The following is a 72,089-nucleotide window of genomic DNA, read 5'->3' as shown; positions in this document are numbered from 1 at the left end:
CTTGTGTCTTGAGTTTCTTCTAATTCCCTTTTTTTGCTCTTCTTTTTTCCACTTTTGTAGAGAACCCTAAAGGCCCTGAAGAGAATCCCTACAAATCGTTGGGATTCGAAACGCGTAGGCCCCAGCCATCTTACTGTCTGCTCTAGTGATAAGCGTAAATGCTACAACAACTGTTGCTTATCACTAATCTTTGTACATTATCCTTTTTCTAAAGACCCAAGAAGTACTTTCATACATTTAGCTATAGGAATGTACGTTAAAAGTGATTGTTTATTGGGGTCAGCAAAGGACACCACTATACAGTCACCAGTGATGGTTTTGTGAGTGGGTCCAACCCATGGTACTCTTCGCACCATTAGTACCCGACTTCTTTGGTGACTAGGTAGCTGTCTATTCGTGTTAAGCCAATAAATGACCTTATTTTTAAGAGACCAATGGTTCTCTTTAGTTTGTGGGTCAAGAGTAGGTACACCAGCTAATACAATGACATATGGGCTAGCCTCTGGTGGTAAGTCGATATAACCACCACGAAAAATCGGTCGTCTAGATTCTAAAGATGGCAAATTCTTGTTAGTCAATTGGTTAGGCTGTTGTACGACAGCTTGTGGCCTGGGTTTAGAACATGCTACATTTTGTTTTGGACAAGTTTGAGCCCTAGCATTAGATAGTGCTGTATTCTTAGCGGGGCAAGCTTGTTGTCTGGGTTTGGAAGGTACTGGGTCCTGGGACGGGAGACAAACGCTAAGATTTGAATTAGTAATAGCGTTGTCCCCAACTTTCGTGCGGGGTTTTGGTACAGGTTTAGGACCTGGAGGTGGAGGGGCCGGGGGTTCTGACACTAGTGCCTGGGGAGTTGAGCCGTCACCCTGTGAAAACCTAGCTTCCATTTGCTTAAGACTAAGGCTAGCCAGTGTGACTATAGTCCTGTCCATTTCTAACAAATGGTTTTCCATTCTGGAAAGTCTAAGTTCCAGGGGGGTACGTAACTTTTTAAGTGTGTCCCAAACAGTTTTTAAAAATTCCTCATCCCCCCTTCTATCCCCCTCTACCACACTCAATCTACCCTCCTTTGACCCTTCCTTGCTCTTGTCGGGGGGAATTACCACCTGGGGATCAGGCACAACACCGCTTATGGCATTGATGGTATCACTGCCAATTAAAGCTGTGTTGGCTTTAACTTTATCTTCCCCAACCCCAAATGTGCCCAATGGCCGTCTACTATTAAAAAACTGGGATCTCGCAATTTTAGCCTTTTTGCGAGCAAAAGTAGACCTAGCAAGACTTTTCTTCTGCTGTAGGGCAGCCTTTTTAGCATTAGCAGCAATCTTGGGCATGACAATTTTTACTGGGGAGATTATACCAGCCACAAGAGTAGGTGGTGCAAACTCCTCCAGAGGTGTTAATATAGCTTCCTTAACTTGCTCCAGTGGGGATGTGGTTAGAGGGTGGTGTATATCTACCACTGTAAGCAAGGAACGAGAGGGCCAGATGTACGCTCTGGGGTTAGTGCTAGGGCAAGGTTTCCTAAAGATGATTTCTTGGAAGAAGCAATATTTAGAGACAGTTTACGCGCAGCATCTAGTTCTAGGGAAACCCTATGCTGCATTTTATTGATTTCCGCATCAATGGCCAAATTGGTCTTTGTGAGGAAATCATCCAGGGTCCCACTAGGTTTGTTAAGGCCCTTTGCAGTTTTACTGCGACTGCCCCGTGTACACATGATGGAAAACAACGAGGAACAGTAGCACAAGTAGAAAATAACTCAAATAATAAAAAAGTTCAGCCAAGGGATATGGCCCAGCCCAGACCTCTTAGACCTCGAACGGCCTCAAACGGCCCGCTCTTAGCCCGGTCTTTGCTGCGGGAGAACGAACACTGTTTGTAGTAGTTGGAAAGGGCGGGGGCGGAGCTACAGGGAGAGCGGACCGGAAGGTGGTCTCGGTCTCGCAGGGACACCTGGGTCAGGTAGTCCCTGCACGCTCGCAGCCCTGTAGCGTTACTGATCCCAAAGTCCAATCCGGGGTGCCCCCACAGGAACCAGGCAGAGTCAGCACAAGTCCCACGGCGAGCTTCTGGTTACAAGTGCAGCAGGTGAGCGCGAGTCCAGCAATGCGCTAGTCTTTTGGCAGCAAACAGGTGTCCCAAGGGTCTGGGCGAGTCCAGTTGATTTTAACAGCCATCCGATGGGCGGGGGGCGGAGCTACAGGGAGAGCGGACCGGAAGGTGGTCTCGGTCTCGCAGGGACACCTGGGTCAGGTAGTCCCTGCACGCTCGCAGCCCTGTAGCGTTACTGATCCCAAAGTCCAATCCGGGGTGCCCCCACAGGAACCAGGCAGAGTCAGCACAAGTCCCACGGCGAGCTTCTGGTTACAAGTGCAGCAGGTGAGCGCGAGTCCAGCAATGCGCTAGTCTTTTGGCAGCAAACAGGTGTCCTCTAGGTTTCTTCCCAACCTCCCATATAAGCATCAGCAATTATTGTGTTTCTATTATAATTTTTATTTTATTTTCTAATTTTTTCTTCTTCTTTCTTTAATTATTTTATTTCACTTATTTAAATTTCTTTTATTTTAATATTGTTCAATTAAATGTCTTAATTTAAATTGGAGTAATTTCTAAAAATTTATATTTTAATTCTCATTCTTTTATTAAATGTTGTTTTTCCATTTTGCCTCAGTCGATCCATCATCCAGCTATCCACCATTGGCGCACAGCCTCACAACAGAATTCTGTTTTTTTAGGCAAACACTTCCATTTCCTCCTGGACCCTTGGCTACGGTGCACTTTAAACACTTCAGCATCATTCATTTTGTAATGATGATTTTATCATTTCCCTCTGGATCAAATTGCCTGCCATAGGCACACACGAACCTCCATTTTTTAAATGATTACTATTCCATTTACCCATGCAGTTCCCTAAGTGCCACAGGTGTCTCTTTTAGAATATATGAACATTAAAAAAAGAGCTCAATAATTCTGTATGTTGTGTGTTATTCTGAAAGGGAATTACATTTTGTAGTATGGTGGTGAGGTTTGACTTTAACGTGGTTATTATTACCTAAGTGAACAACCACACTAATATTGCCTTTGTCTGTACTAATTCAACCTGCAACAATGCCATGTTTCACACTAAATGTTTCTCTTGCTTATTTACTTTTAGGTAAGAGAAGAGACATTACCCACAGTAGTGCCAAACAGAAGGTCTGTGCAGTCACATGTCAGTCCTCCAATCTCTTCTGCTTGCGCAGCTTAGTTCAACTGTCAAATGAGACCTTTAAGATGTCTTAGATAGTAGCTGTGCACTGGACTTAGTTTGTCTTTGGATTTGAGGCGTAGGTCGTGCTCCTATGTATACTCCCCGCTCAGGAGTATATGAAATAACAAAGGATTGCGCTGGCACTATACAGTGCAAGTGTCACATAGGGCACAGAGTGGTGTGTGCTGAACTTGTCAGCAAAATTATGAACAATAAAGATTTCAACAAAGTCTGTTTACTTGTTTAACTCTCTTAGGTATTTTATTCATACTTGTTGAGGTTGTTATTTGCAAGTTTCATGGATTTTTTCAATCTGAAGATATATATATTCAACAATTGTATTTTATATCCAACTTAATTTTCAAATACATTCCATATGTTCCAATGCATTTCGGCCAAGGGGCCTTCGTCAGGGAAATCTGTGAAACAAAGATTGCATCTATCACTATATGGTAAGTGTAATTCCATGCACAGAGTAAAAACCAATAAAAAACAACATTTATCTAACTCAAACCTAATGGATTGTGTACAGTGTCAATAACACAATATTTACAAACGTGTTTATAATACCTGGCTCTGATGTTTGTGGATGCATTATACCCCTTAGTTTTACGCGCTAGACAGTTACTAAATTTCTAGATTGTGCGTATGGAAACTTCATTTCTAATCCCAAAGCGTGTCAAGGGCGGTTCTAAGTTAACGTGCCTGAAATTGGCGCGTTTCCTAAAGGACTCGTCTGCATATTCAAAAAGCAGCGCTCGCGTGTTAAGCTGTATGAGTACAGAGGAGATATTATTACGCGTGGTCTAAGTTCTTACCGGGAATGCTCTGTTGTCTGTATTCAAACCGCGTTGGGTGCGACTGCTCTCACCGCGGTAAAGTCGGCGTGTGACGTGTATGGGTTGGGCTTTGTTTATAAAGCTACGCGCGCATTCATTAAAGGGCCAGGCTATGAACTGTTCTGTTAACTAATGCTCAGTGTATACGTAGTTAAGGAATGAATCTCTGTAAACAATGCAGTAAAATGTAAAATTGTGTGCCACAATTATAGTTTAAACAAGTGAAATGCACAGCACCATAATAGTACTTAATGTATATCTAGAAAGCACAAATTACAAGTAAAAATAAATTCTGTCCGTTCATTGATCCCATGTGGGCGTAAAGTCTGTAAATAGAATATCCAGTGGTTTTCTCGTTTTAACAAGGCTTTTCTATTGTTTGTTTCTTCATTCTTTTCCACTACTTCCAATATACATGCTTTAATTTGGTTGATTTGGTGGTTGTGTTCAATGAAATGCGTGGCGACGGCTGATTTCAACACTTTTGTTCTTATATTACTTTTATGTTCGGTTAACCTGGTTTTAAATTTGCGCTCAGTCTGTCCAACATAGGCTTTACCGCATGGGCATTTCATCATGTAGATAATATTTTTAGTATCACAAGTGCCGTTAACTCGTAACTTGATTTTGTTTCCCCTCATGGGGTGGGCAATGGTATTGCCTTCCATAATGTTGTTACAATTGCTGCAATTTTTGCATGGGATTGTTCCTTTGTAAGTTGTTTGGAGTTTCACGGCCGTTGGTTTCTTGATAATTTCTCCTATGTTTTTGGCTCTAGAGAATGCAAACAATGGTTCATCAACTAATATGTTGTTAAAATTAGGTTCAGTTTGTAGCGTTCGCCAGTGTCTTTTGATGATCTTCTTGAATTGGGGGCTAACTGTGGAGTATTTGCTTACGCATGTGATTCTGTTAGTCTTTTTACTTTTTTGTGAAGAAAGTAAAGTTTTTCTATCCTTGGGTGTTGCTCTTTCTAGAGCTCGTTGTAGTACGTCGTTAGGATATCCTCTTTTTTTGAATTTATTCAACATAAATTGTGCTTGCGTCTTGGATTCTTCAGGGTCTGAGACAATCCTTTTCACTCGGAGGAGTTGAGAGTACGGAAGGTGTTGTTTGAGGGGGGTAGGGTGGAAGCTCTGGTAGGCAAGTAGGTTGTTGCGATCAGTGGTCTTGGTGTGAAGGGTAGTCTCAAATTTATCACCTATTTTCCTGATGGTTACATCAAGGTAATTGATTTGACTGTCATGGATTGCATAGGTGAATTGTATCCTTTGGTCAATGAGATTGAGTTGTTGGATATTGGTAATCAAGCGTTCTTTGGTATCTTTCCACAAAATAAAGATATCGTCAATATATCGTAGATATAGACGTAACCCTTGTTGCCATTGTTCATTTTGTAGGATGTGATTGTTTTCATATTGATGCATAAAGATGTTCGCGTACGAGGGGGCTCCCGGATTTCCCATGGCAGTTCCCGACTTTTGTAAGTACCATTTGTCCTCCCATTTAAAATAACTATGCATCAAAGTAAAATTGAGTAATTCCAACAAAAACACTTTCATGTTTTCTTCATATTCCATTTGCAGGAGTGCTTCTTCTACAGCCTCTAACCCCAATAGGTGGGGTATAGAGGTATATAGCGCTTGAACGTCGAAGGTACACATGAGTATTTCTTCATTAGGTTCAAGTTTTATGTTGTCAAGCTTGTTCAAAAAATCAGTGGTGACTTTGATGTAAGACTTCACCACAAATAAATCGAAAGACCAAGTGAAACAATTGTTGTATCTGTCATGCAAAATCATCAACCAACGGTTACATGCCAGCACTATGATTAGATACCACAAAGCGTCCAGAATCCTGAGGGGACTGAGAATATTATTGAAACCATCCTTGTGCAAAAATTCCCAAAAATTCACTGATAAATGGTACGCAATCCTAAATAAGTGTTCTTTAGACCTTATCCTGTTGATTATTGAAGAATTGTCTCAAATACTTGAAGAATTAGAGAAAGATATAACCATAGTGAAAGAAGATCTAGGTAAAATGATGACACCCGAAGAACTGAACACAATATTAGAGGACATCAAGACCCAATTGGCAAAACATTCGGAAGAAGTCAATGAAAGAAAATTACGTAAATATCGCCGAGATACAATCGATTATAAATTGGGCGAAGTGTACAATTGGGCTGAAGTATATGCAAGAAAAAGACAAAATCGCCCATATACACAACAGACGGACACATCCTCTTCAGATACTGATGGTACATCAGACGTATCTAGAAAAGGACCTTCTAGACCAACACCTACAGTCACCGCTAGTACATCTGTTCAGCCTTTTTTAGGAGTAGGCCCCAACGAAGGAGACGACCCAGGAGGTCCAGAAGAAAACCTAGAACAAGTGAAGGAGAAAGACCCCCCACAAACCCGGAATGCAGCGACCAAGAAAGACAAAAAGAAGACCAGATAGATAATTTGGTAATCAACATCTCAGACGTTAACCTAACCAAACTACAGATTAAAACTCTTCAAAAGGGGACATTGTTTGTACCCACTGCTCACACTAACCACCTAGAGGTCAACATTAGCTTGTTTAAACTTATGAGAAAACTTAGACTTCGACATTTCTTTTCTAACATCATTGGAGAACAACAGGATAATCAGGAAAACAAGGAAGATTCCTTGAAAGGTCTCACTACCACAAGCACCTACATGGCCCCCATCAGCCATAAGACTCTGGATCTGTTCGAGCAACTAGTCAAACAGGATTTAAACAAAATCAACTATCGAAGAAAAACCAAAATCAAGAATCTTACTCAAAAAGAATTTGCCATCCTCAAAAATATAGCGGATAACCCTAGAATCATTTGTCAGAGAGCGGGCAAGGGTGGCGCTCTAGTCATCATGAATAAGGATTACTATAACTCACAAGCCTTAGTGCATCTACCAGATGAGAACACATATATGGAACTCAACACCAACCCCATTAAGGAAATACAAACGGTACTCCAAACCATAATCTCAGAAGGCATCATAAAAGGATGTGTAGACGACAAAATGAAGAAATATCTCACCACGGATCACCCCAAAACACCCAAATTTTACTTGACACCAAAAATCCACAAAGACCCCCATCAACCACCTTGCCGCCCCATAGTATCCACCTGTCATCACCATGAACTCTTACATGAAAGACACCACTGATTTTTGAACAAGCTTGACAACATAAAACTTGAACCTAATGAAGAAATACTCATGTGTACCATCGACGTTCAAGCGCTATATACCTCTATACCCCACCTATTGGGGTTAGAGGCTGTAGAAGAAGCACTCCTGCAAATGGAATATGAAGAAAACATGAAAGTATTTTTGTTGGAATTACTCAATTTTACTTTGATGCATGAGTTTGAGTTTGCGTTTTAAAAGTTTTATATAGCGCTCTTTCACCAGCGGTTTCATGGCGCTGTAACTGGCAGATCTCCACAAGGGACAAGGGGTGGAGGACAGGGGAAAGGGAACTACATAAAGGTTTTACTGAAAAAATAAGCTTTCAGTTTCTTACGAAACTGGGAATATGAGGTAAGGGATCTGAGCTCCAAGGGTAATGAATTCCAGAGAGCTGGGGCAAGGGTCGCAAATTTTGACCCCCCCCCCCACTTTTTCCGACGAAACCGGGGAACTGTTAGCATAAATTTGGAAGAGGATCGGAGCTCCCTGGCTGGAAGGTAGGGGACAATCTCCGAGGAAATGAAGGCAGGGGCCGTGCCCAGTCGAGCCTCGTAGGTGATGGTCGCAAGCTTGAACTGGACACGTTCCCGAACCGGGAGCCAGTGTAAAGTTTTCAGGAGGGGAGTGACATGTGAGGATTTGGGAAGGTTAAATACCAACCGAGCCGCCTGGTTTTGAATCATCTGTAACCGCCTGAGACTATATGCAGGTATGCCTGCATATAGGGCGTTGCCATAATCCAGGCGGTAGATGACCATCGCCAGGACGATCAGTTTCAAGGCCTCGAAGGTGAAAAATCGAGAGACCTTGCGGATGGTACGGAGAGAAAGAAAGGAAGAAGAAACCACAGAGCTAACCTGGGAGTGAAGGGTGAGGTGAGAGTTGAGTTTGATGCCTAAAGTTTTGACCGAGGTAGAGGGGACCGGAGGGAGACCAAGGGAAGGGGGCCAAAAAAGTGAAGACCAGGGACTGGAGCAACCACCCGTCAACACCAACTCGGTCTTATCGGGGTTGAGTTTCAGGTGGTTGAAATCCATCCAGTCCCGGATAAAAATCATAGTAGACTGGAAATTAGAAATAGAGGCAGAAGATGAAGAGAGGTTGAAAACAAGTTGGAGATCATCCGCATAGTTATATACGGTGACCTCCATTTGTTCTAAAGAAAAAATAAGGGGAGAAATGTAAAGGTTGAACAGAAGAGGTGAGAGGGAGGAACCTTGGGGGACCCCGCACTGAACCTTCCGGAAGTCCATAGTCCATGCATAGTTATTTTAAATGGGAGGACAAATGGTACTTACAAAAGTCGGGAACTGCCATGGGAAATGCGGCAGCCCCCTCGTACGCGAACATCTTTATGCATCAATATGAGAACAATCACATCCTACAAAATGAACAATGCCAACAAGGGTTACGTCTATATCTACGATATATTGACGATATCTTTATTTTGTGGAAAAATACCAAAGAACGCTTCATTACCAATATCCAACAACTCAATCTCATTGACCAAAGGATACAATTCACCTATGCAATCCATGACAGTCAAATCAATTACCTTGATGTAACCATCAGAAAAATAGGTGATAAATTTGAGACTACCCTTCACACCAAGACCACTGATCGCAACAACCTACTTGCCTACCAGAGCTTCCACCCTACCCCCCTCAAACAACACCTTCCGTACTCTCAACTCCTCCGAGTGAAAAGGATTGTCTCAGACCCTGAAGAATCCAAGACGCAAGCACAAATTATGTTAAATAAATTCAAAAAAAGAGGATATCCTAACGAGGTACTACAAAGAGCTCTAGAAAGAGCAACACCCAAGGATAGAAAAACTTTACTTTCTTCACAAAAAAAAGTAAAAAGACTAACAGAATCACATGCATAAGCAAATACTCCACAGTTAGCCCGCAATTCAAGAAGATCATCAAAAGACACTGGCGAATGCTACAAACTGAACCTGATTTTAACAACATATTCGTTGATGAACCATTGTTTGCATTCTTTAGAGCCAAAAACATAGGAGAAATTATCAAGAAACTAACGGCCGTGAAACTCCAAACAACTTACAAAGGAACAATCCCATGCAAAAATTTCAGCAATTGTAACAACATTATGGAAGGCAATACCATTGCCCACCCCATGAGGGGAAACAAAATCAAGTTACGAGTTAACGGCACTTGTGATACTAAAAATATTATCTACATGATGAAATGCCCATGCGGTAAAGCCTATGTTGGACAGACTGAGCGCAAATTTAAAACCAGGTTAACCGAACATAAAAGTAATATAAGAACAAAAGTATTGAAATTAGCCGTCGCCACGCATTTCATTGAACACAACCACCAAATCAACCAAATTAAAGCATGCATATTGGAAGTAGTGGAAAAGAATGAAGAAACAGACAATAGAAAAGCCTTGTTAAAACGAGAAAACCACTGGATATTTTATTTACAGACTTTACGCCCACATGGGATCAATGAACGGACAGAATTTAGTTGTTACTTGTAATTTGTGCTTTCTAGATATACATTAAGTACTATTATGGTGCTGTGCATTTCACTTGTTTAAACTATAATTGTGGCGTACAATTTTACATTTTACTGCATTGTTTACAGAGATTCATTCCTTAACTACGTATACACTGAGCATTAGTTAACAGAACAGTTCATAGCCTGGCCCTTTAATAAATGCGCGCGTAGCTTTATAAACAAAGCCCAACCCATACACGTCACACGCCGACTTTACCGCGGTGAGAGCAGTCGCACCCAACGCGGTTTGAATACAGACAACAGAGCATTCCCGGTAAGAACTTAGACCGCGCGTAATAATATCTCCTCTGTACGCATACAGCTTAACACGCGAGCGCAGCTTTTTGAATATGCAGACGAGTCCTTTAGGAAACGCGTCAACTTCAGGCACATTAACTTAGAACCGCCCTTGACACGCTTTGGGATTAGAAATGAAGTTTCCATACGCACAATCTAGAAATTTAGTAACTGTCTAGCGCGTAAAACTAAGGGGTATAATGCATCCACAAACATCAGAGCCAGGTATTATAAACATGTTTGTAAATATTGTTTTATTGACACTGTACACAATCCATTAGGTTTGAGTTAGATAAATGTTATTTTTTATTAGTTTTTACTCTGTGCATGGAATTACACTTACCATATAGTGATAGATAAAATCTTTGTTTCACAGATTTCCCTGATGAAGGCCCCTTGGCCGAAATGCATTGGAACATATGGAATGTATTTGATAATTAAGTTGGATATAAAATACAATTGTTGAATATATATATCTTCAGATTGAAAAAATCCATGAAACTTGCAAATAACAACCTCAACACGTATGAATAAAATACCTAAGAGAGTTGAACAAGTAAACAGACTTTGTTGAAATCTTTATTGTTCATAATTTTGCTGGCAAGTTCAGCACACACCACTCTGTGCCCTATGTGACACTTGCACTGTATAGTGCAAGCGCGATCCTTTGACCTTTAAGATGTCCCCAGAGAAAGATGCTTCTAACAAAGTGGTCAGTGAAACAAAGCAGCTTCCCATCAGTGGCATGTGACCCCAAATCTTTTTTGGACCACCACGTCTTGTGCCTGCCACACCAGCCTGAAGGAGCATGCTGAGAGAAGCATTCCTGCATCAACAGCAGCACCCCAATCTAAGCCCAATAAGACTATGTCTGTTAGTGAAGATGCCACTGCAATCACGGTAAAACACACAATATGATGGACGGAATGTTGCACAATGGCAAAACATTCACTCCCAGTCACAGATCTGGGTTTAATCCATCGTTATTTTGCTCACCAAGCCACCCCAGTCCAGACATGGCCATATGCAAATCAGTCTTGACCCTGTGTCTCATGGGAACAGTCCAGACCGAACTCCCAAGCCATGTCTTCCCAGGACCGGAATCAAGCATCCTAGGACCGGTTTCTGGCTATCAGCCGTCTTCAGCCAGGATAGCTTGACTCCAGTGGCGTAGTGAGCACGGGACCCACGTCTGGGCATACCTTTCCCACATAGGATGAACAACAAAACACACAATATGATGGAAGGAATGTTGCACAATGGCAAAACATTCACCCCCAGTCACAGATCTGGGTTTAACCCATTGTTATTTTGCTCACCAAGCCACCCCAGTTCAGACATGGCCATATGCAAATCAGTCTTGACCCTGTGTCTCATGGGAACAGTCCAGACCGAACTCCCAAGCCATGTCTTCCCAGGACTGGAATCAAGCATCCTAGGACCGGTTTCTGGCTATCAGCCATCTTCAGCGAGGATAGCTTGATTCCAATCATGGTGGCACCGACGAGAAGTGACAGTGAATTTGATGTTCCCCTTTCGCAAAGTAGCACCGAATCATTTCAGAAATCAGAGCAAAGTAGACTGCTGCCGCAGCCAGCAATACTACATCTTCCTGATGTTGGTACAAATCAGGAGTTTGAGCTTCCTCCAGAGCACAAACCTCCTCTTTTAAAATCATTGGCTCCCAGTTCTCCAGCAAGGCAAAGGAAGGGTGCTACTCCACCATCTTCTCCAAGCACTACTTCTGATGATGACGATCGGGACATGGAATGGACCCCGGCAGAGTCCAGGAGATGCCAGTAGAGTCAAGGGAAAAGTAAAGTTCCTTTAGGCCTTAGACTTACGGAAGGGGATGATGAGGAGGATGACGACAACAAGACAGTCATTGTGGAAGATGACACAGAGGAATCCAACATTGCTATTGCTATTCAACCTGCTCCGAGGGATGTGGCACAGGTAGCAACGCCAACTCACATATTTGCAATGCCACAGCAGAGACCACCTGCACTAGTAACCCCGATCTTAGTAGAAGTATGCACTGCAACAAGGCAATAGACGACACATCCACCTATCTCCAGTTTTTCTTCAGGCTTTGGTAGTGGCACAGTAAAAAAGTACTCCTCCCCAGTGAGGAGGAGAGACGGGGAACATCAGCTACAAGTGTAATCACTGTGTTAGGTGATGATGATGAGGAAGAAGAAGGACACATCCTCACGTAAAGCAGGCCTGTCCCCAGCAGTTTACCAGCAGAATTGTTGTGAACGTATCTAGGACCCTAATTAAATATCCCGGATTTATGTCCTTATGTGGTTATAACAAATCATATCCTTATAAAGGCATAAGAATCCTATCCATGTTTAGTAATAGCCAATGCAGTTCAAATACGGCAAGGCTACTTCCTTAGACTCCTAGAAAGTACAACGAGTTCTTTAAACAAACCAAACCTCCAGCAACCTGGGAATTCCCCATACTTTTGTTTTGATTTGTCCTAGAACTCCTGCGAGTCTGAAAGAACTGCCAGTTCCTAATGACGGTTCTTATTGACGTCTTACGTCCAACCTTACGTCAAACACGGCACCTTCCGGGTATAAATATACCAGCATTTGCCTTAAGCAAACATATGGTGGTTTGGAGCAGAGCGGCTATCTACTTACCCAAAGCCCAGCTGATGCGAGTGCCGAAGGAAGCCGTCCCTCCCATTTGACGCACTGAGAAAGACGCTGTCTTTTCTCCTGACGAGAGAATCCAGCTCCAGTGTTTCCAGTCACCCTTGCGGGTTACTGGGAGATCGAGTCCTGAGAACGAGATACAAGACCTCCTTCATTCTAAAACCACAGTACGGAGCTGATTAGACTCTTAGAGAATTCTTGACTCAGATTCTTGGCAAGACTAACTTAACTTAAACTGCGACTCCCTTACTCCTTCCCACGTACTAGGCTTAGGTTAGGTACACTGGGGTAGGCGTATTTAGAAGTACCAGTTGAGTACATTTAGTCAACTTTTATCATTGTATGTAATTGTATATATTTTATCTGTTTTAAGTACCATATCAATGCTTTTACAGTATTATTTTATAATACTTCTTTTACTGTACGCACTTTACTTTATGACAAGTATTGCAATTGTGGCAATTCACTTCTCTTGCATGATAAAGAGGACTGCTCAATAAATAACACCTTTTATTGAAATCGCCCGTCTCTCTATTTCTCTGCACTCTGGTGAAACTAAGTATGCGGATTGACTGAGTGAAATAGCTATCTATTGTTTTCAAACGACTCTGGAGATATACTCCTTATTCTGGAGGGAGCAAAGTTGTCATGTTTATGTGGTTGTCAGAAGCTAATCCCTTCTTGTCTAATCAGGGAAGTTAACTCCTCCCTGTTCATTCAAGAATGTTTCTAGTGACCTCTGAGCTAGCTGGCATACCTAATTAAGTCTAACATATTCAGTAGAGACCTAGTCGACCTCAGTCCTACGTCTAAACTGCTGTTTATGTTATTCCAATGCACAGAGCCTATTGGGAATATAGGAACTACACTACATGGCGCCCAACGTTTGGTAAGGCGATAATCTAACGCAAGATACTAGAGTAACTCAGTCGTGCTTTTTCACACAGACCCCTTTTTCCCGTAAAAACGTATTAGTTTTCGGTTTAGTCAACGTTGAAGGATACAGTTTTCCAAAATATTGTGCACCTAATCTTTGTTTCCTCACATCTTGCTCTGCAAGAAACTTTCATTAAACGATGTCAAATAACGGCAACAACAATGAAACCGGTGGAGCCGCTGTGAATGCCAATCAACCGGGTGCAGACCTTACAGGGTTTAATGAAGATAACGACCCGGATGCAATAATCATCCCGGTCAATATAAGAAAAACCATAACTATAAAACTTATAGAAAATGGAGTAACATCAAGAGGTGGTACAGTAGTATTTGTGGTAGAGGCACATGAATTTCGGCAGACAGAGGAATTCTATTCCTGGATACATTTTCCAGCAGCACATGCTGTAACACATGAGTTCCACTACTACAAAATAGCGAAAGCTCCAGATGAATACTCTCCTTTCGAGGAAGTTGAAATTCCCCTTACATACCAAGAGCACCTGCTCTGGTTTAATGGCGCACTAAAACATCAAAATCACATTACCAGGCTCGGTCCACTAGGTAGACTAGGAGCCACATGGCCGGTTCTAGCCAGCTACACACCACACCCCGACATTGAGAAAATGTCAAGCGAAGAACTCTTAGTTAAAATAAAAGAATTAACAAAAGCATATCGAGATTTAGTTCAATTAACAGTTGACGGTACAACCTACCGACTAAATACACTAATTGAAAATCCTGAAAAGACTTTCATTAAAAATAATCTCAACTCTCAAAAGAAGAAGTGGGAGGGTAATAAAAAAACCTCACCCAGAGAAAAACAGTTTCAGTCCAGGGGAAGGTCTCCCCAACGAAGAAATAGATCTCCAGAAGGGGGGGCAAGTCTCCCCAGAGGGAGCCCTCTGAAAAAAGATACAACCTTAGAAATAGGGATAATTTGAAAAAACCTGACAGATATCAAGATATTGATACACGTCCCTCTCGATCTTTTCAGACTTCCTCAAAGAAATCGGAAAGAAGAGGACGGTCAGAACACAAAGAAGAGCACGTCAAGACCAAAGACAAGAAACCTGCTCATCAAAGTAAAAAATTTAAATTTCCCAGAAAGAAGGCAGCCAGTATTAAAATCAAACATGCTGAGAATCCTGAGGACAGAACTGAAAAACGGAGAGTGGGCCCAGACAATGCTAGACAGAGCAGCGGAAGTGACCATAGCTCGCAAGATCCTGATGAATCTTCTGGAGACAGTGGACACGAATGAATACATTCAAGTGGAAACTGCAGACACCCAAGTGAGCGTGCCCCATAAACTATATGAATTAACATTACATATAGAGGGAGATAAAACTAGGAAAATAAAAGGTCTCTTTTGGGAGAATCTATCTAAAGGCTAAGATATCCTTCTAGCAGAGAAAGACTGGCCACCAGAGTTTGTCAGGGAGTGACCACATGGCGAAGAAATGATTATGCCTGCCTTCTCAAATCACATTCCAATACATAAAAAATACACATTTGCAAGAAAATGGGCAGTGGCCCAAGCTCCTGCATTATATAAAAATCATGTAGGATGGGATGAGGATTCTCCTCACCATAGAATCCAGTTAAAAAAATCAACTTACTGCACAGAGGCAGTATCCTGTTAAGCAAGAAGCTAAAAAACAAGTAAGAGAAATTTTAGATCAACTTGAATATCAGGGGGTGATTGAAACATGCACCTCACAAATGAACAATCCTTTGTTTCCTGTCTCCAAGCCAGATGATTCATATCGTCTAGTTTTGGACTACAGACACTTAAACTCTTATTGCAAAACATTTGCAGTGCAAAACTCACACAGTGCAGCACTAATGAATAATATAGTTCGCAAAAAATATAAAACAACATTAGATATTTCAAATGGTATTCTGTCAAAACATAGCACCTGAAAGCAGATATTTGACCGCTTTCTCTAGCATGGGGACCCGAAAACAATTGTGTCGTCTCCCACAGGGATTCAAGAACAGCTCAGGATTATTTTCAGCCAAGGTAACAGAGTTACTACAAATATATGATGATGAGGCATTATCCTATGTCGATGACATCTATCTCACAGACGATGACCTGGAGACTCACTTGAAAAGAGTGAACACCATAATACTTGGGTTCGCAGCTGAAGGGTACAAATTCAACTTTAAAAAATCACGAATTGCCCATCTAACTGTCCTATTTTTAGGATATGAATTATCAAGTGAAGGCAAAAGCCTAGCAGACAACTTCTTAGAGAAGTGTGCTGTACTCCAAGCTCCAAAAACGCTGAAAAACTTACAATCAATACGAGGTTTCCTGAATTTCGGAAGAACATACATTCTAAATTATGCAGAGAGAGTTAAACCTCTCTACGAACTAATAAAACCTGATTTCAAACCAATTAATTGGACTCAAAAACACACAGAAATTTTAAGATCATTACAGACAGACATGTTAACTAAAACAAAACTGCAAACACGAGCAAACAAACGCAATCTTGTAATCCGAGTCATCCCAGGAAGATGCGGATTCACATACCTGACCTCTAATGAGGAAGAAACGGTACCAATAGCTTACAAATCACACTTGTACACACAAGCTGAAATGAAATTCAGTTCTACTGAAAAAATTCTAAATTCGGTTCAAACTGCTGTAGCAGAAAAAAGAGCCCTAGCCCAAGGGAAAAGGATATCTGTTTTAACAGCAGTATCAGCCCTTGAGGCAGTAACAAGACCATGCATTTCAAATGCTATAGCTCTAGATCCAAAATGGATACAATGGGAAAATTCTCTTGCTACAGAAGACGTGAAACACGCTTTTGATCCAAAAATGAAAAAACTAGAAAATCTGGAATACGAACATGAATGCTCTCTGTCAATTGAAATTCTGCCTCTCGAACAGTACACCTGTGTAATATACACGAACAGATTTGCACAACAGTATGTTGTGGAAAAACAAATTTACAATGCTGCGTGCGCAATTGTTAAAGGTCGCTGGCGCTTAGGTAAATTCAGACCGATGGTCACTAAAACTGAATCACTCAGAAACTGTACAGCTCAGCGAGCTGAAATAAGATCTTTAAAGATGGCGCTAGAAAATGCCGATCGCGAATTCCCGACACTAATAGTGAGCGATTCGCATTTCTGCGTCTGGTCTTACAATAATTCCATGCAGACCTGGATAAAAAACGGTTACAAAGATGAGGCAGGTGCCACAATAAAGCATAAAAAACTATGGGAACAAGTAGTTCATTTGCAGAAAGAAATACGAAAGACTCACGTGATACATACGCAGAGTCTTCAACGTCAAGGCGTTGATCACTCGGCTTCCGTAGCTACAAAAAAGCGTACAAAAAAACAAATAGATGGCGAAACGCTGCTTGCAATAAAAGCCTCAATGGAAGGCAATTATGCGGCGTTACCTCTAAACTATCCACTCGGCAATACATACATAATTGATGCGACATCCGTTCCGTTTGCTCAAATCCCTGGAGTGGGGGATAGAGTCATTTCAAACACGAACCGGAGAATCTTCTTGATACTAGAAGCACACATGGGATTGGGTCTGAGGCACCAAGAGTTCCTGAAATCTCTAATAGAATTACAATCACGATACTGGTGGCCGGGGATGAGCGTGCAAATTTATAACTTTGCAATGAATTGTCAGGACTGCAACAGAGATCGCAGTTGTGAACCGGACCAGACACCTGCCCAGACACCTCTATTAGACAGCATTAGGCTATCTATGCGCAGACATCCAGATGGAGAAATGCGATCCCATAGTTATTTAGACGAGATTCATTAGTATGTGGCCCCAGCGCTCGGCTGACGCCAGAACTGTTATAAAAGATTTGCGAGTCTTTATCGGCACATACGCAATCGGCGTGCTACATTCTGACCAGGGTCCTGCGTTTAGCTCTCGGGCTTACAAGGAGGCCATGGCCAGCATGGGCATTGCATTGCGGTATTCTAGTCCATTCCATCCCGAGTGAAATGCGGTAGTGGAGAGAAAAAAAGCCTGACATAAAGCAATCTATAACAGCGAGGGTATTAGGTTCGGGTGACGGGTGGGTCAAACATCTAATAAGTGTCCAACGTAGTCTTAATAACATGCCAAGAAATTCTCTAGGAGGTATCAGTCCGTACGAACTTTTATTTGGTACTAGAATGATCATCCAGGATTTGGATTGTCAAACTTCAGTGGTGAAACAAAAAACCTTTGATATCAAAGATCGTTTGGCTGTTTTACAGGACTTAAATGAAAAGAGAAAAAGTCTGAGTAACGAAAAGCTAAAGTCAACGACCACTGAAGAAAAACCACCTGTCCAAGCAAGACCTGTCTGGATTCCAAAGATTGGGGATCTGGTCAGAGAAAAGATCGCGGTGAAGAAGGAATTTGGGCATTCTTACAGAAAAGCAGTACCTGTCTTAGCTGTCAGCGGAAGAAGATCAGCAGTACTACCGCCCCTTGCTGGTAAAAAGGAGAACCGAGTTGTATCAATCGACCTGGTGAAACCACAACCATGTGGCCAATAATAAGTAGTAGGCCCAGTGGACTCACAAGAAATCGCAGAAGACCAAATCTTGCTACGATCCAAGAGGTTCAAACTGAGAGACTAATCACATTTGACAAACCTTCAGTGAATAATAAAAGACTATGCAACAAAGCCATGGAACTTGTGCCTCTTGAAACCCAAATCGCAACAGTTCGTCAAGAAACACCTGTCTACAACGATGTAGCCTAGGACTATACAAATGTAACAAAAGAGAATCCAAAGATCAATGGAAATCCGGAAGCAATTCCACCAATTGACAGAACTGCATCTGGCTACTTTATCAACTTTGATGACTTTTCCAATGATCCAAGTGAACATGGAGACAAGCCAGCAACAAAAACATTCAAAGAAAAAATCACAGAACTCTTTCATCAACTCAGGGAAACATATCTAACTTCACCATGGATTACATTATGGATTGTGTTAGGTGTACTTTTCCTCCATCTGTGGCTCATCTTAGTTTTAAGTTTGGGTAGATTTATTGATGGAATATATAGTACAATGGACACAGCAAGTCAGAACATCAACTTGGTCCTGAAACCACACAGATCCTCTCACATCAAAAAAAGAGAACTATCATCAGTGAACATCACAGCCATCCCTATACCTGGTGGTATAGCATGGGACAAAACTGACTATGAAATCTATGGCCCGGTTGAGCTCTTGAAATATCCACACCAATTTAAGACCTCCTTAAGTGACTTTGTATCACCTAGTACTTTCTCTGATGATTGGGACTTTGAAAATATTAATAATATGATGTCAGATTTAGAAATGTCAGCAAAATTTACAGAACATGAATATTTACAGGGTTCGTCGAATTATGAGGAAATGTATTGTTACAATCACTTTGGGCATCACTATCTGCATAAATCTGCAAATCCTAGAAATGTTTTCAGTTATAATCAGTGGGAACATTGTCCAACCCTGCCAAAAGGCAGTTTGAAAACATTTTATGAGAAATTTCCATACTTCTCAGGGTTTAATTACACTAATCCTGACACGTTTTATTTCAAAATGTTAAATAAGACAGGTGTGAAAAACATGTTGACAAATACTAAACTGATTTATTCTGAAAATGTTAACAAAAAATGACTACATTTGGTTTTGAATTTTGGAAAAATAACATTGAGACAAAAACCATCTGGGGTACAAAAGAGTGGCAGGTACAAGGTATAGAATCATTGTTTAGAGCCTGCATGATCCCAGAGCAAATAATGTTCCTGAATGACACCATTCAACAGACAACCTGTCTTGGTTTAGCTAAGATAAAATATTTAAACAACCCGTCTATACCAAAGCCTATGCCTGATAGAAACACCACTAGAGATGATGGGCTAGACGTATCCTATATTTTTAAACAAAACAGCGCAATTCCTGATTGGAACAAATGGTTGATCTGACCCACAGACAATCATAACTGTCAAGATAGATTCCTGAACAAAATACCGGGGTTCAAACAGAACAGGCCAGACCCGAGATATTCCCAGAGACAACACCCAGGGATAGTTACAACATACAGTGTAGGAAAGTTATGCCTCGATTGGCTACAAAGATCCACATTTCCTGAAATTAAGCAACACTTAACTTTACTTAAAGAAGGTGCTGACTTGCGAGATTTCATAATGGGACCTCGCAAACAGCATCAAAAACGTTTCATATACGCCGGTATATACGCGGCTTACAATGAAGCTTGGAAAGTAACACAAATTGAAACTGCAGAAAAAATACGAGAAATTGATTGTATTAATTTGGAAAAATCCCTTTTTTTGTGTGGACAATGGGTTAACGACTCTGTCCTCCAGAATTTATTCACTGGACAGCATTGTATCATCTGCTATTGATATAATAGAACAGGATATGCTAATGTTACAACATGGTCAATCCCAATTGCGTTCTATTGTACAGCTATGCTGGATGTTACAAAACCTCCGTTTCAGGCCACGTGCCATGGCATCTAATCAACATAACGTCATTATTTTCTATCTTTAACCTTACTGATAGGCAAATCTCGTTGGCACAAAAAGGAGCAGACTATATGGTGCTAAACATTGAAAAACTAGAGAAATTACCATTGACAATGTCAGAAAGACCTGTCATTGAATGGATAATACATGGCACTACAACAATCCCTATAACAACTTTTCAGTTTCAATACTGCCAAAAATATATACCAGTAGGCCCGTATGAAAGGTTGGGTAAAGGATGCATCAAATCAACCTGGAATTTACCTTTTACACATAAATGTCATAGTGAAGGGAAAAAAGATGTATTTCTTAGTGGTAACAATTGTAAAAAATCACTAAGCGGTACACTTCTGTGTCAAGGTATTAACTTGCATGGAGCCTGCGAAGGTTCATCAAACAACCTTTCATGTCATCTGCACGGCACCCCCGCTACACAGATAGAGCCTTTTTTTCAGACAACTTTCCAACGGTAGCTACGTTATATTAAGTGACCACAGCCGTTGTGGCATGATGCCAGGAAAACCCTATCTCGTGAGCGTCACTTCCAGGGTCATTTGTTGTATGCAAGTATTGTATCCAAACAGCAATCCAGACATGGAGGCAGCAATATGGCCTTCTGTGAATATCTCTTCTATTCGAATTGATACTTTAAGCAGAATGAAGTCAATTCTTTTACAAACATCTGTGCCTTTAACCTCGTCCAAAGAAACATATGACCTGCAAGTTGCAAGGACAGCGGCAGAGATACATACCCTATTATCGACAAATTGCCCCATGCATTTCATAGAAATGTTAAGCCAAATCTTAAACATGTCAGATACCAGTGGCATCGCACATGTATTTAAGACAATTACTTCGGGACTGTTGGCACCCTTTGAAACAGTTCTGGGCATCTTCCCGAATTTTGTCCATTCTCTTTTCGGTGGCCTGCCTCTTATTTTGGGACTCATAGCAGCAATTTTATTTTTGTTGCTTCTGCTCCGATATGGCAAGCCAAGTCACAGACAAAAATCAGGCTACGATGGAAGAAACGATCCTAGCAATACGATACCGAGACCGTATCACTAAGGTCCTCGGATTGGCCTGGCTATGAGATCTGAATACTACCTGGTTTCTTTCGTTCAGACCAATTTGGCGAAATTGCATCTTACCTGTGCTTCGATGTCTGCTATACAGAAAAGAATGCGTGTTAGACGTTTGTCTTACGCTACCACCAGCAGTACCAATGGATATCGATGCTTTGCTTTGTCCTGTAACGACTCATGCAACGTGTTGTCCCCAGCGGCTACCAATTCTGATGACGGCATTCGTTGAGACTTCACCATTACGATTAGGTGGCGGTGAAGTACGAGATGAAAGCGGCACCACACAGGTACAACCTTCTGTGAACATTGCTGATCTAAACACCGACGATGACAATGCATCGCATATATGCACTATTTCTGATTTTTCAACGTTGGCCCAACTTTCACCTACTGTTGTAGACAAATTGTTTGCTGGTCTAGCTGAGGTAATGTTCTCTCCTAACAACGAGAATAATATTTGAAATAGGGAGCACACAGCGTTCCCTGAACTCTGAATTTTGCCTTCAGTTTTTATAAACAACACTGCTGAAAACATTTGGAACTATTTTTTCCCTTGAAAGCAAAATAATTTTTCCCAATTTCCAAAATATTTACCTTTTTTTTGGCACAAGGTACTCTGCTTAAAGTAGAACTATTCTTAGAGAACAGAGATTCTATTCTTAGAGACTCTAGAGGCAATATTTTGAATCAGCCTCTAGCACATGTACAATCTTGTATGAATATGTGATGAAATGGTCTCGACCTTTTTTTTGTCTGTATTAAGAGCCATTTCATGAATGTAATTTTAATGATTCATTCAGTCAACATCCTATATGAACAACATTTTATCTGAATGATACCACTGTTTGAAAGCGTACAGTATAATACTCATTTCGTGTATCTATACAATTTCAAATGCATTTGATGTATTTTGGGGTGGGCAGGAAAACACATGCATACTTATATGTTTATATATTGCTTAGTATTTAGTAATGATGGACATTATACGTGGAGTGGGTGTTGTGAACGTATCTAGGACCCTAATTAAATATCCCGGATTTATGCCCTTATGTGGTTATAACAAATTATATCCTTATAAAGGCATAAGAATCATATCCATATTTAGTAATAGCCAATGCAGTCCAAATACGGCAAGGCTACTTCCTTATACTCCTAAAAAGTACATCGAGTTCTTTAAACAAACCAATCCTCCAGCAACCTGGGAATTCCCCATACTTTTGTTTTGATTTGTCCTAGAACTCCTGCGAGTCTGAAAGAACTGCCAGTTCCTAATGACGGTTCTTATTGACGTCTTATGTCCAACCTTACGTCAAACACGGCACCTTCCAGGCATAAATATACCAGCATTTGCCTTAAGCAAACACACAGTGGTTTGGAGCAGAGCGGCTATCTACTTACCCAAAGCCCAGCTGATGCGAGTGCCGAAGGAAGCCGTCCCGCCCATTTGACGCACTGAGAAAGACGCTGTCTTTTCTCCTGCCGAGAGAATCCAGCTCCAGTGTTTCCAGTCACTGTTGCGGGTTACTGGGAGATTGAGTCCTGAGAATGAGATACAAGACCTCCTTCATTCTAAAACCAAGGTACGGAGATGATTAGACCCATAGAGAATTCTTGAATCAGATTCTTGGCAAAACTAACTTAACTTAAACTGCGACTCCCTTACTCCTTTCCACGTACTAGGCTTAGGCTAGGTACACTGGGGTAGGCGTATTTAGAAGCACCAGTTGAGTACGTTTAGTCAACTTTTATCATTGTATGTAATTGTATATATTTTATCCGTTTTAAGTATCATATGGCTCAGAAACCATATCAATGCTTTTACAGTATTATTTTACAATACTCCTTTTACTGTACGCACTTTACTTTATGACAAGTATTGCAATTGTGGCAATTCACTTCTCTTGCATGAGAAAGAGGACTGCTCAATAAATAACACCTTTTATTGAAAATGCCCGTCTCTCTATTTCTCTGCACTCTGGTGAAACTAAGTATGCACGATTGACTGAGTGAAATACCTATCTATTGTTTTCACACGACTCTGGAGATATACTCCTTATCCTGGAGGGAGCAAAGTTGTCATGTTTATCGGTTGTCAGAAGCTAACTCTTCCCTGTTCATTCAAGAAAGTTTCTAGTGACCTCTGAGCTAGCTGGCATACCTAATTAAGTCTAACATATTCAGTAGAGAACTAATCGACCTCAGTCCTACGTCTAAACTGCAGTTTATGTTATTCCAATGCGCAGAGCCTATTGGGAATATAGGAACTACACTACAGAATCACCCACCTCAGCAACTTCTCAATGGCACAAGACTCAATGTCAGCTGGACACACCACTGAATATAATGATTCCCCCACTATGACGGTATGAGCCTACCACCACCTACTTCTCAAAAGTCGCCTGCGCCAGTGGCCCCAGAAAAGAAGAAAAAAATACAGGCTACTATTACTGGCATGTTCAGGCAGGACAGCAGCCACCCAACAGCATGTATGTACAATGGGAAGCTGGTAAAAACTTTAGCACTGGACCTCCTCCAGTTTTATTTGTGGATGGAGCAGGATTCTTATAATTTGTGGCAGCTAACTGCCCGAAATGGAAGGTTGCAAGTCAGACCTATTTTGCCAGAGGTCTATGTCCAGCGCTGCACAATGTGATGCAATTGGTTTGACAAGCTTTGCAGCAAAGCAATCGCCACACTATCCAGCTGACAACAGACATGTGGACCAGTTGTCAGGGGACTGATTACATGTGCATCATTCACTGCACACTGTGGGGTTTATTTACAAGCCCCTTGAGCAGCCACTGTGTCACTTTTTTGACACAATTCCAGCACTTCATTTGCTCCTTATTTTCATGGACGCAGGTGCGTCACTGTTTTTTAGGTTCCGTTGCTTTTTACCTGCGTCAGAATTGGCTGCGCCTAGTTAGATTTTAATTTATGCAAGGTAGGTATTCCGTCGGAAACTCCTACCGTAATGCTGCCACAGTGGTACGTACCACTTTTATAATTACTTCGGTTCACTGCTCTGCTAATACATCACAATCACACCACCTGCTAGACTCAGGTGTAGGGATAATGCATTTACTTTGACCAATTTGTGACATTACATGCTGATATCACACATACAAGTGGGCACTATGCCCACTTGTATGTGTCTCATCCAGGAGCAATATGTTTGAGCGCAAGGTGACTGTCACCTTTTCACGCTCTAACGCATTGGTCCCCATTCAATAGGCGATGTTTCAGTGAAAACAGACGCATTAACTCTGTGTTGTGATGCATTGCTGGGGTTCTGTTGGCTTTCTCACCAACTCCAACATTACTCAAAAAAACTCTGCTCTATGGTGTATTGTTGTGTAAATGGTGACGCAAGGGTTTCTGCTGCAGGAGCAAGTAAACTTGTGCATCACTGCTTTAACACAGAGATGTATAATTTTCTTATAATTGAGGTCATAGGGGGTAAAGCAAAAGATATCTGCAGGTCTTGTCCCTGAAGAAAGTTTTAAGAGCGTTGGTCGGCATGCAACCTGTTTCCATGTTCGCCATGGAGACTTCACAGCTGTAAACATCTTGGACGAATTTAACAGCATAGTGTATGAATGGCTTTGAGCCAGAGGTCTCAGAATTGGATTTGTTGACACAGACAATAGCAGTAACATAGTCAAGGCCATGTCAGATGGTGGCTATTTCAGGGTCTTGTGTTTTGCTCATTGCATCAACCTGGTGGTACAAGACTTTCTAAAAAAAAGAGGATATATTCAGCAACATGCTGATCAACGGCAGAAGAATCTGTACTCATTTCAGCTATTCTTTCAAAGCCAGGAAGCTGTTGCGGATTGTCAGCGTGCTAATAGAGCACCAGCTAAAACTCTGATACAAGAGATGCCAACACATTGGAACTCGGCCTATTACATGATGCAGTGTCTGTTTGAGCAGTACAAACATATCAATGACTATGTCATTCAAAGAGGTTGGTATGCAGTAAGGAAAGCTATGACCATGAATGCGGACAAATGGGGCCTAGTCAAATGCCTGACACAGATGCTACTCCCTTTTGAGGTTTTCACACAGGAAATTAGCAAGGAGGACAGGGCAAGGGGCCAAGCTATCCTGTTGTTGCTTCTGCTACTGGACCAGGTAAAGAAGGTTTCTGAAAGGTTCGCCCCTACAGTTGTGAAATAAAACACAGAAGTGCATGCCTTTGTTAAGAGCTTAATCCTTTGCGTGGCTTGTAGTACTAGGCTGCAACATGGCATCATCTCGTCCAAACAGTACATCTGTTGTGCACTACTTGATCCACGGTACAAAGAATTTTGCCAACTTTCATTTGTTTTTTCTGAAGAGGATGTTTCAAAATCCTAGAGCAGAATTGTTGAGCACTCCAGAGACCTAGAAGAAGAATGTCTGGAACTTAGAATCACACCCGCAGTTATAGGGTGCAGCCTTTAACTTCCAGTGAGGGCAGTCTTGTCTCAAAGTAGCAACAATACCATCAACCGGAAAACCGGCAACAACAGCAACAGAACAACCTGAACCAACCTTTACATTGTTGATGGACTCCATCGGCAGGGCTTAAGTCCAGTGCAGAGGCAATGGAAAAAGATATTGAGCAAGTAGCAGCACCTGTGACCATTCACAGGATGTTCCAGGAGTATCTGGATGATCCAATAGAGGTATATATGAATCAGAAACAATTGATGTATTGGTATTGGAAGATGCGCCTCCATAGAACTTTTTGATTATTTCGTTGAACTTGTATCTTTGCCCTGAAAAAAGTAGCTAATAGAACATTATTATTTTTGTGTCAGATTTATGCGGCCCCCCATTTTTTCCACATATATATTGCTGGATTGCAGTTCGACCGGTGTGCATTGAAGAAGCCTCCACAATTCCTTCATGACATTGGAGACAATGCCTGCCTCCTTTGCAGGCCTATCCTTTTTTTGCATCACTTAGCAAGGCTGCCTCAGAAGATCGTTGATTTACAAGAGTGCTAATACCAAATTCCAATGTGTTACCTGTGTTAAAAATTAATTGTGTACCTACTACCCAACCTACCTGTTCTTGGATTGGGAGAAGTAATTACAGCTATTGCAACAGTTATTGGGGGATTGAGAGTGCTTATTCATGATTAATGTGGTTGCTGATAGGGAGGGAGGGTGTTGAACTGTAATTTGGGAGCTTGCTTGAAATGATTTGCAATGTATGGGGCCCGAGTTGTTGGCGATAATTTTTTCCTTTAGGTGGTTTGTCTTTACAAACATACTTAGCGAAAATTAACCTGTACGGTCCACATCTATGATTCTTTTGTTTTGCCATCAGCTAGGATGGCAGACCAAAACAATCATTTGATGTACAAGACTTCCAAATTCCAATCTGTTGCTTGCATCAAAGGAGAGATAGTTTGCCTAAAACGGGACTCGGGTTGGAACAGGTAACCATCGCACCAAGTGGTTACTGATGATTGCGAGTGATGATCAATGCTTCATGTGGTGGCAAACAGTGAGGAATGGTGTTGAACTGTAATTTGGAAACTTGCTTGAAATGATTGGCAATGTTTGGAGCCTGAATGATCGGCAATCATTTTTTCCTGTAGGTGATTTGCCATTTCACACTTAGCCAGATTTACTTGCAGGGTCATCTCCTTTTTTCTGGTTCTTCAGCGACCAGAACAGACATGTTAGTTAACAAACAAAAACCTATACAAAATACTGTAATTAGGTTTCTTAACTTGCTCTTCAACAGCAGTGTACTATAAGTCTATCTTGCTCTGGTCATGACCGGGACAGATTTACTCAGAGTCAGGAGGAGGATGGAAGAACTCATGGTGGGACTACCTCATCATCAGTTAAAAGCAAGAAGTTATCAACTTCAAAGAGAAACCATTACTCTGAAGCCTTGAACTCAGCTATGTGGGATGGAGAGAGGTGAGTTGATTTGTGAAATGCTGCTGTGTGTTGCACTGGATATGTTACAAAAAGGGGGGTTTTACCCAATTGAGTCACTGGGACCTGGGTGCTAAATGGTACATAGAGAGAGGGGAGTCCCAGTACACATTATCAAATTCAGAAACAACTCATTATATACAGTGAAATAAAATTGCATGAGAAAACAAGTTACCACACTGTTATTTAATCACAATGTGTTTTGGACTGCATATATCATTTACGACAATACAATTGCATTAGTGCCCCAGGAATTCAAAGGGTGGGTGGGGGTATTACGTGAGAGAAAAGGGATGTGCAGAATCAGTCATTGTGCAGGAAATATAATCAAAACATGAAAAAGCATAAGAAACATATCATTCTGGCTTAAAACAAAGAGCCAGTGTAAGAAGTAAAGCAATCAATGCTCTGCAAATTGTCAGGCAACCATGCTGTCAGTGCATGTTTTAATAATCTGAATGCTGGAAGCGCAAGCTGGTTCGGGGTTGTATCTGTCGACGTTTCAACCCCAAAGTAAAGGGTTAGGTACACGTAGGACCTTAGGGCGGGGTCTTCATCAGGAGAAGGGGGTGAAGCGGGGCAGGTGATTCTGTAAAAAGGAGTGTAATGAGTCTATAATAGTAAGAAAACTACAAAAATTAAATTAAATTAAAACCGCACTTGAAGCGCTACAATACAAAGTACTAATTACCATGGACGTTGGGCCTTTCAGCTCCAAAGTGGCATAGGAGAACGCGGGATGACCTGTAGACAACAGGGTGAGATTGTGGTTAACTCAATGGCCAGGTAAGTGCAATTAATGGCAACCTATACTAGGTACAGGGTGAACAGTGACTCACTTGCAAAAGGGCTCAGTATATCATCAATTACGTTGAGATGGCTTTGTGTCAGATGCCTTCACGGTCAACACTTTAATGAAAGGAATACAATGACCCGAATGAATCAGTAATACGGGAAGGATTAGTTAAAACGGGGGGGAGATATTTACAAAGGGGAGATGGAGGGAATACAACATCTGTCAACGTGAATAGAAGTGAACTCACGTGCACGAGCGGTTCACTCTCAGACGCGTGTTAGAGAAATGAGCCGCCGCCGCGGTCTCTGTGTTCTAAAAGGCAAAAGGAAGTAAAATGAAATCTAATGCCGCCCGTGTGTGTTGCCTCAATAACCACATTGCTGAGTGCACACGAATGCGGGTAGCCAAAGTGCCTACCTCTGAAACGATGTGTAAATGGTTTCTACTGAGTCCTCGTGGAAGCCTGTCTATGCGGCAGTAACCCGAGCCGCAGTGTACTGCCGTTGATAAGCTAGCGCGCACTGACGTGTTCTGATGTCAGATGCGTGAGGAACCATAGAGAACAGACTATGTGTTTGTCTGGGGACATAGCGTTGTGTAAGATTAAACAATGGTCCAAATTCAAAAGCAACCCATTAAAACATTTTGGTACCAAAAAATGGCACGATGGTCATTTCTACATACAGACATGGAGACAGGTCTACTACAAGAGCATATTAATAAACATATCGCGCACCTCTCAGACAGGAGGGTGTAGGCGAAAAAAATGTTACGAGCACAAATCGGGTATCAAAAGCGTCACAGACTTGATGTTAGAGTACATTGGTAAGCGAGGTATCATTACTAAGAGCATAACTTGGGCAATCATTAAGAACAAGAATCAAAATTCAAAAGGTCACATAGAAGTCTATTAGGTGAATGCCTCAGATCTGCTAATGGGGCTAATGCTGTAGGGCACGATTATCATTAGGTTTGTGCCCCTTTGCTAGCATGTTAATCATGGCTCAAGTGATAAGTGAAAAATATTGCGCACCTCTCAGGGTGAAGGCAACAATTCATAAGTTCAACAGACCATGGAAACAGTACGAGTTAGTGTTGTGATAGGAATTCGCTCAAAGGCTGATAGTGGGGAGGGCTATACTCAGATGGTCAAAGAACCCCTTTCATATGTATTGAAAGGTAGTTCTCATGTTGGAATTAGCGTCCCAATACTGCCAATTGTGCGTGACTGCTGTCTAATTCATTAAGGCCATTGTTAATCGAGTCCAAAATTGTCATCCATTTGGACTCACGTGTATTCAGAATCGAGGTTATGTCACCACCCCTCGGGCCGAGTAGAATCTTTTCAAGGACGATCCATTTTAGAACGTCAGGAGTGTGACCAAGTCTTTTGCAGTGGTCCACCAGCGGTGCGCCAGGTACCTCACAGCGGATCCTGCTCCCATGTTGCAGAATCCTGGCTTTTACTTTCTGTTGCGTCTGTCTGACCTACAGCTGATCACATTGACATTGTATCACATAGATTACATTAGTCGTATTACAGTTCGTGTATGATTTCAATGTGAATGTTCGCTTATTGTGGATGAATACCTTTGTTTGTATTGTAGAGGCGCATGCTGCACAGGACCCGCATCTGTGATGCCCCAGGGTGGGGGGAAGATTCCACATGGATAAGCTAGTCGTTGATTTAGCTGAATCAAGAAAAGAGTGCACTACCATGTCTCTGATGTTCTTGGCTCTCCTGAAGGAATGTAATGGGAGGGCGTTCTGATTGATATCATCTGCTATCAGAGCCCAGTGTTTATTAATGATCTTTTTTATATCATTACTTCTCGTAGAGAAAGTTGTCACACAGATCATGCGCTCGAGGCTTGGGTTGCTCCTATCTCCTGGTTGAAAGACATTCGTGTGCGCTCAGCAGTGTGTTATTGAGCCAACACACGCCGGCGGCATTAGATATCATTTTACTTCCTTTTGCCTTTTAGATCACAGAGACCGCAATGGCGGCTCGTTTCTCTAACACACGGCTGAGAGTGAACCGCTCGTGCACGTGAGTTCACTTCTATGCACATTGACAGATGTTGTATTCCCTCCGTCTCCCCTTTGTAAATATCTCCCCCCCTTTTTAACTAATCTGTCCCATATTACTGATTCATTTGTGTCTTTGTATTCCTTTCAGTAAAGTGTTGACCGTGAAGGCATCTGACACGAAGCCATCTCAACGTAATTGATGATATACTGTGCCCTTTTGCAAGTGAGTCACTGTTCACCCTGTACCTAGTTTAGGTTGCCATTAATTGCACTTACCTGGCCGTTGAGTTAACCACAATCTCACCCTGTTGTTTACAGGTCATCCCTTGTTCTCCTATGCCCCTTTTTTAGCCGGAAGGCCCAACGTCCATGGTAATTGTACTTTGTATTGTAGCGCTTCAAGCACGGTTTTAATTTAATTTAACTTTTGTCGTTTTCTTACTATTATAGACTCATTACATTCCTTTTTACAGATTCACCTGCCCAGCTTCACCCCCTTATGCTGATGAAGACCCCGCCCTAAGGTCCTACGTATACCTAACCCTTTACTTTGGGTTCAAAACGTCGACAGATACACCACCGAACCAGCTTGCGCTACCAGCATTCAGATTATTAATACATGCGCTGACAGCATGGTTGCCTGAATTTGCGGAGCATTGATTGCTTCACTTCTTACACTGGCTCTTTGTTTTAAGCCAGAATGATGTGTTTCTTATGCTTTTTCATGTTTTGATTATATTTCCTGCACAATGACCGATTCTGTACATCCCTTTTCTCTCACTTATCAGCACCACCCACCCTTCGAATTCCTGGGGCACTAATCCAATTGTATTGTCGTAAATGATCTATGCAGTCCAAACACATTGTGATTAAATAACAGTGTGGTAACTTGTTTTCTCATGCAATTTTATTTCACTGTATATAATGAGTTTTTTATGAATTTGATAATGTGTACTGGGACCCCCTCTCTCTATGTACCGTGTGTTGCTCTGGAGGCAAATGTGAAACTTTGAGTACCCATTTTAGTTTTTTTGCTCTGCCTCTGAGTCTTCATGATATACTCCTCATGAAGCTTACCTTCCTTCTGTCCTACTTGACTCTAAAATACAGATTCGGTTTTACAATCCACAGGCCTTCTAGTCTCTTGCACGAATGACAGGATAAAGATGAGCGCAAGACTCCTGCTTACCTACCACACAAATCTGGACAGGCACCCAAGAGTGATGGAAACTCCCAAAGAAAATGGGATGCAGCACCTCATTTTGGAATAGAGTACAATTTTCCTTTTAAAAATCAAGTTTGGAGAACTGGGTGGGTAGGTTCACTCCTCCATAAGTTTATTTTTTCCAACTCAGAAGACAGAATATTTAGATATCTGATAACTTAGGTTTTGGGGACAGAAGGAGTGTTTGCAATGCATTTAACAGTACAGAGTCATACTCATTCCATTGTTTCCTTCCACAACTGATTGATGACAAAAATTATGTGCTGCACATTACCCAGATGACATCTGTTCTAATGTAGTGTTTGTCTTTATCCAACCTTTCCCCAAATCCCCCTTCCCATCAATTCATCAAACCCGTAACCCTTTTACCCCGGGCTGTGTGATTTATTGAGGTGTGGCTTAATTTACAAAATCAATGGATCAAACACTTGGTGGGGCAGATGTGGTTAAAGCACCGCCTCACTGCAGGATCTTCTATTACCTTAGCAATAACCCACACCTAAATGTGATCCATATTTTAGATATAGAATGAAGAGCATCAGTCGTCAGCATCATCATTCAGGCCTTGTGTTGTGTAACTGTAAACATCTAACCTAAGCGTATCCACTGCAGACTTTGAGTCCAAATTTCATGACTCGAGAATTTTGTAACTTTAGTTTTAGTTAAATACTAGCTCCCCATTGCTCATGTTACTACTATTGCTATTTTTTGTTATTTTATCACGTTGAGGAATTATTTGTTGTGTGGTAAATTAATTTTACCTAGTCATTTTTCCATATAATTATCAATACAAGACAGCTCATTAAAATGAGAGGCAGAGTCCGTGGAATCTGAGTCATACGGGCTTTAATAATAAAATCCTCGAGGATGGATATCATGTTCCATCACCACTAAGGTTCAGGAAGGGACATTCAACGTTTTATTAGCATTACACATTATATATAGTAAAATGGTACAATTGAATCCAATACAGTAGGCGTAATAGGTGAAAAGAGAGAGATAAGAACACATGTGCGTAACAGGAGGCGTGTAAAAAGGCGTACACATGGGCGTGCACTGTACATGTCAGAGAAACGTAACAAGAAACGTCACATGTGGGTGGAGGCGTAGAGAAAGTTTGCAGGATCAGCAGAAACCTCTGACCTGCATGCGAGCGCAACTAAGCATGACGTGGAACTGGGGAGAACTGGGGGCTTTGACTTTAGCACTAGTGGAGGAGACTGGTGTCTGGAATGTCAGGGCAACCTGTACCTATAGCATATCTGGTATCTCATGTTTAGAGGATGTAGTGTCTGAAGTAAAAGGTCTCTCGGGCAGAGGCCGTACAATACTGAATGCTAGTGCGTGCATACGTGTCTTGGTGCAACGTGCGGAGCCAAGGGCCTACCATGGTAACGGGTTCAGTAAATCACTTGCAAGGAGGACAGGAAGGCCGGGCCCTTTGCTCTGTAGCCGGGAATATGTTTACCTATTTCACTAGACTGGAATGTGTTTTCGAGGAGGCTGAGCAGATAACTGTAGGCAAAACATGAATTTGGCAGGCAAGCAGGCCGAGCCGGGCACCGCTTCGCTGGCAGGAAGTAAGGCAGGGGTCAGGGATGCATACAGCTTTCGGAGACAGGAGAGATGAGGCTCGGGGGCCTCGTTTAAGGGCCTAGATCGACTGGGCCAGGAAACATGGAGAAAACGTGTGCGAGATTCAAAAGTGCACCATATAAAGACGTTGGCACCAAGTGCTTAGAAGACTAATTAATTGGATTTCTTTGCATGACTAGATAGCTGACATGTTAAGGATGGACGCAAATGTATTTGCGTCTTTCTAGCATGTACGGAACAGAAGTTACACAACATACAAGGAACATGGGTGCATGGATAGGGTGCGAGTGGGGGACACATTAGCTACCTGAAAATTTCTATTACCTCATTCCCTCCTTGGACCCTACTACACCCTTCAGGATATATCTATATTCATGAGACCATCTATCTGTTCGTAAAGCATCATTTATTCGTCTCTCTTTATTCGGGAACGGGAACGTGTACTTGGACGGGGAATACAAGCTGTGGCGCACAAGCCGCAAATCGCTGGCCCACATTGCAGACAGAGAAAACAACTGAATACTATGACCAATATTATTCCAAGGAATGATAACAATTTCCATCCCCAGGCAGATATTATACTCCAGAGCCAACAGGACCAAGTCCAGGAGCCTGGATTCTGGTGTATCAGGTGAGCTATGGTATGGAGCCTCGCTATGGCTTTATACACGGATGGCGCGTTATTAGGAATAAACGCGCAACAACTGGATCCGATGACTCTACAAGCCCCGCCCCTATCTGCCAGGATGACGTCAAGGACAAGGCGATTTTGAAGAACAACAAGTCTCATAGCAGACTGTTCCTCGGTCAAGTTACCTAAAGCAGAAGTAGTCTCGTTCACTACTGCTTCCAAAGTTCTAGTTAATTTTTGCATCAATTTACTATTCTGGACAGGACCTACAAAGAAAAAGAATCCTTTATTGAAATCTGTATATTGCTCCCATGTAGTTTCGGTCTGATCGACAATCGGGGTCTTGATCTCCCTTCTATGTCTTACATGTACAAGATGTGGGTTTCTGTGATAATCAGGCGGGGCTAGAAAAACGGGTGGCAATAGGAACGCAATATAACACGTCCCATCCCAATCCAATGGCAGACGTACATAGGCTGTCTGACCACATATGAAATAAGAATGGCGGGAAGATTTGAAAGTAGACTTTCCTTTATCACTGAATTCGACAACAGTATTACAATCACTGTGTCCTAGATGTACTGAACCATTCTTTCTGACGCACAATTCACCTTTCACTGGCAAAACTGTAATAAACGGCAAGTTCGAATTAGTCTCAGACTGCACGTTCAGGATCATGAGGTTAAGTGTAAAATTACCTAATCCATACACTTCATTTTCTAGATCGGTCCCTGTCCTTTGGGGAAGACCTTCTTGGTCTGGGAAACATATTCTATTCATGACGGTATTCAGGTTCCCCCATATCCAATTGCCTTGGGAAACCTTGGACTTACTATCTAGGGAAGACATTAAAGTAAACCATGCACCACACGAACCATTATGTGTGAACGGATAAGGAAAGAGGGGCAGAGCTCCCTTGTATTTCTGATAGGGAGGGATTCGGCCACATACCCAGCAATTGGTGGCATTGCTGGTTTGATGAGAATGATGTAACATACGAATGAACGTATTGTTGCGCATGGCTAAACGATAGGATAATTCATGTGGGGGCAGGTCACTAAAAGTGTGCTCTATAGTATCATTAGAGGAAACATGTGCAAGTGAATCAAGAGGAAAGAAAATGTGTAACATTAGACTAATGCATATAATCGTAAGACTCAGAAGAAACATCGAGATCAAGGCAATTATGCATCTGCTGTGCAAAACTTTACAGTACTTTTTTCTTTTCTCGTCACGCCTATCTCTCTGACTACTTGGGTCTATTCTATACATGTCAGAAACCTGTCTAACCGCTTCACCCGAGGGGGACTTAAACAATTAAACGCTGTCTGACTTACTAGACCTCAACTTGGCACGATACTCCTCTTGGGGAGTTTTCTCTAGCAGGGGGAGTTTAGAGTCTGTTTCTAGGAGTGGGCAGTCCTTAATCGGAATTTCTGGACACAGTCCGTGAACTTTTTTAATATGGCTCGAATGTAGCCATCCTTTTCTTCCTTCCAGCTTGACTGCAGTTCTCGTGGACATCAACACCAATTTGGGCTGCTTCCATCTGGGCTCCAGCGGACTTTTCCTATCGAAATTCCTCACGAAGACGAGATCACCGGGGCGGACTTCATGCGGTTTTACTTGGGTGTTGTCCGGAAAGGCAGCCGCGACCTGTGAACGACAAGATTGTAGTGCAGACATCAAGGAAGCCAAGTAATCTGTCAGCATAGTACTTTCAATATTGGTTATGCGTCTTGGCATAGGCGTACCCCACATGTTCGGGGGACGACCAAAAGTAATTTCATAAGGGGACAATCCTGTCCTAGAATGGGCTACCATTCGCATGTAAAAGAGTGCAACTGGCAGGGCAACTATCCAATCTACACCTTTATCGGCACATATTTTTGCTAGGCGTGTTTTCAGGGTCTGATTATGTCTCTCTACGAGACCTGCGGCTTCGGGATGTCGGACACAGTGGAATTTCCATTGGTAACCTAACAGGAGTGATACCTGTTTCATAAGCTCGGACGAGAATGGCTGACCATTATCAGAATACACGACACGGGGCAAACCGTACCGCGGGAAAAACTCACGTACCAGCTGTTTGGCCGTGGTTACAGCAGTGTAATCGGGGACTGGATATGCTTCTGTCCATCGGGAAAGAGCACATACGACTACGAGGACATACTTGAAACCTCAGCATCTGTCCATCTGGATATAATCCATCTGGAGGACTTCAAAAGGATGGTCAGGAGGATGAAATCCACCTTGTTCCACAGGAACACCTTTGCCTGGATTGAACTGACAACAGATCATGCAAGTACGTACTTTCTGTTTTGCTGCTGCTCGTAAATGTTTGTTGTACCAGAGATTCTGTAAACTGTCTAACATGGCTTTCTCTCCTAAGTGTGCTGGACTATGTGCTGTATTAATAATGATTTGAACAATTGAGTCGGGGAGGAACCATGTGGCTCGTCCCTTCGTCATCCATCCCTGATCTGTCTGGATCCCTCCTTGTTCAGTCCATTTCTTGATTTCGTCTGGGGTTGCATGTGTCTGTATGTCGAGTACTTCTAGTGTGGGATCCTTAACTGTCAGGCAACGTGTCAGTGTAGGTGCTTCAGTCTTTGTCATATCAGTCGGTATGTCTGTCTGAGCTGTAAGTTTGGCTGTTCGATCTGCCAGGTCGTTACCCTGGGAAATACTGTCGGTGACTTTAGTATGTGCTTTGCACTTCATGATGGCTATGGCTGTAGGCAAGTGTATTGCTTCTAACAGGGCTTGAATGAGGGGACCATGGTGGATCTTGGTACCGTGAGAAGTTAAAAAACCTCTCTCTTCCCAAAGGACTCCGAAGTCGTGAACGACTCCGAATGCATACTGTGAATCTGTGTATATGTTTACTTTCTTGTTCTTGGCTAGTATACAGGCTTGGGTCAGAGCAATAAGCTCCGCAGCTTGAGCAGATAGTGTGTCAATACGGTGTGTTTCTATGACTTCAGTTTCAGTGGTCACCGCGTAGGCGGCCACTAGCTCTCCTGTGCTTGTTCTCATACATGAACCATCCACGTAAAGTGTCATTTCTGGGTCGGTCAATGCAATGTCTGTCAAGTCTTGTCGGGGCTTGGTTACTGTATTAATGACTTCAACACAGTCATGTGGTGTCGGATCAATTGTACTCGAGGGTAACAATGTGGCAGGGTTGAGTATGTTGCAGCGTTTGATTTCTATGTGTGGCTGGAAAAGTGTCAGTTCATAACCTGTCAGTCGTGCTATGGTCAAGTGTTGAGTCTGGGTACGGTTCAGAAGAACTTCCACGGAATGTGGAACCTGTACTGTCAAGGGATGTCCTAACACTATTGAATCGCTTTGTCTGATAGCTAGAGCTGTTGCTGCAACTGATTTCAAGCACGCAGGCAAAGCCTGGGCTACGGGATCCAATTTACTAGAAAAATAAGCACAAGGCTTATGGTGTCCTGCTTGATCTTGTGTGAGAACAGATAATGCTGTGCCATCGCGTTCTGTGACAAAAAGTGTAAAAGGTTTGCTGTAACATGGTGTCGCTAAAACTGGTGCTTGACATAAAGCTTTCTTCAAGTCATTAAAAGCTTGTGTATGTTCCTGAGTCCAAGGGAGGACAGTCGAAGTCTCTGCCTCCTGTGTTGTTAACTGTATGAGTGGCTTGGCTAGAAATGCATACTGAGGAATCCATTGTCTGCAGTACGAAGTGAGGCCAATGAAGGCCCGTACTTCCTTTTGTGTCTTGGGTTGTGGCAGATGTGCAATTAACTGGATACGATCTGGTGTCAACTGTCTACCCCTCTTGGACACAAGTGTCCAAGGTATACCACTTGCTGGGCACAGAATTGGAGCTTCGAAGGGGACACTTTATGCCCCTTTTCGGCTAGAAAATACAAGACTGTCAGTGACGTGCGCTCGCAATCACGTTCGCTCCGTGCTGTGATCAGTAGATCATCAACATATTGTAGTAGAGCAGTGTCAGTAGGCATATGAATACTGTCTAATTGTCTTTTCAGTTCTTGGCTGTAAATACTAGGACTTTCCGTGAACCCTTGAGGTGCACGTGCAAATTTGAAGCTTCAGCCATTTAAACAGAATCCGAAAAGGTATTGGCTTTCGGGATGAATGGGGACACTAAAGAAGGCGTTCTTCAGATCGATTACAGTAAAGAACTCGGCTTCGGAATCAATGGCAGTCAATAGGGATGAAATGTCTGGGACCACTGGTTACTGCGGTACTATGCATTTATTCAGTTCTTGAAGATTGATCACCAGTCGATAAACTGGAGGTGCATTTGGGTCAGTTCGTTTAAGAATCGGAATGATAGGAGAATTACATACATTGGAGTCAGTTTCTACAACTACTCCTTGGGCAATGAGTTCGTCAATAATTTTCAGTAAGGCTGCTACAGCCTCGGGGGGCAATTTATATTGTCGGATTCGGGGCAGTACAACACCTTGCTTGAGTGTGACACGATAGGGAGTAATGTGCATACAACCTACATCAGTTGGACCTTGCGCCCATAAGTGCTGTGGAACATTTTTCAATCTTGCATCAAAATCTCTCAACACATAATGACCCTTAAAGTCACGTAAGAATAATCTCGCTCCTTCCGGAGAACAACATATAACAGCTCCTAGAGCTTTCAGCGTTTTAATACCAAGCAAGTTTTCGGGACATGATTTCGTAAGTAATAAATCTGTAGTACGGGACAATGGACCAACTGCAAGGGGAACTGGCTTTGATACTTCGTTAACAATAGGCTTTCCTGAAAATCCAAGGGAAACATTCTGTGAGCCTGAGAGGGGTGCCCCTGGAACCTCGTCATGACTAATGGTAGTTCTGCTCGCCCCTGTGTCAAAATTTTCTGTCTTTCCCTAATACCTGACTATGTACATAGGGACTCTCTTGATCTACAGGAACCTCGATAAGGGGCAAGCCAACCTCCCTCTCTAGGCTGTTTCATGTATACTGCTGATAATCGGGGTAATCGGACTGTGCATACTGGTACATTTGCTGTGTGACATGTTGTGTTGCGGCAATGGGTTGGGGTTGGGGTACAGCTACTGTCTGTTGCTGTGCATTCTGTGGAGGTTGCGTATTCTGCGGAATATTCTGAGTCTGTGGAACGTGTTCTGGTCTAGGCGGACGTGGTCTTTCTTTCGTTTTGCCTGTAAGAATATTATGTCTGAGAACGGCACATTCATTATGAAGTGACCTGGCTGTTTGCAGTAATTGCAATTCCCTTTAACAGGAGCTGCAGAATGACTAGTCTGTGTGTTCTGCGTGTTACCCCTTCTCTGACCATCTGCTGGGACGGACTGGGCAACTAGTACTTTCATTTTCGTGTCTTTCATACGTCTCTGTTCATGATCGTGTTCCTCTCTAATTCTGTTCTGGTGGTACTGTAACATTTGTAACATTTGGGAAGGCGTATTTGCTTGCCATGTACTTTCGACTTTCAATACTCTATTCTTAACCTGTGGTAAGGAATTCTCGACTAATTTGGTCACAAAAAGATGTGGATATGACTCGCTACTTGTTTTCAGGCCACTATTAATAATAAAACATTTCTCAAATCTGGAATAAAAATCACTAGTGTCTTCGTCTTGTTTCTGTTTGCAGGCTGAGATTGCATCCCAGTCTTCCTTTTTAACTGTCAATAATCTAGGCAAAACTTGTACTAATAATCCTGGTAATGCTTTAGTTTTGTCCCCAAGACCTAAACCTGGGGTACGTGTCTTTTCCTCGTCTTCTAATTCGGCCCAAATAATCTTTTTATCTCCCACCTCCCATTCTTTCTCTTTCAGTTTTTCGTAAATCCCTGCTGGCAATAATACTTTTAACATTTTCAGAATGTCGGAATACGTGTAATCTCCCATCAGTAACATGTCTTTTAATTCACGGTGGAACCCTGCAGGATCTTTATCGTGACAAGGTACTATTTTCTTCATTTCCAATAATTCCATTTTAGTCAAAGGAGTGTATACGAATACGCGTTGAAGCGAACCCCCTGTAGTCAGGACGGGATGTACTTCTCGTAAGGGATTCTGTCTGTCTAGGTGATATGGCTGTCTTACTGGGGGTGGAACAGAAACAAAATGTGGAGTTAGGAGAGTTCTGTATTTATGACGCTGTTCTAGAATGGTATTAATTAAATCGGTACCTAGCCCTCTCAATCTTCTCAGGAGTAAGTCTTGCAATATATTATACAATGGACCTGGATCGGATTGCTGATTTTCATATAGTGTAATGAGATGCTGGATCATGTATATACCAGCTAGTCGCTGTTCTTCTGGAGTAAGGCTCAAAAACATGTGCGCTACTGAATCGTCTTTATATATACTGTCATTCCCAGCCCATTGGACTGCTGACCGGGCTAGTTCCTGATCACGCATAGTATTAAGTTCATGATAACCTATTCTTTCTTTCAGTATTTTATCGGTGTCTTGGAATACATGTTCAAGAGAACATTGTTCTGGTATGGGGGAAAGGAAACGTTTCTTGTTTTCTAGACGAATGGGTCTGTCAAAAGGTCTATCAAAAGAATACTGTTTAGGGAGTTTCACTCTACCTATGTACGCTATTTTATCCTGGTGCTCCACTGTATTATCTATTTCTTCCTCCTCCGAGGATTCATTCTTGTCTGACTCAGTTTCCCTATCAGGCTTCTGTCTTTTATGTATTTTTACTATTTCCTTGCGGATCTTTCTGGACATGGCATCTATACAATTCTGTTTATCATGTTTACAATCTGCTATATTCTGACCCCATTTTGTCAGTACATCCATCTCTTCTTTGACAACACCTGGCCGATCTTGTTCCCTTATCAAACAATTAATCAAGAATCGTAAAATAAACCTTGTGTCTTGGCTTTCTGGTATGCCATGGCTTCACGAATACATTCTGGTCTTTTCCCTGTTCTAATAAAATGATATATGTTGTCTAGATGGTTTGGAATTTCTGGTAATAACATCAAATAATCTGTAACACGTCGTAGACTGGATCATATCTACAATCTGTAATATACTGTCTAAGATTTTCGTATGTGATCGCTTTCGGTGTACGTTGCATTGCTAATTCTCTGATTGTCGTTCGTTTCACTTGTGGCGGGGTACGAAGGTGGCCTCCTACGGCACCTCCTGAAGCAGAAGCGAGGGCATGGCCTGACGCCATGGCGGGTAGGAGAGGTATCTGTAATGGGGGTGGACTCTGGGTTACAGCTGTCGCAAAAGGATTGTGAGGACCAATAGTAGGGGGACCAGTAGCAGTAGCAGTAGGGGAAGTGACAACAGGTGCGGGAAGCGAGTCTTGGAGACGTGGAGGGGTCGTGGCTTGAACAGAGGGGACAGGCGGCTGTACATTATTAACGGGTGGTACGGGTACATTAGTATATGCTGGAGCTACGTCATCTAAATAGGAAGAAAGGAAAATGTCTGCTGCGGTCTGTTTGTGACAGAGTTTAGTCGGAACCAATGGTGGTGGCAATTTACGGGGTACTTCCGGGGTCGCCTTGGGCAGGCCCTCGGCAAGAACTGGATACATGCCTGTAATGAGTGCATTTCTTTGACGGTCTAATTGTTCTAATCTAACTTGTTCTCCTTCTTCTAGTAACTCTTTTTCTCTGGCTTTTTCGGATTCCTCTCTACTTTTCTCTGCTTTTCTGATTTCTTTCTCTGTTCTTCTATGTGATTCTTTACGCCATAATTCTATGGCATCTTTCTGAGATTGTCTGGCTTTCTTTTTCCACAATGCTTCTTCTACTCTCATGATGCAATCTGCATCCCATGTCCCTGAGACAGGCCATCTATACTTCTCTTCCAGATCCTTAGTGTAGTCCACCCACAAGTCTAAATACAGCACGGCATCTAAGCCATGCTTGTGGTACATAAAATATCCTGGAGTGTCCCTAGGCGGGACGGGAACTGCTTCTTCGAGTATCCCTTTCCTAGTACTTATCTGACGTAATTTCGAGAACAGTGGCATGATTGGAGTGATTCGGACGTGAACACAATAAACACAGTAATAAACAGTAAACAATCATTCACCCCACGACATTAAAAACACATTAAAACATTTCAGACTGAAACCTGGTACATAAAGAACATATATTCTGTAAATCTCGAGATAATACTGAATAACTAGATGCACTGCTAAAACAGTACAGACAATACCGGTCCCATAAAGAGACACGTCGGACCGTATTCACCTAAGTGAACACGTCAGGACCAGGTCTGTGTACCCAAACCTGTCTTGACCGGGCACAAATTAATGAACCCGTCTAGATGCGTTCCCAACAACGGTACTCACCGGGAAGCAAGAAACTGAAGGCCTCGGAAACTGGACTGGACTGGACTGCTACGACATCTGACTGGCACGCATCACGCTGCCACGCATGCGCTTTGGAACAGGTGGGCCTCCGGACACCTTGGACCTTGCTCTCTCGACTAGGGCTCTGGTCGGGATCCTCCGCATTCCTCACCGCCTCGTCTGGACGTCGGACCGCAGTCTCCGTCTCCCCCGTAGGCCCGAGGGAAGATAGCAGGAAAACCCGCAAACGTGCACGTTTCCGTCGCGGCTGTAGAAGGGGTCAAAGCCTGCGTGACCTCACCGGCGGGTGGGGAAGGGGGGTCCCTGTTCGGGTGCCAAATTATGTGGTAAATTAATTTTACCTAGTCATTTTTCCATATAATTATCAATACAAGACAGCTCATTAAAATGAGAGGCAGAGTCCGTGGAATCTGAGTCATACGGGCTTTAATAATAAAATCCTCGAGGATGGATATCATGTTCCATCACCACTAAGGTTCAGGAAGGGACATTCAACGTTTTATTAGCATTACACATTATATATAGTAAAATGGTACAATTGAATCCAATACAGTAGGCGTAACAGGTGAAAAGAGAGAGATAAGAACACATGTGCGTAACAGGAGGCGTGTAAAAAGGCGTACACATGGGCGTGCACTGTACATGTCAGAGAAACGTAACAAGAAACGTCACATGTGGGTGGAGGCATAGTGAAAGTTTGCAGGAGCAGTAGAAACCTCTGACCTGCATGCGCGCGCAACTAAGCATGACGTGGAACTGGGGAGAACTGGGGGCTTTGACTTTAGCACTAGTGGAGGAGACTGGTGTCTGGAATGTCAGGGCAACCGGTACCTATAGCATATCTGGTATCTCATGTTTAGAGGATGTAGTGTCTGAAGTAAAAGGTCTCTCGGGCAGAGGCCGTACAATACTGAATGCTAGTGCGTGCATACGTGTCTTGGTGCAACGTGCGGAGCCAAGGGCCTACCATGGTAACGGGTTCAGTAAATCACTTGCAAGGAGGACAGGAAGGCCGGGCCCTTTGCTCTGTAGCCGGGAATATGTTTACCTATTTCACTAGACTGGAATGTGTTTTCGAGGAGGCTGAGCAGATAACTGTAGGCAAAACATGAATTTGGCAGGCAAGCAGGCCGAGCCGGGCACCGCTTCGCTGGCAGGAAGTAAGGCAGGGGTCAGGGATGCATACAGCTTTCGGAGACAGGAGAGATGAGGCTCGGGGGCCTCGTTTAAGGGCCTAGATCGACTGGGCCAGGAAACATGGAGAAAACGTGTGCGAGATTCAAAAGTGCACCATATAAAGACGTTGGCACCAAGTGCTTAGAAGCCTAATTAATTGGATTTCTTTGCATGACTAGATAGCTGACATGTTAAGGATGGACGCAAATGTATTTGCGTCTTTCTAGCATGTACGGAACAGAAGTTACACAACATACAAGGAACATGGGTGCATGGATAGGGTGCGAGTGGGGGACACATTAGCTACCTGAAAATTTCTATTACCTCAGTTGTATGACAAAGCCAAAAAGAACCTTCCTGGTCTATTTCATTGGTAGAATATCTCACCATACCTTAAGGTTAATAAAAGACAGTCATCTTGGAGTCATAGTACATATGTATATATATATATATATATATATATTTTCATTTCCACAGTTTCCCAAAGGACGAGGATGCACTCAAGCAGCAGTTGACTCCTTGTGCGGGTCTTCATTCTATGAATGACAAATAATCGGATATCATGCTGCCTGACGTGTTTCTGAGCTTCGGATCCTTAATCATAAGCATGAAGGAATCTCCAAGGGCCTGAGAAGAGCTGGCTCCCTGTTAAGAAGTCCCAGGAACAAAAGGACTTCACCCCCAGCTTCCCTGAACACTGCTGAGAGAGGTCTGTCCTTCCTGGAGTGCTTGGCCCATGTGTGGTGCCTCTGGAAGTTGTACCTGTGTTGGGAAGCTGGAAACCAAGAACTTTCTGCAAAGTTTAATGCAACCTTTGCTTGCGGAGCGTATCCCCGTCAGTGCGAGGAAATTCCTGCCGCCGCATATGCAGAGATTGTCGCAGTGCTTGTTGCCGCTGCCAGAGTCATCACATCCTTCGTTTGCGGGACACATCAGTCCGGTGTGAGAAGACTACCATCGCTGCGAGAGTCATCGCAGAGCCATCGCATCGAGAGGCCGCGAGAGGAGAAGATTGACGCTGAGCCGCGCATCTTTGCCGCACTGGAGATCATCGCCGCCCCAAAGATCATCGCATCGTACCTTTTGCGAGCCGCTTCCCCCGTAACCTGTGCACCGGAATCCACGCAAGGTATCTCATCCCTCCCCATACAGACCGGTGTCACTGATATTCGCCCACTACATCCAGCGGGGTTGTCACATCACCTCCCCAGGGTCTCAGGGGTGACGCATCGCTTGCTTTTCAACGCTACAGCTTTCACTTGGAACTTTTGTCGCATCTAAAGGTACTGTTGGCTAAAACATGACGCAACTGAGGATTATTTTAACGCAACCTTAAGAACTCATTTGAAACCATATTATTGAACTGTGTATGTTGGATTTTTGTCATTTTGGTCTTGTGTAGTTTAGATTAAATATCTTTATTTTTCTAAACTGTTGTGGAGTCAGTTTGTGGCGTTTTCACTGTGTTACTGCGAGCGTTAGTACAAATACTTTACAGATTGCCTTTGTTGCCTTGGCACGAGCCTGACTGCTCGTGCCAAGCTAATAAGGGGGCGAGCAGGGGTTATCTAAAGAGTGGTTCCTCCTTACCCTGACTAGAAGCAAGGGTCCCTATTTGGACAGTGGTACCGACCTCTGCTAACTAGTTCACCCCAAGTTCTAACAGTTACAAACAGTCCACAGTATTGCAGCACTTATATGCAACCAGATGCCACCTGATAGGCCCCACAGATGAGCATTGCATGATGGGATTCGTAGTGCGTGCTTTAACATTCAAACCCCAATGGGTGCTGCGTTCCATGAGTCCCAATATCCAAAGCCCTCCAATGGGCCTCAGAATGCGCGTAGTCTTTAATCATTCACTGCTGCCCCACATAGGAACTCAACATAATTTCCAGCTCTGTGGCCCTCTTTTAATCATCGAGGTGTTGCAGTCCTCCAGGAGCTCTGAAACGGGTCAGGCTGCATGATATCAGAATGCGATTGTTTGTCTTTCAGAGAATATCACTGCACAAGTGGTCAACTGCTGCTCGAGTGCGTCCTCATCCTTTGGGCAAATGTGGAAAATTATAGTTGGTAGTTAGCATTTTAAAAACCTTAGAAATTCAATGAAAAAAACGTCATTTTTAGGGACGTTATAGTTAGAAATTAGCATTTAAAAACCATAGAAATTCACTGAAAAAAACACAGGGCCCGATTCACAGAACTAACTTAAGACAAAATCCTAAACTTACTACTTTTGGTATTCACAGAAGTTAGGATTTTTTCTTAAGACAGACTTAAGACAGACTTAAGTTAGGATTCTGTCTTAAGTCTGTCTTAAGACAAAATCCTAACTTCTGTGAATATCAAAAGTAGTAAGTTGAGGAATTTGTCTTAAGTTAGCTCTGTGAATCAGCCCCACAGGTTTCAAGGACTTTATAGATAGTTGGACATTTTCCTCATTCCTCTAACGATAACTTGCGCCCCTGCAATACACTGCTGATGACATCACATATTACATCACTCATGACATAGTTAGTGACATCACTGATTATATCACTGATAACACTTCAAATGACATCACTGGTGATCGTCATGAATATTGCACTTGGCGTATACGTTAGACTATGGGATACAGAAGACCCTGACTACTCTCTCATGATTGGATTAATTTGACCCGTATTATGGGGTAATTGCGTGACTTTCACAGAAACACGGATATTACCATATATTTTGCTACTCTTTTGTCTGAGCCCTGATGAAGTTCCTGTGGTCGAAGTAACGAAACGCGTTGGCTGATGGCCATTTTTACTCTTATTACTAATACAATTAACTGATTGAACTCTAGTTTATGATTTGGACTTCATTTCTGGTGCACCTTCCTTTTCTACAAAAACTCCATCCTCTCTGGATACCAGTGACACTCAACTATGGCGGGTGCCGGGAGCAGATGCACAGAACAGAATTGTTACCGACAGAGATTGAGGTGATGAACCACAGGTCAGCCATCAAGAGAATTGTTGTATTACATGGAAAAAGTTACCTTATAACCCATCTTTCAGAGAATAACACTGCACAAGGGGTCAACTGCTGCTCGAGTGCGTCCTCATCCTTTGGGAAAATATGGAAAATTATAGTTGGTAATTATCATTTTAAAATCCTTAGAAATTCATAGAAATAAACATAGGTTTCAGGGACGTTATAGTTAGAAATTATCATTTAAAAAAACACAGAATGCCAAAAAGATTGTAAAAAAGAAAATAAATACCGTATTTTCCGGCGTATAAGACGACCCGGCGTATAAGACGACCCCCTACTTTGCTTAATAAAATGTAGGTTTCGTGCTATACTCGCCGTATAAGACTACCCCCACTTCCAGTGCAGTCCAACGCAGTCCTGCATAGCCATTTTGAGAATGTATTTTATTTTATTTTGGCTCGTACTTTGTATGCTTTTGTAACCTGCACACTTATCACTTTTTCTCCAGGAATGTACCGATTGCTACCTCATGTATTTTGGTTGCTCGCTATTGTCACTTTTGATCCATGTAACTTAATGTTTGCTTTTGTAATTTGTCCATTTGTTATTGTTCCTCTTGTATCAATACTGTTCCTACTGTAAAGCGCGGTGCGAGGGGAGGGGGAGCTCCGGCACTGGGCACGGACGGCGGATTTGAGCCCCTGGCTGGGTCCGAAGCGTGGGCAGGAAATGTGCAATTTATGTTACAGGAGGATTTCTGTAGAAAGACAACCACATCAGCCCATTTTTATATAATGCAGAAGCAGTCTGACACCTTCGGGTGTAGTCCGCGCTATGTAAAAACGCTTGAAAACATTTCTTCAAATTTAGCATCCGGCGTATAAGACGACCCCCGACTTTCCAGAACATTTTAAGGGGTTAAAAAGTCGTCTTATACGCCGGAAAATACGGTACACAAAGGATACAAAAACCAACTGCGAATAAAAATATTAAAATAATCTTTTGAAAAAAATAATAATCACAAGAGATTTGCACCTTATATCCCGCTCCAAAAGTTTCGCATATTACTGCTGTGAGGCAGGCATAAGGATTTGATGCAGTGGCATCTAGAAGTTTCACAGAGAATTCTATGAGAACTCCCTGCAACACTTCTATGAACCTTTATTACTTGGCAACACCCATCCTGCATACATTATACCTGGCGTAGGTAAAATGTGGCGCAGGGTTTTACAAGGGGATGCATCTGCCTAGCTGCTTCACCTTGTAAATATGGCGCAATGTGGCACATTGTTTACGCTGCAGCTGCGTCACGAAAAGTGAATCAACATTGGCGCAAAAGTGTCACAAGGTCATCATAAGTAAGACCCTGGAAATCAATTCTGTCCTTGTAATGAACTGATGTCCTACTAATATCTGATCAAAGAAGTCCTGCAATTGATTTTCAATCTAAACCTGTAAAGTGCAGGTGGCTTGGCTGCTATTAGGTTATGGGATGTTTTACTCAGCTATAATCTTAGCAGTGGTTGTGGATCACTGTTGCACAGATTTTATAAGTGCCGCAGGGAGGTTTGTTCAATACAATTAAATCTCTCATCAGTTTAGGCCAACTATCCAGCTGGACCATACATAGCAATTACGTTAATTTCAAATTTGAAAGCTCTGAGGTTGACATGATTGACCAACCTTAAAACTGTGTAGCTTCAAATGTGAGATAATCATTTTTACCATCTGAGTCTGTAAAATGAGATTAAGTCCTAAATATAAAGCAGGTAAAACCATCATCCTCAAGCATGTCTATGTTTTCACCTGTTCAGTTTGTACCTCAAGAAGATGCTTGTGGTAGCTACAGTTTTCCGAAGCATTTCAATATTAAAATTTTGAGAATGTCATCACAGGTTGATTAGCTGCATTGTGAACTTTTAAGCAATTTCTGAAGGCCCGGTGCGGTTTGATTGATTAGTACTAGGTCATCAGCATACACTTGCAGTGAGAGTTTAAAGCTCCCTAAGGTTGCTGAAAATTACATTGAAATCGCATATCTGCTAAGTAAAAATGAAATAGGGCTAGAGCAATCAGACATATGTCCTCATATGAATTTTCAACAGTTATACTAGCTCCAGTTTTGCCCAAATCATTACCCAAGTAGCATAATAGAGTCTCTGTATCAGCGAAGACCATAGTTCGCCAACCTGCAAGTTTGCCAAAAGACAAGAGTGACAATAATATAAAAACATTGATCAAGTGGAAGTGTTCACAATCTACAGAGGTATAATCAACACTCCTATTTTGCCTGATTCTTGAGAAGTGTGTATAAACCAAGCGGTAGAATATCCATAATTTCTCCTATTGAGACTCTAAAATTTAAAAACTTGCTGACTATCATACAAGCTTTAAAGACATTAGAAATAGCTGGTTGAATATTATACCCTTGCTCAGTTCAAGACACATTATTTAATAAATTAGGCTTATTTTCGAGAATCAGTGCATTGAAGTCCACGTAGAATTTGTACATGTGCTTCTCATAAGTCTGCTTTAAATTTCAATAGCAAACTTTTCTTGCAATTAACCAGCAGTAAAGAAATATTGTAGACAACCAAAAAATACGAGCCAGTACTATTTACTGGTTACAAAAGTTTGGTCGCACCTTGTGATCAGCATTTTTGCAACCAGTAATATATTTTAAGCACCAGCCTATGAACAAATAGGTCAGTTTTTAAAATTCCTAATCATAATGGGATGTAATCTGACCGACCTCCTGAATATTATGTGGTCGCAAATTACGACTCACTACGATTCAAGGCCATCACAGGAATAGTGGCTTGCTGGGGTCAGTAGCCCATCATGTGTGTAAATGCTTTTCAATAGGGCAATTTTTTTTTTTAAATAGAGCCCACTTTCCTTTAAAGGAAACAGGACTGCATTTTTAAAAAAAGTTTTCCTTTTTTTAGGTTTGTTTAACAGTTAGCAGTGGTCTACTCTTCAGCTATTGCATTCACAGAGGGAAACTGTCCCCAACAGGAGTCCTTCTTTTTGGTGAATGCATTAAAACCTCCTTTGAGATGATGGTAAAATTTCAATGCTTTGAGACCAGATTTCAGATTCCTATTTGATATTGGGAAGGGACACCTATAACATGCCCCTTTCAGATATGGAATTGGTATTCATTCGGAATCCCATTTTAGGAGTTGGAAAAACGTTTCTGATTCCTAAAATTGGATTAGAGCAAAGAAAAATAGCATTTTAACAGTCACAAATGCAGAATCAAAGTGTTTTCAATGTTAAAATGCTTTATACATTCGGTCCTAGATTTCCAGGAAATTAAGCCTAAGGATAAAATAACTGCAGAGGTTTAATTGCCAATACTTGTGACTAATGTGGTTACCAGGACTTCTTAAAGGCATCCTCACTGATTGGAAAACGTTAGGGGTTCTTGAAATATGTACCCGTTTAATAGTATCGGACTAGTCCCCGAAGTCACTTGTAAGCACACGTATTGGTAAACACATTTTTTAGCAGATCAAGTCAATCCATTTCTAAGCTTTTTATTCCAGCTATATTTCAATATAGTAATTTGAAGCTATTTTTTTAGCCTTCACTCAAAATCTTACTGTAATCTTTAGATGCAATAAAGAAGGCCAGTACTTGAGATTTCCCTAGCCTTGGTGCAAGAAAGGCTAGATTTTATTAAAGACACAGAGGCGAGTATTATGCAATCTTTTCTTGCTGTTTAATAATAGCAGTCAATCAAAAAGAAACAGCATTAACCACAAACGTGTGAGAGAAAAACTGCAAGATGACCTCACAATAGAAACAACAATAGGACGACGAGTTAACCAAATAATTATCCTGACTGAGAACAGCAAATGTTCTTTTCTTGAAGCGAGTTACTCCGAGTGAGATAAGGAAATAAATAATAAAACTTAAGGTAAAGAAATAAAAACAGTCAACAAATTCACCAGGCATAAGAACATCAAGCGAGACAAAGTCCCATGGGAGCAGTCGAGAGATTCCTGTGAAAACGATCCCAAAACCATTGAAGGTGAAAATCCAGAAGGATCATGTGGAGGAGGAAGCACCAGTAGAGGATGCTGGAACTGCAGAAAAAACAAACAGGGTGGGTTAAAACTAGCAGTAGGATAATACTCGCCTCTGTGTCTTTAATAACATCTGGCCTTTCTTACACCAAGGGTAGGAAAATCTCATTTTTATTACAAGACCGGAGGCGAGTATTATGCTTGTTCAAAGCAATGCACCAACAGAATCAGATACATAAGCAATAGGTTTACAATACAAACTTTTGAAGTATTAACTTTACACCAATCTGCAGATTTGAGGATGTCGTGGAAACCTGCACCGGCCCAGAAGGCATGAGAAGCCAAAGCTCTTCTGGCCAAATGGGCACCAAAAGAAGAAATATCGATTCCAGCTGAGGACATGATCCACCTAACCCAATGGGCTAAAGAGGGGGAGGAAAAGAGCATATGGGGGTTTTGATAAGAATTTAATAACTGAGAAGAAGAAGAGGGTCTCAAATCTGCGGTTCGTGAAACATATGTTTTTAGGCAATATCCAAAACATAATTTAGGCTAAGAAGAGAAAAAGGGATAATGAAAAGTAGATAAATTAGTCTTTGTATGTCTATGAACCTGAAAAGTATCACCATGAGGAGAATATTAAAAAGACACATCCAAAGCTCTAACATTCGACACACGTTTTAGAGATCTTAAACACAATAACATTCTTAATTATGCAAATAACTATTTTAGAGAGAGAAGCACATTGTCTTGCCATGTAATAAACTAATTCAAAACCAAATTGACATCCCATAAAGTTCTGTACTTAGGTAGAGGAGGATTCACATAACGTCTTCCCTTTAACAGATGACAAACCAAAGGGTGCTCTCTGATGAGTCTTCCATCAACACAAATGTGTTCAGCAGAAATGGCCGGCCTATATATATTGATAGTGCAGTAGGCATTACCTGGGAGAGCAAGAGAGGCAAAAAAATTACCACAAGAGTTACAGACGCTGAAATAAGATCTCAATTCCAGTCCAAACACCAGCTATTCCAGGTCAACTAAGCGGGCTTGTAGAGTCTGGATGTTCCATGGGGCCCAAGATTGTTGGATAAGCATGATAGCTTCTTGCAAAATTTCAGGGGTTCTCCAGGAAGATTCGAAATTCTCCAAGCAACCAGAAAGAGGTATCCCTGAAGGATCATATCCTGTGGAAGGCTCTGGGGATTGCATAAGAGACTGTGAAAGTGAGGAAGCCGAACTGGGAAGTCTGACAAGAGTTCTAATAGAGTTCGTTTTTCCCAAGTATAGGCAGGTAGGTAGGAGAAGGATTAGTCCTATATGCCTTAACATGAGTATTAGGAAGTACCAGAAAGCATTTAGAATTTTAAAAACAGACACCTCTGGACAAATTGGGTTTTCTCTTAGTCATTTTTTGTTATCTTTTTGGTTGATTCGTAAAAAATGTCTTTTGCTAAGTACGACACCATTTTTGAACCTATTTTACCTATTTTTTTATGGTATATATGTATCTCACATCCACAGCTGACTCAATGGTTTAGTTTCATATGCTTGCTGACTGCTTTGTGCCCCTCCCCTAGCATGATTATGTTTATGTTTATGTTTATGTTTATTAAAACTTTTATAGCGCGCTCTATTACCACGGGGTATCCTGGCGCGGTGAGTGATTGGACAACAAGAATGCTGGATCAGGGCCTGAACGAGCTGTTAGAGGGGGGCATTGAACAGATGAGTCTTGAGTTCCTTCTTAAAAACAGTGATGGTCGGCGCAGCTCTAAGGAACAGGGGGAGAGCATTCCAAGCAGAAGCTGCCTTAACTGAGATAGATTGGCCTCCCAAACGAGCATGTTTGAATTTGGGAGTGGCCAGTAGGCATTGATTGGCCGATCGAAGGACACGGTTAGGAGTATAAAATGAAAACCGTTTCTGCAAGTACGACGGTCCCTGACCATGGACTGCTCTAAATGCCAACACAAGAATTTTAAACAAGATTCGATGCGGTACAGGTAGCCAGTGCAAACTTCGTAGGTGACTCCGCACACTCGACCTCCTGGGGAGGGAGAAGAGCAAGCGTACTGCAGCGTTTTGAATCACCTGTAACCGATGAACCATATACGCGGGTAGGCCACAGAATAAGGCATTAGCGTAATCGAGCCGAGATAAAATCAGGGCTCGAAGAACAGACTCCTTGGCTACCCTGGGCAAAAGAGGGAAAAATTTCCTCAAGGCTCGCAGGGTGCCAAAGCAGGTACCGGTCAGTTTTTTTATGTGATCCGCAAACTTCAGATCCTGACCGAACCAGACCCCCAAGTTCTTAGCTGGGCCTCCCGTCGCACTGGGACAGGGCAGGTCCGGGGGCCAAATCTGATCCTTGAAGTTGTCAGGAAAAGAGCCGAAGAATAAAATCTCGGACTTGTCTTCGTTGCACTTAAGTTGAACTTGTGCAAGCCACCTGAATACTTCCGACAAACAATGTTGGACTGCTGATGGGTCAGACACACCCTTAGGCCAGGTGAATAACAGCTGTGTGTCGTCAGCGTAAGCTGTTATCTTGGCTCCCAGCTGTTCCGCCAGATATAGTAGAGGGGTCATATAAACGTTAAACAATAAAGGGCTTAACGTAGAACCCTGCGGAACTCCAGTTGACAGTCTCTTCGGGGCCGAAGAGTAAGGGGGCATCCAGACCTGCTGAGTTCTATCGCTCAAAAACGATGACAGCCAGTCAAGGGCCAGCCCTGAGATGCCAACGGCTTGCAGTCTAGCGATAAGTAAGGCATGAGGCACCGTATCGAAGGCGGCAGAGAGGTCCAATAAAATCAGGACTGCTCTGCCACCCCCGTCCAAGCACTCTCGAACTGCCTCCGAGACCTCAACTAATGCTGTCTCGGTACTATAGGCCGCTCTGAACCCTGACTGGGCAGGATGTAGTGCGTGGGAGGACTCAATGAAGCAATCCAACTGTTTGAAAGCCACCTTCTCGCACACCTTCGCCAGAGCTGGCAACAGTGATATGGGCCGATAGCTCGATGGCATTGCTGGGTCTAGACCTGCCTTTTTTAACAAAGGGAGCAGCTTTGCCTCCTTCCAACTTCTCGGAATCGAGGCCTTGGAAAGGGAGAGGTTAATAATATGTGTCACCTCTTGACTAATAGTATCCACTATCCCTCCCAAGACCCTGGCTGGGCAGGGGTCTGCGGGAGATCCGGACTTTAACGCTGCCATGATTTGCCGTATATCCGATTCCGAGGCCGGGAGGAAGGCAACAAACTGATCCTTTGGGCATTGTCTATCCGATACTAAAAGGGCAGGTGGGGTCGTAAATGACTTTTGAGCCACTTCTAAGTCCAATTGAATTTTTGTAATCTTATCAGTGAAATAACAAGACAGTTCTTCACACCATTGAGCGGAAGAAGGGAGCCGGGGTTGGGCAGCACATGGAGATAGAAAATTTTGGACGATTGAGAAGATCTCTTTACTGTTGTTTTCCGCCTTCTCGATTCTGTCCGAATAGTAGCTGCTTTTAGCTACCTTAATCGCAGCGTAATAATCCTTTTGGGCTGCACGTAAGGATTTCTTTTCGGCTGGTAGAAAAGCGTGTCTCCAGGCTCGCTCTAGTTTCTTACAAACCAGCTTCTGTTCACGTAAAGCATGCGTGAACCATGGTTGAGAGGGTCTCGATCTCATCCAACGAACACCCCCTGATTAGATTGTTGGTATATGCTTTTATATTCTTAAAATGATTTAAGATGTCATTTGTATTTGAGATCGCAATGGTTTAATGCTATTTTTAATTGTAGATATATTTATGTTTTATTCCTTGTGTACTTTGATGGCTTTTGTTTACAAATGACCGAATAAAGATATTATGATGATGATGATGAGTCGGAAACCAAAGTTGGGCCTTCCAAAAGGGAGTTATTAGGACTAGAGAAGAGTGTTGTCTGAGAGCTTGCACCAGAACTCGAGCAATTAGAAGGGAGGGGGAAAGGCATAGAAAAGCGAAGGAGGCCAATATTGAAGAAGGGAGTCTGTTGCAAGAGCTTGGGGGTCTGGTCTCCATCTGAAAAAGACAGGAAGTTGGGTATTAAGACGGGAAGCAAAAAGATCTATCAACATGGTGCCAAAGATTGCAGTAAGACGATTGAACACTGAAGGATGCAGATGCCAATCGCTTGAGCCGTGTAGATGTCTTGGGAACCAGCTTACTACTACTTTCAAATTGCCTTGGAGGTAGACAGCTCTGACTAATATTTGACTTTGAAGACAATATTACCAAAGGCGTTTGGCAGCTAAAATCATGGATTTTGTTTCACCAAAATGGTTAATGTAACGGACAATTGTCAGATTGCCCATGCGTAACAGAAATGCACACTTTGCCTTGTCCTTTTTAAAGGCCTGATAGCAAAGGAGCCATCAAGCATCTCTAAACAATTGATATGCAAGAATGACATCAGAGAAGACCATGTTCCTTCCATCAAGAACTGACAGCAACTTGCTCCCCATCCTGTCCGATTTGCATTAGATTCTGAGACAAGATCTAGAACTGCAGAGAAAATCGTTCTCACGTGCTAAGCGTCCAAGTGTGTCAGCCACCAGAGGAGTTCTACCTTGGACTCTGGATCTAATGAAATGGGGTCTGAATAGGCGACAAATTCGTAATCTCTGATCGGCACGGTAGGGAAGGGGACCCAGAAAAATAGCTTGAATTGAGGAGGTCAAAACACCTACCATCCAGGCTAATGATCTGAGAGAATAATTGGATAGAGCGAGAGCATGACCAATCTCTTTTTTGGTAAGAGTCACTTTTTGGACTGGTAACTGCAGAACAGAGTGAGTGGTATGTATTAGAAAACCTAAAAACTTCAGTTGAATGAAAGGAATCAATTCTGATTTTGGATCATTGATAAGAAAACCAATTAGACGGAGCTTGTCTTGACGAAACTGTAAGCAAGTTATCAAAATCTATTTGTTTTGAGCCGTGATCAAGAAGTCATTGAGATAAACAATAAGTCTTATCCCTTGCATCCTGAGGAAAGCTACCACAGGTTTGAGAATCTTTGTTAAGCACCAAGGGGCTGAAGAAAGACTGAAGGGGAGAGCTTAGAATTGGAAAAATGAAGTTCCCCATTGGAACTAGAGACATTTCCTGTGAGAAGGATGAATCAGAACAGTGTGATAGGCATCTTGAAGATCTAATCTGACCTTCCAATCGTACCGAAGAAGGATGTCTCTGAAATGAAGAATGGTCTGCTTTTTATAGTTTTGATACACCACGAAATTAAGACTTTTAAATTTAAGACAAGGCAAAAAACAATAGTTTTGCTTCTGAACTAAAAGATTGTGCTGAGAAAACCTGTTGGATCGAAGACTGTTTGTTCTATGGCCTGTTTGGTTAACAGGAAAGTAAGCTCGTCTTTTACTTGGGGTGATTGCTGTTGAGAAAAAAAGAAGAGGAAAGGGATGATGGAATTAGTGCGGTTGCTGAAAGAGCTCTATAAGTTAATCTTGAAATGACTGACTCACCCAGGGATCAAAAGTTAGAGATATCCAAGCATTTAGACAATTCGCTAAACTACCTCCTATGGGAGGAAGGCCAGAAATTAAAGGACTTACCTGAGTACTGGTCTCCTTTATTCCTGTAACCCCTGGAACAGTAAATGCTGGAGTGTCGGGTATAGAGCTGGAGTTTGTACCATGTAGATGTCAACCAGAGATTGGTGATCCAAGGAGTCTCTGAAAAGGTATTGACCTTTTGCGCTCTAACGGCCAACAAAGCGGCTCCTGTCTTTGGCCCTGGCAAAAACCAGAGGAGAAAAAATATTCTTTAAAGAAAGTTGGGTTTTGTCTATTGTGGCAAAAGTAGAAACATATATTCCTAATTCTTTTATAAAAGAGCCTCCAAATAGAAGGCCATTAGCCTGAGGACCCTCTTCCTTAGTGGCCAGGCTGCTACGTTTGGGGTCAATCTTTTACAGAAGGCTCTTCCTTCGCTCCTGTAAGATATGGTCATTGGCTTTGCTGAGAATACAGATAGCTCTTTCAGTCCAATTGGATAAAGTTTCTGGATCCAATTGCGTGCCTTCAATCTTAGCTTCTTCAGCTAAATCGAAAATCCTGGTGAGAGGACCCACCAAATCCAAAACACAATCCTGGCAAGTGGACCAGGCCATGTCAAGACCCTTCTTAGGGTCTTTGCCATATTTAGTAATAAAACATCAACATGTTTGGGTCAATAACAGGGGTGGAAGTGACACTGTTGGGCAAGGATGGACGAGGACATGCAGATTTAAATGTATTGGGAAAGGACTTGTCAAGGGTGTGGCAAAGGTAATAAGAAACATAATCAGACACATGCTATGTAGGGTACCATTCAGTAGAGCTGGGATGGTAAATGAGGGAAGGATCAAAAATGAGTTCACCAAGGTGATCAACCACATCGTCAGACACTGGGTCAACGATGCCAACATAGGAAGGAGACATTTTACACCTTTTTTCCTAAGGCCCATATGATGAAGGATCCAACATTCCATGTAAAGTATCATTGATGACATCATCATCTTCATCATCAGTGTCTTTGAGGTGGGAAACAACTAAAGGAGAGAAAACCTCTTGGGTGGGAGGACCAGAAATCAGTGAAATACCTTTTTTAGCAACACCAGAGGTGGCTGCATGTTTCTTACCATTTTAGAAGTAATTTCAGAGGAAGAAAGTATTTATGACTAGGATGATTCTAAAGATTCAGACAAATCCAGCATGGAAACTGCAATGTCTTGTTGCACCGAATCTTTAATAAAGGATTGTAAATTATCCTTGAATGCTTGAGAATCTTCCTCCTCAGATTTCTTAAAATTTCCAAATGGAATGTCAAAGAAATAAAGTAAAATAAATCAAAGAGGGAGAATGTATTATAATAGTAAAAACTGTAAATAATGGGTAAATAGGAGAAAAAATTAAAATAGGGAGTGGTTTGCTCAAGGGGCATGTAACAGGGAGTTGCCGAGTGAAGGGAGGAGGCAGCTAAAGTGAAGAGTCAAACCTGCCCTGAAAGGAGGACACAGCTGACGAGAGGAGCGTCGTGGAGAAAGGTGAGTGTGGCCTTGAAGGGGGAAAAGCCAGCAAAGGAAAGGAACGCCGAAAGCGGCTGGAGAACGCCGCAATGGTAAAGAGCGCTGAAGACAGCAGGATAAAAGGAACCACCGTAAGCAGTCCGCAAGACGCACCACAACCAGGAATGTCATTGCAATGGAAACGCGAACGACCAACGAACTTACGGAAATAGAGAAAGGAGCACACGCCTTCAAACACAGAAAACTCAGTAAAAGTACAAACAAAGAACCAGCAATATATATATAAAATAGTAATCATAAATACATCAAGAACACTAAATGTAACAGTGTTAGCAATAAAAGAGCAGCCTGAAAAGAGGATGGTGTTTATATTATGAGGTCATCTTGTTGTTTTTCTCTCACATGTTTGTGGTTAATGTAGTTTCTTTTTGATTGGCTGCTATTATTAAACAGCAAGAAAAGACTGCATAATATGAGCCTCCAGTCTAGCAATAATAAACTGGTCAGTGTACATCGCTCTCAAAATGAAGTAGCCAATGATGGAGCTAACCAGCTCCAACTTTCTAACCTGAAAAAGATTGAAAACTTTGTGCAAGTTGTGGATAAACCTTTGACTGTGTATATTTGAATGTGAAGATGAGCATTCAATATCTCGAACATAAGTCCTTTATATAGTCTCACCAAATCATTTCTACCTGATGTTTTATAAACTCTAAATTTCTTGTGTAACTGGTTTGAATATTGTCTTATTTGCCACCCTTCATTATAATAAAGGGTATGGCTCAGGTGTAAACTCACTAATTTACCCAAGTTCTGTACATTTTCACAACCAACAGGTACACAGTTTAAAAATGTATGGGATGGAATATGTACACCAGTCGATTCCCTCTGGTTAGAATTCTTTAGGTAGCAGAATCCCTCCGACAGTATATTTTAAAGATCAATTGAGCATACACCAGTAAACAATGATAATATCAAAATGAGATTGCTACATTTTAAGATATTGAGGTTACCCTCAGAATTCATATATAGGGATTAACATAATCTGATTTCAAATGTATGCTCATTGCACATCTTTTGTGATTGTCCTTTAACAGAAATAAATGTAAATGAAGGTGATAATGCATTTGAATTCATTTACATTAAATTGCTACAGCTAAGAGATTCAAATTTACACAAAACAACAATTATATAAAATACAACCAAAACGAGCTGCAAGTACAAATGAAATACCCATTAATAACAGAGGATACAATAAGTCATACAAGTTGGGTCCAATGCCCCTTGCCCTGTTCTTCATCCGTGCAGCTAAACAGCCTGGTGGCTTCTAAAATACAATTGATGCATGTAGCGCAACGTAATGCTGATGCTCTGCATACATCAAGTGTTCTATCTACGTGGACAGGGTGCGATTTCACTTGAGTTCGGTGAACAAAACAACTTTTATCGGATCCAAGCCTTTCTTAGGGGGTCTTTACTATGGCAGACGGAAAAGCCCTCCGGCCGTCGTGCTTCCGGGAAACACCTGCACCTTCCACGGCAAAACCGGCTGTGACATTACGCTTAATGTAAAATCTGACCGCAGCGATCGGATTTCACAATAAACCGCCCGTCATCTCTGGAAAAACTGTAAATCTGAACGCAGTGGATGGAGATGCTGCGGAAAGCACTAAAAAGACTGATACTCACGTGGAATGACCACAAGTGAAATTATGATGAGTTGGAACAGCAGGCGGAACGATCATTGCGTTACGACCGCTGTGGAAAGCTGAATGGTGGTTGAATACAACTACACAACAAGGCCTTCAAGTGTGCCTGTTCTCTCTGCTGCCCAAAAACACCTCTGACACACCCCAATGATACACCCCATAGGTATTGAAACCCAATGAAATCCCAGGTCAACATGGAAAACACACCTGGCAGACATACCTCATTTTGACACACCTACATAGCTGAGTATAAAACCAACTCCTTCCCTGACCATGATCCTTTGCACAACTCCAGGTAGTAAATGGCCATACACCACAGCTGAAAGGAGAGGCAAATCATCACACATCACCTCATCACAAACACCTACACACACATCTCCACCACCAGCTTCCTACCTGCACTTGTCACTTATTTGCACATCAGACACCATGTCACAGACAAAAATGCCCAAATTCACAGACAATAAGTTTTCAGTGATGGTAGATGAGATAATTAGAGTAGAACCACATTTGTTTGGAAGCATGGTCCAACAAATCTCACTTGTCAGAAAAAAATCAAATGTGGAATAGAATAGTCAACACAGTCAATGCAATAGGGACCACCCTGTGCACACTGTGTGACATCAAGAAGAAGTGGCATGACCTCAACACCAGGATGAAAAACTGTGCAAACAGGAACCATGAGGCTGCTCAGAGGACTGGCGGTTGCCCTTCCATTCCACCACTAACATTCACTGAATGGGAGTAGAAAGTGCTTGCCATATTGAATCCAGAAGGTCTCACTGGAATTTCACCCAGAACGATATGGCAGCCATTTCATTGCTCCACCTAACCTTACAGGTAGGTAGCCATCTCAACAGGGAGGGGGGTTGTGGATAGGTAGCCAGCACTACAACTCCCATCAGGTACTCTTGTCTCACAGCTGAGCAGGATGGACCACTCCCCCCACCCGGAACAATGTGGCAGCCATTTCATTGCTCTCCTTCACCATACAGGTAGGTAGCCATCTTAACAGGGAGGTTTTTTTTGGATAGGTAGCCAGCACTACAACTCTCATTGGGCACTCTTGTCTCACAGCTGACCAGGATGGAACACTCCCCCCACCCAGAATCATGTGGCAGCCATTTAATTACTCTGCTTCACCTTAAGGTAGGTGTCCTTCTCATGCTCACTTGCATCACCTTTGAGCAGGATGGAACACTACCCCCACCCAGAACTATGTGGCAGCCATTTCATTGCTGTGATTCACCCTACAGGTAGGTAGGCATCTTAACTGGGAGAGGGTTTGTGGATAGGTATCCAGCACTACAACTCCCATCAGGCACTCTTGTCACACAGTTGAGCAGGATGGAACACTCCCCCTATCCAGAACAATTTGGCAGCCATTTAATTGTTCTGTTTCACCTTACAGGTAGGGAGCCTTCTCATGCTCACTTGCAACACCCCTGAGCAAGGTGGAACACTCCCCCCACCCATAACCATGTGGCAGCCATTTAATTGGTCTGCTTCACCTTACCGGTAGGTAGCCATCTCAAATGGGAGAGGGATTTGTGGATAGGCATCCAGCACTACCACTCCCATCAGGCACTCTTGTCTCACAGCTGAGCAGGTTAGACACTCCCCGTAACAAGAACCATGTGGCAGCTATTTCATTGCGCTGCTTCACCATAAAGGTAGACAGCCTTCTCATGCTCACTTGCATCACCCCTGAGAAGGATGGAACACCCCCCCACCCAGAACCATGTGGCAGCCATTTCATTGCTCTGCTTCACCTTACTGGTAGGTGGCTATCTCAATAGGGAGGGGGGTTTGTGGATAGGTAGCCAGCACTGCAACTCCCATCAGGCACTCTTGTCTCACAGCTTAGCAGAATGGAACACTCCCCCCACCCAGAACCATTTGGGAACCATTTCCCTCCACTGTGCCACCTAACAGGTAGGTAGTTAGCGCATGCACCCTGTCATCCTTATCAAAATGCATGGAGCCATTTGATCACCACATCCCTCATTTGTTAGCCAACTCTGTCCAGATACAAATGCCACATCCAGTGTACACACAGATAGGCACATGTAAATGTCACATAAATTACCCTTTGAATCACAAAGCCACATGCTAAATAAATTCTGAGCCCAATCATGCAAAGCACACAATGCAATGTGTAAGTGCCATTGTTTCAAAGCATGAAGGCACATAAGAACACAACCCATTCACGGTCAATCTGTCAAGCAAATAAAACCAAATGATTTAAAATAAATGTTAACTAATGAAATTAAGAAGTTTTGGCATAGCTGACACAGATTCTCAGAAAACTCAACAAAATCCCAGCATAAACCAAAGTGAATGTGCACCAAGTTGGTAGTTGATGACATGTCCTTATAAACACACTATCTGTACATGTCAAATGGTTGTTATATAAATGTCACGCTATGTATCTCAACGTCATGTCATGATGCTGATAATCTTTTACCAATACCAAGTGATTACAATGTAAAATGTTTGGGGTATCAACTGAAACATCCCAAACTGTGTCATCAAGGTTGTGGAGTGTACGTAACTGACAATTTACCTCTGTTCAACAGGAGATTTATGAGCTATAGCTGGCAAAAATACCACCAACCAGCATAGCCAGTGTCCCACCCCTGGAACGTGAACTCTCTGATGCTGATTCTCTACGTTTCTCTGATGAGGAACAATAACCTGGCCCCTCAGGACTGCCAGGGCGAACTCCATCTCAGGGCCTCATTGTCCCCACCCCCACAACTATCCACACAGCAGTGAAAACTACGCTGACCCCTGCTACAATGACCTGTGGGGCAGCCACCTCCTTCATCACCACCGCTGCCTGCAATACTGTACCTGGATTGGTGGTTACTATCACCACCACACAAGCCGAGGATGCCGGGGACAGTGTGCGGTTGCATAGGCAGCCAACACCACAGGTCTGTGTCAGCAGGGCAGGTGGGAGGGCAACTGAGGGAAATTCAGATAAGAATACTGAAACAGAAACCCTGTCCACCGTTGCAAGAGTCCTTGGAGTATACCAACAGAACCAGGGACAGATGGGCCAGTTTGTAGAAGAACTAAGTGAGCCCTCCCTGCTACAGAGGTCCATGGACACACAAATGGGACAACTTGTGGATCTCATGGGCCAGCGTGTTGATGTTCTGAGGGACATACATGCAGCTCAATTGACAGCTCACTCCCCCTTCAGTGGCCAGACTGCTGATACTCCCACCTACTCAGCTGCGGCCACAGAGACAGGTAAGGTGCAAGACAATGACTTCTCAGAAGCCTCCGAGCCTGCAGCAGAGCCCCCCCCCCCCTGCCAAACGCAAGAGGGGACGTCCGAGAAACACCAATGGAGGATCATGTGGCAAAGCACCAACCAAAGAGCCAGCCATGATGGCACCAGTGTTGCACTGAACATTGACTTTTTTGATCATCCAATCCCACATTGCCATGTTGATGGCAGACGTTTGTTGGACTATGTAATTCCATTATTGTGGTGACTACTCTATTCGTCTCTGTTACCATCACTGATAACTCATACACTCACTATGCACAAATAACTTTTCATTCACATTAAATGTAACACAATCTAATAGAAAATAAACACTATTTACACACCTATGCCTTTTTCGTCAGTTCCATGTTTATCACAGTATGTATAATTTAGAATGTCAACTCGGATTCCAAGCTTTGATTGTGACGAGACATTGATGGGGCGGAGTTAACTAGAAAGACACAAGAGGATGACATTGAGTTGTCATATGATGGCATTACAGCAACAACACACCACTAGTCAATACCGTACAAGATTCATCCCACATAACACTGACCAACACCATTAACATAAATATGAGGTAAGTGGAAACCAAAACTCTGTACCACACACATTAGCCCTTAGCAGTGTGCCAACAACAGCCAGCATCCAAACACATCATCTATGCTTCAGCACTAACAGCAAAGCAAACAGACACAGTCATAGTTGCTCAATGGTAACTTACACTCAAGGGAAGTAGTTGGAGATAAGCTGTTGACGGACGGCAAGACCTTACTCTTCTCCACTATCGTCGTCACTGGACATGTGTGGATTTTCAGCGGGGGCATCTGCTGCTCATCATCATCTAGAATCAGGGGGATCTCTTTGCGCAAGGCCAGGTGAGGGAGCATGCAGCATGCGACTTTGATCTGACACACCTGTTGGGGAGAGTAGAGTAATGCACCACGACTCTTGTCCAGACACCGAAATCTAGCCTTTAAAAGTCCAAAAGCTCGCTCCACTACACATGTCCTCCCATGGGCATCATTGAAGCAGACTTCCCCTGGTGTCCGTGGATTCCTCAGTGGGCTCAGCAACCAAGGCTGGTTGGGATGGTAGACAGTCAAAATATCGAGTTGGAAATATCGACTTACCATAATATCGAGTCTGTAATATCGAAGGAGCATAATATCGAAGGCAAGAATATCGTAGGACAGAATATCGACCCAAGGTAAGTAATATCGAAATACTTAATATCGATGTAAGTAATATCGAAGTTAGTAATATCGATAGCATATATATCGATGTTAATAATTTCGATGACACTAATATCGATATTTGTATTATTTTATAGTTTTTTATTATGTATGTGTTATATGTTTAATTTAAGTATTTAAAATAATTACTATTATATGTGTATACATTTTCTATAATAATATAGAAATTTATAAGGAAATTTGATGTTTTAGTACCGGAGCGGGTTGTGGGTTTATAGGGGAATAGGGTGGGAAGTAATTTAATTATGGTAAGTTGATTAATAATTAGTAGGATTAATTAATTAATTATAATTATTTGCTAATTAATATTGATTAATTGGGAAATAATTAATTGATTAATTGATATATATTTTCTGTAGCGGGATGTGGGTTTATAGGGGAATAGGGTGGGGAGTAATTTAATAATAATTAATTAATTAATATATGTTTTTAAATATTTATAACTAATTAATTGGCAAATAATTAATATTAATTAGTTAATTAATTAATATAATTTGGTACATATTTTACATTAGTAATTAATTGGTAATTAAATAATATTAGTTAGTTAATTACATTATTAGAGTAATTTATTTATATATATAATTTTTAGTTACTGTTAATTAATTAATTGGGGAAAATGATATTAATTATTAAATTATATTAATTACAGCTTATGTGCTAATATATTTATTTTATTGTTATTGTTAATTAATTATTAATTGCTAATTAAATAATATTATTTACCTTTGGGTTAAGGAGTATTTTTAGGGTTCAGGGTCATTTTGGGGTTTTTGGGTGAAGGGGTATTTTTAGGGTTCAGGGTCAGTTTTCAGTTCATGGGTAAATGGGTATTTTTAGTGTTCAGGGTCAGTTTTCAGTTCATGGGTAAAGGGGTATTTTTAGGGTTCAGGGTCAGTTTTCAGTTCATGGGTAAAGGGGTATTTTTAGGGTTCAGGGTCAGTTTTCAGTTTTTGGGTAAAGGGGTATTTTTAGGGTTCAGGGTCAGTTTTCAGTTCTTGGGTAAAGGGGTATTTTTAGGGTTCAGGGTCAGTTTTCTGTTGTTGGGTAAGGGGGTATTTTTAGGGTTCAGGGTCAGTTTTCAGTTCATGGGTAAAGGGGTATTTTTTAGGATTCAGGGTCAGTTTTCATGTCATTGGGAAAAAGGTTATTTTTAGGGTTCAGGGTCAGTTTTCAGTTCATGGGGAAAGGGGTATTTTTAGGGTTCAGGGTCAGTTTTCAGTTCATGGGTAAAGGGGTATTTTTAGGGTTCAGGCCAGGGTCAGTTTTCAGTTCATGGGGAAAGGGGTATTTTTAGGGTTCAGGGTCAGTTTTCAGTTCATGGGTAAAGGGGTATTTTTAGGGTTCAGGGTCAGTTTTCAGTTTTTGGGTAAAGGGGTATTTTTAGGGTTCAGGGTCAGTTTTCAGTTCTTGGGTAAAGGGGTATTTTTAGGGTTCAGGGTCAGTTTTCAGTTCTTGGGTAATGGGGTATTTTTAGTAAATTAATTATTAATACTTATTGTTCAGTACATATATATTATATCTTTACTGTATATATTTTTATTTATTAATTTTAAACATTATTAGATACTTTTAAATATGTATATTTTATTTATTAGTGTTATATACTTACTTTTACATTTATATATATTAAAAAAAAATCGATATTTTTAACATCGATATTTTTTACAACAATATTATTTTTTCGATATTTTTGTACTTACCATGTTGTAGAAAGGATGTCGATATTTTTGCCCTCGATATTGTTGACTCGATATTCTTGTAGGTCGATATTTTTGTAGTCGATATTCTGTCATAGATCCGGTTGGGATACGCAGAGTCACCTAGTTGTGAGACACACAGACCAAGTTTGTAATAGAAATAGTTGAGGAGATCAGCATGTAACAGACACATCACAGTACTTGGCACTGCTCATTCACCAACAAGCCACGCACACTCGCGATGCAGATTTTCCATCATTCGGGGCACTATGCTGTTCTTCATGACGTGCGAATCATGTGCAGAGCCAGGAAATCTTGCACACACATGGGAAATGGTCATGTCTGCAAGGCACATCACCTGCACATCGATAGAATGATAATGTTTACGGTTTCTATAAATGTGCTCTGTTGCCTGTGGTGGCACAAGACCTACATGGGTGCAATCGATGGCACCAACAACATGTGGGATGCGCCCAAGGGGATAGAAGTCACCCTTCACACCGGCCAATTCTGCTTCCCTAGGAAAATGAAGGTAGCGATTCCTATGGAGCATCATGGCTGCAAGAACATCCCTCAGCACCTGGCTGAACATGGGCTGCGACATCCCTCCAGCGCTAGCCACGGTCTCCTGGAAGGAACCAGTTGCAAAAAGTGGAGGGCTGCCATCACCTTGTATGTGGGTGTGAATGTAGTTGGATAGTGACGGCGAGGCTGCAGTTGGGACTCCAAAAGATCATACAGGATCTTCAGTGTTGGTCTGTCCAGGCGGAATTTCCGAATTATTGCAACATTCTCCATGTCCTCCAGCACTGTCAGGTGACGTAGGAGATTTGGCCTCCTCCTAGTTGAGATGTAAATTAGAAAAGGTCAGTGACAACCATCATGAAATGGCCATAGCACATACCATCAACAATGTCATGGAAATACATAGACTGCCTGAGAGATGCATAGCACACCAGGTTACATGGGTGGCCTTTTGATACACACAGAGGGCACACCTCTCCACTAACAATACACGAGTGCCACAAACACATTGGTGATTGTGAATGCACACATACTGAACCACACCTGTCACATGTGCACGCCAGGTGCTGTGACATCCGCTAAAGTGTCTAAAACTACTATAACTGTATCATAACCATCTGCTGCACCTGTCACACCTCAATGCATCATGTAAAGTCTGCACACATTCATCAGAGTAGCAGGAAAACTTACAGTTGTGTGCATGAGCTGATGTGAAAGCACCAGTCTGGTACGAAACCATACAGTGACACAAGCCTTGTCAAGGTCAGCACTGACCCAAAACACATTGATTTCTTCAACATCATTGACACCAGCTCAAGAGTGTCAAGCATCATCAACCATCGAATGAATAACTAACATGGCAGGGACCACAGACCAAAGTGTGTCACACAGAACGTGTGTCCACCTGTGGATGACATGGAAGAATGGCATTGTGTGTACAAGGATGTGCCCTTCACCATGTTGCTGCTGGGTACTGATACAGTGTTCACGATGGACATAGCCATTTAAAGTTACGAAAATGGCGGTAGCTACCGCCTGGCCCTGGCGGTGTGGCACCAGCACCACCCCCTTTTCAAGTGCGGTAGCCATTGGCATGGAGACATGTGTAGAAGGCGGTGGGCATGCTCTGCCGCGTGAATCGCGGTAGCTACCGTCTGGCCCCGGCGGTGTGACAACAGCAACCACTCCCTTCACAAGTGCGGTAGCCATTGGCATGGAGACATGTGTAGATGGCGGTGGGCATGCTTCGCCACTGCAGAGGCGGTCATTGGATACATTTAAATGATGCACCATTGCGGTAGTGCACCCCAGGTACCTGCGGTACGTTACCGCCATGAAGCATTGCCTACAGCCAATGGCAGCGATGATCACGGTGGCATGATGCAGATTTGAAAATCGGGGAAGGTATGCACCGCTACCGCGGAGGCAGTCATTGGATGCTTTTGAATGATGCACCATCGCGCTAGCGCACCCCGGGCACCCGCGGTGCGTCACCGCCATGGAGCATTGCCTACAGCTAATGGCAGCGATGATCGCGGTGGCATGATGCAGATTTGAAAATCGCAGAAGGTGTCCACCACCACCACGGAGGCGGTCATTGGATGCTTTTGAAAGAGGCAGACCAAGACAACCAATTGTAGCAGGTTTTCAGCTTCCAAACGACCCCAGGGGGCTATAAATCTGTGGGAGTGAGCCTTACATTTCCACTACTCACAGAGCCTGCTGCCTGGGACCCTCTCCTGCTGCTGCCTGAAGAGCCTGCTGCCTTGGACCCTCTCCTGCTGCTGCCTGAAGAGCGTGCTGCCTGGGACCCTCTCCTGCTGCTGCCTGAAGAGCCTGCTGCCTGGGACCCTCTCCTGCTGCTGCCTGAAGAGCCTGCTGCCTGGGACTCCTTACCACTCACTTCCATCACAGGTGTCCATGTCCACAGGGATGGCAAGGACAGAGAAGATCCGTGCCAGTCTTTTCACAAGTGAGGAGCTGGAGGTTCTTGTGGTCGAGGTGCTGGCACAGTACCCAAGGCTGTTTGGTGGTCCCAATGTAGTGGTAAGCCTCAATGAAGGTAGCTGTAGGTCAGTGGGGTGTCAGACGTGTAGTTGTGCAGCTGCAGTATATGCCTGAGGGTGTGGGGTTGTGTACGACACCGACAGACAAGCTGTCTCCAGGGCGAGGGAGTGTGTGTGTGTCCCAATGTCACTCTTTTCGATGCCTGTACTTGTATGTGTGAGTGAGGTGTATTACATTGTCAGCCATACAGAGCCAACGGATGTTAGCCATGTAGGTGCCAGGACAGTAATTGCTTGTTTCAGTGTGCCCCTGTAGTCTGAGTCAGTGTGACCCACAAAGTAGGTTCAGTGGCTGCCCACCCAAACGATAAAACATCACCAGACTCATATGCTCCTGTTCCTTCACACTGAATAGTAGATATGCCCCATCTGTGCCCTGTATAATTTAAGACTTAAGCACTTCTGTTGATGCATATTGTGTTGAGGCATCCTGCATTTCTGAGATTATCATGGAGCCTATACGCCCCAATGTGTGCCTGCAATCACAAATGTTTGGGCCATGCAGAGTGCCATTGTGAGGGGTCACCCAGTTTTGGAGGGAGGGAGGTTACAATGAGTCCTGATTCTGTGTCTTGCCACTGTTGTGATAGATGTTATTATCTGACATTGTGTATCTATTCGTTTACCCTTCTTTTCTCTAATACCTGCAGCTCAAAGTACACCAGCGTAAGGCCCTGTGGAGTGCCATTGCAGTAAAGGTGCGAGCCCTGGGGGTTTCCAACAGACGACGCATCCACTGTCACAAGAGGTGGGACGACATCAGCCGGCTGGCAAAGCAAGTGGCAGAGATGACCTTGGGGATGCTACCACGCACAGGGCGATTTGCACGGCTCAGCATGACTCCACTGATGGGCCTCGTACTGGCAGTGACTCATCCAGGCCAGGATACACGTCCGAAGAAGCATCAGCAGCAAGGCAGGGGTGGTGAGTATCTGGGGAGGGTGACTTTAGCTGGGAATGTATGCATGTGTACAGGGCCTGTGGCAGCGGTGACCCATGTGATGTGCGTGTGTTGCTATGCTGTGCTGTGTGATGTGAGTGGCTACTGTGATGTGTGCTTGTATGAGGCATTGGCCCACCCTGGCCTTACTGAGCTGATCCTCCCTGTTGTTCTTTCGCATTGCCAGATGTGTTAGGCTCCACATGGTCATTCATCATTGGGATAGTGTGAGGAATCTATATGGTGGAGAACTGCAGTTTCAACTTTATGAGTGTGACTTCATGTATGTCTACGCATGCACCATGATGGTTGAGGCCCACACATCTGACAACAATGTGACCGAGATTACCACATGGTGCTTGCTATGGCCTACTTGGCATTGTGGCATGTAATATCATAATAGGTGTGTGTGTTGTCCCCTCCGGTTCCCTGAAGGTCTGTCAGTGGTAATAAGTGTTGTACCCACATCATGTCCCTAGGGCCAGTCAAGTTGTGGGGTGGCACTCCATCCACGGGAAGGGTGTAGTGCTGTGTGGCATCAACATGCCTCACTCGTGGCAGTTATTCTGCATTACAGGCACTATTGTGGTCTATGTTGTGTGTTGCTGCATAGTGATTGCAGGGTGTGGTGGTTACCATGTACATTTGGGCCTCTCCTGTATTGCATTGATTAGAATTCGTATGACCAGATGATGACACTTACACAACCCTATATCTCTCTCTCATGCAGATTCACAAGAGACCACGGAGGAACATGAGCCAGACACCAGTGGTGGCGAGAGTAGCATTACAGCTGCAGAGGAGGCAAGTGACACAGAGCCCACCAGCGCATCTGAGGGGGACAGAAGTATGCAGGTGGAATTGTGGCTGAGACACAGAGTAACACATCATCTGATGCCAGCGGGGATGCATCCATGTTGGCAGGCACAGGGGATGGGGAGTCTGCATCATCATCTACCACCCAGCGGCCAGTACCCAGCCTGCCATCCACTTCCTCTGGTGCTGCCTGTATCCGTGTCACTAAGAGGGGATGAGTCACATTATACCTGGCACCGCTGACCCTGTACCTGTCCCCCCTGCTGCACTCAGTGCAGAGTGTGTTGAGCTCCTGTACCAGCTTTGTGTGGGCCAGACCACCCTGCTCAGTGCTTTCAGTGACCATGACAAGAAATTAGGCCAGGTGATTGCATACTTGGAAGGCATACACTCTGACGTGGGTGGGCTACACCGTACAGTCCAGGCGTTGTCATCCACAGTCATGTCAGCCCTTCAACAGGCACATGCCCCTATTGCAGCTCAGGTGCCTTTGACCCCCCCAGTCAGTGGCCACATCAGATGACAGTGACCACGGTTCGCCTGTGTCAACGATAAGGTACAGCACAAGAAGCACACAACAGACACAAGCTAAACACTCCCACCCACAGACACCAACCCCACTGAAGAGCATGTCCACCCCAGAATGCACAGACAAGAGCCAGTCAGGGAAGAGCAAGGCCAGAAGAGCAATCAGGCTCACATGCTGCAGAGCCATCACCAGCAATAGACTCTCCTGTCAGTAAAACTTCACACAAACCTTCCCATGCAGTGTCTGTGCCCACTGAGGAGGTGTTGCATATCAGGGGTACACCTAGGAAGAGCACAGGGACACATCCACCCACCACATCTACTCCAATTCCACAACCATTGCTGCAGGTGGAGGAGGGCACTGTCGAGACCACCCCTGGCAAGAAATCAAAGGAGGGCACTGAGGGGGTACACCTGGCAAGAAGGCAAAGGAGGGCACTGTAGGGGATACACCTAGCAAGAAGGCAAAGGAGGGCACTGTAGGGGATATACCTAGCAAGAAGGCAAAGGAGAGTACAGTAGTGATCAGCCCTGGCAAGAAGTCGAAGGAGGGCTCTGTAGGGGGTACACTTGGCAAAGAGGTGAACGTGGTCCAGAGGCGTAGCCAGACCAAGCGTTCCGCGGGATCCAGCACATCTCCAGAGGTGGTGCCAGTATCTGCACCTGATGTGGGACAGTTGGGGTGTGTTCCAGTTGTGTCATCACAAAGGGTGCGCTCCTTTGACATGAAAAACAATGGTTTCTTTGGCTTTCTTCAAAAAATATGTTCATCAATCACAGTCAAACATTTGATGTTTGTGACATTCTTTCTTTATTCAATTGCTTGATATTCATCAATTCAAAGATTTCAAAGATTCATTATAATCATGAATTCATCAATTACGTTTCATTATACCCAATGCATTTTGGGTTATCCAACTAACCCTTCATCAGGGGTCTGTGAAAGAAACATACAGGACCTTAGTATTCAGAACATAACATAAAGACCATATATTCCTTCTGGTTACATACAATCATTCTAGTTAAAAACAATACAACCCTTGTCTTTAACCAGAAGGAATATATGATCTTTATGTTATGTTCTGAATACTAAGGTCCTGTATGTTTCTTTCACATAGCCCTGATGAAGGGTTAGTTGGATAACCCAAAATGCATTGGATATAATGAAACGTAATTGATGAATTCATGATTATAATGAATCTTCGAAATCTTTAAATTGATGAATATCAAGCGATTGAATAAAGAAAGAATGTCACAAACATCAAATGTTTGACTGTGATTGATGAACATATTTTTTGAAGAAAGCCAAAGAAACCATTGTGTTTCATGTCAAAGGAGCACGCCCTTTGTGATAATACTATCACACTACTCACTATCATATGAAGGCACTGAGAGATACAGTGCGACAAGGACAGCGCCAAAATTAACTTATCTAAAAGCATATAGCTAAACAGGTGTGCACGGAGATAATCAATTAATCCAGTTGTGTCATCACCACTTACGATCAATCCCAAGACAGTTAAGCCATTTCATATTCCCAAAAAGTGGAAGGGCACACCTCCCACCTCTCCTACCCACACTATGTCAGAGGTCTGCATGACTCCACCTCCACGTGCCACTATGCCACCTGGTCCACACAACCCTCCATCTTGCAAAGACACTGTTAGCACCACATCACCTGGGGCTCTGTCAACACAGTCAAGTGGGCCTGCTGTCCCCAACACACAGCCAAGAATTACGCGATGCTCGGCAAAGCAGGTTTTTCAAATGCACAATTCGTAGCCATGTTTGTGCGGCTCTTGTGCGGGCAGCTGCTATAGTGGCCCACTCAGGGACCATCTGATTGTTTTCCGACCCTGGAGATTGCTCGTACTTGCGTGCCACATACTAGTAGAGGCTGCAGATTGGTTTCTTGGGAGTGAGATGAAGCATGACAGCCAGGAGTGAGTTTACATCCCCCTCCCACGCCTGTGCCTCATACAGGTGTGCTAGTCCTGAACATTTTTTTGTATATGGGCGTGTTGATGGCCCAGTTGCTCTGCTGTGTTGGCCTCTCACTTGCCATGGACACTGGCCCTGTTGCTCTGCTCCATTGGCCTCT

This window comes from Lissotriton vulgaris, chromosome 2_2 (genome assembly GCF_964263255.1).
Source record: "Lissotriton vulgaris chromosome 2_2, aLisVul1.2, whole genome shotgun sequence".
Lineage (NCBI taxonomy): Eukaryota > Metazoa > Chordata > Amphibia > Caudata > Salamandridae > Lissotriton > Lissotriton vulgaris.
Note: the sequence above shows the minus strand (reverse complement) of the source record.